The sequence below is a fragment of the Pipistrellus kuhlii genome, unplaced genomic scaffold, assembly GCF_014108245.1.
Source record: "Pipistrellus kuhlii isolate mPipKuh1 unplaced genomic scaffold, mPipKuh1.p scaffold_m20_p_3, whole genome shotgun sequence".
Classification (NCBI taxonomy): Eukaryota; Metazoa; Chordata; class Mammalia; order Chiroptera; family Vespertilionidae; genus Pipistrellus; species Pipistrellus kuhlii.
Window position 1 is genome coordinate 89,611,349 of NW_023425529.1, and position 60,948 is coordinate 89,672,296.

The following is a 60,948-nucleotide window of genomic DNA, read 5'->3' on the forward strand; positions in this document are numbered from 1 at the left end:
GTGGTGCTGGGTAGAGGGACGGAAGCCACTGGACCTGTCTGAGCCTCTCCTGGGAGTCTCACCTCCAGATAGGGCAAGAGAGGAGAAAGAGCGGGGGGCTGAGAATGAATCCCCTACCTGGAGCACTGGGGTGGCAGCCAGAGGAACAGCAAGATGGCATTATTGCTAGAGCCACAGTGTGTCCTGAATGAATTCTTGCTGAGCTTTGTCTTTTTTTTTTTTTTTTTTTTTCTACTTTCAGAAGCTTTGACATCTGGGATTTTGAGGAACTTGGAGAAGCTGCTCCTCCCAGGGTTAACAGAATGAGATTAGCAAACAAGTTACCCTGCAACCTGCTCTTCAAACGTAACCCGCCACCTCCTCTATGGGCTCCCACACTCCAGGCCACCTCCACCCCACCCTGCTTTCCCAGGGCCCCGCAGTCCTACCCAAGAACCCACTGAGATGATTGGACAAGTGACCTTTTGCCTGCTCACTTGTCTCCCATTCCCTCTGGCACACACCACAGTGAAGGCCCTCTCCCTCTGCCTCCTGGCTGACCCTGGGGGCTTCCCTGTGTGGCCCTGTGTGGCACAGCATGCCCCTTCTCTTGGGACTGTGAGTAACAAATGATCTTTTAAATGGCAGTTGTCTACTGATATGTTGGCCTTACTACATCTCAGATTTTCTATTAATACACTATATTTTCAAACACTTGTCCCCATACCACACTTGTGCCTTTATGGTGCTTGGTGGTGTAGCTGCCCCTTTTTTCCTCAGAGGCAGGGCCATGTGCTCTTCCTCTCACACACATACCCCCTCCCCCTAACCTCCTCTCCCATCTTAGATTCAACTACCTTCTGTTCAGGTAAGTCCAGTGGCTCTATTCCTTGCAGTGTGAACCCCACTGCAGGGATTCCAGACCTGCCCTGCCCCTGCTTCTCCCAGGCTGACCTGCCTCCAGCTTCCCTGATGCTTCCTGATACACAGGGAGGTTCCCTTTGCTTTGGTTCCCTGTTGGGCCTGGGAGGGAAGGCCTGGTGCAACTAAAGGACCTGGAGAGGGGGCTGGGGCTCTGGAAGGGACAAAGAACCATTTCCTGTGTGGAGGCTGGCTCTGGGGCATGAGGCTTGGAAATCAGATGGGAACCTCACAGTTTGGTCTCTAGCTGACTTGATGGTAATAAAAACAATTGGTCTGACTTCCACAGAATCCAATCCATGATGTAAATGTTTAAGTGTTTCAGGCTGCATTCTTTCTAGTCTCCAGAGAGGTTTGTTTCACAAAGCACGAGGGAAAGTTCCCGGGGCTGTCTCTAGTCCAAGACATGCAAATAATTCAGATACTAAAATTCAAGCCCTGAATATACCTTTTAAATGACAAATGAACTATTTGTGTCCAAGTAGACAGCTGGTGTCTCTTTAAATGTTCTTTTCATTCCTCAGGCATATTGTAATCAGCAGATGGCCCTACCTTCCCCCTACCCCGATCCCCCTTTAAACAGACCCTCTAATAGCCAATATCCTGCAGTGACCACAGCCATTAGCAGGATTAGGCCATTGCAGTCCTGTCCAGCGAGCACAGAATGCCCGGGGGATCGCCTCTTTTCCCTTTGGTGGTTGTTTTTATGGATGAACCAGAACCCAGTGGATCAGCTGAGGAATTAAAACAAGGAGGGCAGAGGGTTAGCGACATTCTTTTCAAGGACACCTCCCCAACTGCCTTAGGATTTGAGGCTCCTTTGTTGGAGTGATGGCAGATGTCAGCTTTGGGACTAGAGCTTGGTCTGAAAGTACACAGACAGTATGCAGACCTCTGTCCCACGTCACCATAATCACTAACACTCCATTTCCGAGCACTGCAGCAAGGCTTGTCTGCTCACAGGGCCCTGTTTGTGCCTGAAAAGACAACCAGATCTCAGGAATGCTCTGAAACACTGCCACCCAGTGGCGCCGCAGAGGCACAGCAGTGCATGGCGGCAGAGCCAGAACCCAGTTTTGTCAGCTGAAGGATGGAGGCAGAGGGGAGAGAAAGCCGGCCTGGAACCGGAGGTGAGCTGCAAAAAGTGTGTTTCATGGCACAAAGGCAAGTGGCTAGTTGGAAGCTGGCTACAGAGGACAGGTGACAGAAACACAGAGGAAGGCAGCTGGAATACAAAGAAGAATAAAGGAGGTGATGACGTGGTACAAGTGAGCAGTCTTCTAAGTGGAAGAAATACACTTTCTCTAAGTGAGAGCTGGAGAAAGAAAATGGGAAGATGAGTCAATGGAACTCCTTTTGGAGTTTACCTCAGTTTGGATGACTCAGTCTCTCACATGTTTAGGTTCTTAAGGATCCTCGAGCTCGGCTGAAAAAGGGATGTCATTGGACCTCAGCTTTTTTTTTTTTTTTTTTTTTTTTTACCAGAAGGAGTGAATTAGACCCCTGAATCTCCTTTCCACCCCAACATAGTGTGGCTTTATTATCTGAGACACTGTGGGAACATGTATTGCAGAAACATGGGCAACATAAGCCATGGGAAACTTTTTAAATCATTTGTGTGCCTTTCAAATGCAATCAGGGGGACATAAAAGACGCATCCTTTTCACCTGTTGTTGGGTTAGTTCTGGAACAGGGCTTGAGTGATTCTCAGAAATAACCTACAGTCTCACCGTCCAGCCTCTAGCAGAGGGCCAGCTCCCGGAGATCTGGAACCTTCTGGCTTGGGGGTGGGGGACTGAGAGGGAATCTGCAAGAAGGGAGGCTGTGGTCTGTTCTCTGTTAAAATTAAAGGTAAATCAGAAGCTAATTAATTAATGATTTAATAAGTCGCTCTTTTCAGGAATGTTTTCATTAAACACACACACACACACACACACACACACACACACACCTACCTCTATTAGCAGGCAAGTTATTACAAATAAATCAGATCTGCTGGTTGAAATCTACAAATCAGGTGTGCGGGGAGGGGCACATGTTTCTGGCTCCTCCGATGTTCTGTGACAGATCTGATCTTTCCTCAGTCACAAACATGTCTTGGGAAAAAGCTTATGTAACCGGGACTTTAAGCACTATTCTAATCACTTTCCCAGCCAAGTTCTGAAAGGTGATGGGGTTCAGGGTCTCTCTGAAGCAGCCCAGGTTGTGCTCCCCTGACTTTAGGGAAGGAAGTTCTCTGCTAATCTCAAGGGCTCATGTTGCAAATCTGAGCAGCAGAGATGGGGATTTAAATTCTATCTTCATGGGAATTTGAACTGAAACACTCTGCCCACTGCCACCCTGTAAGCTGGAATCATCAAGCTTGCAACACATACTTCCAGGGGCCCTCACAGTTGCTCAACATAAATCAGCAGATATTTGAAGACGGCTCTCACACGGTTGAGTGGCTGGGCTGTTGGAAGCAGATGAGGGCTTTTTCCCGGAAACATGCTTGCGATTAGCTCCAGAGAAAATAGTGAACTGAGCTCTCCGCCTGCTCTGGAGTTTGCATTAGGTAGAAGTCAACATGTGACTCAATGTAACGAAGTCAACAAGTCTGAGAACTTAGTTTGTATTTCAGCACTTGGTGAATACTTGTGATTTCTCCACCAGGTAAGACTTAATTGGGTCATGTTTTTTTTCAGAGAAATAAAACAGGTGTCTGGCACTCAGACCTTTCCCTGTAAACACAGTTCCGCTTGCTATCTAACAAAGTTTGGCATCACTCTAACTTTGGCTAAGTGAAAAGGTACATGTTTGAAAGGCTGACTTTACCAATGTCACCTGAGGTCAATACATATGCCTGCAGAGGCCAGGAAGGTAGCTAAGTTGGAGGGTCTGAGGCCAACTAGAGTGTGTGGGCCCCATCCAAGGAGACAGCTGACCCTGTGCCATGGATTATTGCCAACTGGGACAGAGCCTGGGGTTGTCACACCAAGTGAGTTTTAAAAGAAGCCAGGAATTATGATGTGTGCCAAATCAAACACATCTACTGGCAGGCCAAAAGCAGTCTCTGTTATGGAATGGGATGGTGGGGCCACCTTTATGTTAGAGTCCTCCAAAGCTATTCCACCTCCACCAGGTTTCTGCGCCATTTTAAGAGAGAGGAGAGAGAGAGAGAGAGAGGGAGAGAGAGAGAGAGAGAGAGAAAGAGAGAGAGAGAGAGAGAGAGAGAGAGAGAGAGAGAGAGCGAGCGCAAAGTTGCATGGACTATTTCAGCAAGAAAATACAAAGTCTACTGGCTCTTCAGATCTAGAAGGGCTTTTAAAATTTTTAATTTAGATCTTTAACGCTGAAACTTAAAACACTCCTTTTTATCCTCCATCAAAATTTTAGTGTAACTGACCATTATACCTGGCATAAGCATAATTCACACAAGAATTTAAACTCATTTGGCATTTAGCAGAAGGAACCCCATCGCATACTCTGGAGCCCCTTTTCCTCAGAGGCAGCTGGAGCTGAAGATGAGGAGGCAGAGGTGGTAGCGCTGGTGGCCTTGGACAGATCCCCAATCGCCCGGAGCCTCTGTGTTCCCCTTTGTGCAGGGGCTTCTCGCCGCCTTACGGGTCCTCCATTAGGACGAATGGGTTCTGCGGGAAGATGTGTATGAAGGTGGGCGTGAATCTGTGCCACATCTGCTCCCTGTGGGATCTGAGGCACAGTTCCTGACTTTTCTAATCTCGACCCTCATCTTGAAGATAGGGATTAGCATAGTGCTGGCTCCGTGGCTTGTGGTGAGAAGTAAATGAAATGCTCTAAGTGAATTGCTCAGCTCAGGTTCCAGATGTGGTGAGTTTGGAAGGCCCTGGTAGTGATAACGGTGGGAGAAGTCTAGGGTGGACTCAGGTTTCTGGGTGACTGGGAAGATAGTGTTTAATCAAGACAGGTAATACTATTGTAGAAAAGAATCGGCTGGGAGACAGGTGATTTGTTTCATTTATGTCATACTGAATCTAAGTCAGAATGTGAGGTAGAAAGGGCCTGTCAGAAGCTGATATGTGGGTTCAGACTCTTGGCCGGAGATAGTCTCGGCTTGGAAGTGGAGTGGCATCTGTTGCCCAGGGAGAACAGAGCTTTGGGGAGAAGGGGCCACAGAGGACTGAGACCCAAACAAGAGGCTCAATGGTTAAGACGGGCCAGGAAAGAAAACTTAGATGGTTCATGTGGGGAAATAGACGGGAGAAGCCACAGAAGGGAGTTTCATGGGAGCCAGTGGAGAAAGGGAGGGTATTATTCCATCTTCAGTCTGATGAGCAGCAAGAACTAACACTAGCAACAACCAAAGGACTTCCTCAAGATGGCGCATCCAGAAAAGTGGTGGGAGGAGCTTGAATAAAGGCATTCCACTGTGGGAAGGAGACATGCATTCTAGGTGCTCCTAGAGCTGAGGAAAAGAACCCTCCACAGATCATGCAGGGGGGCCCTTTGGGCACAGGGAACCAATGGCAGCAGTGGCTGGGGGAGCGCACAGGGCTCAGTGGCCCACACTGCGATGTGCTGGGGCCTCTGCAGGCTGAATCTGGGGCCTGCCTGTGCCTTGGGCCAGCACCCTCCAGGACGGCATCTGTGTGCTCACTGCTGAGCTTTTGGGACCTGTGGTAGGAGGCAAAGGCTCCAGGCTGCCTTGTCCCAGGAAGCTGTGGCCTCTCTCTGTCTCTTTAGTGCTGAGGACACATGCTACAGAGAATGGAGGAGGGGGTGTGGGGGAGCCCCAAGCCCTAGAGGAGAGCATGGGCCTGTGTGGTGCTCCCTGAAGGTGAGGGGGCCAGAGAAGGCCAGAAGGCAGGGGGCTGGGGCTGCTAAGAGACCCTCCCTGACATGTGGATGAAGAATGCAGAGGAATAGAAAACCCAGAAAATGAAGAGAAGGATTTCAGAGGGGAAACATCGCTGCGTTATAGGAGGCAGTCGGTAGATTTTGCTGAAAGGTCAAGGACCACCCCCCCCCCCCCAGACAGTACTGGAGGCGCAGGTGAGCCCCTGACAAGCTGGTGCCAGCACCCAGGTCCTCTCCAGGCTCTGGAGGCCCCGGCTAAGGATGCTTTAAAACCAGCAATGCTCTCCCTTCCTCGTGACTGACTCCCTTTGATCTAGAATCCACAAAGCCTGAGCAACAATACAGAAACAGAGGCTGTGGGAACCTCTGGAGCTGCTGCCTTCGAGTCTGTGCCTCAGTCTCCTTTCTCCCCCATAAAGCTGCTCAGGACCCACATCAGCTCCAAGCTCCAGCGTGGAAAATAGATGTTGTTTTGGCAGAAAACTATGACGTTTAGTATGGAATGTCTGTCACGGAGGCCCATCCGATTAACTTGCTTGTCGAGAAATCTGAAGAAATAGTTGGGAGGCAGTGACTGTGGCTTTTGCTCCGGCCTTTATTTCTCATCTGTTTTCCTGGTTAAGCAAGTCTGCTGTCACCATCCCGGGGACGTAGATCAGATTCTTGTGACCCACACAATAACAGTGGTGCCGGTTCCTTCACATGCCTGCGTCACAGTGAGGAGCTGCTCCGTGTGTGTGGAGAGCGCTGGGGTGATAATGCTCGTGGCTCTGCTGACCTTGACGAGCTTCTCAGGCTCCCGGCAGACTGCCCACAGCAGCCAGGGAGGCCTCCAGCGGAACCGGACTCATCTTTACAAGAAGCCCTGAAGGCCCTGCTGGGGTACAGGAGGAAGGAACACACATCTTCCCCTTGGTTCTCCCTCTCCAGCGGAAAAAGGCAGTACTTTCTGCACATTTTAAACTCTGGGATTCTGGTAACTTCTGTTTTAGAAAAGTGTTGTGGAGGGAAAACCTGGGAAATTCCCATGAGTCTCAGACTTAATGCTTCTATTCAGGCTGAGATAAGGCAGGGCCTGACCCAGAAGTCTCTCTCCCTCCTTAGGTTTTCCACTGTGGCTGGGGGGCTTGGCTGTGCCAGTGAGCGGGGACAGTCCAGCTGGACACATCTGTCCTTGAGAAAGTGATGCTCAGAACAAGCCCCCTGACAAGGAGAGCACAGGGCTTTTTTTTTGGGGGGGGGGTGGCATCAACCACTGGTACCCACTAAGTGGGAGTGCTGACATGGGTACACTTTGTGCAGGGAGCCAGAGGACCCTGCTATGCTGGTGAAGCCTTTGAGAAAGAAGCACCCGGATATGTGGCATTGGCTGTGCCCCTGGGCATCCTGCAAGGCCCCCAGGGCAGGGCAGCCCATGTGCTGTCCCCAGAAGGCACTTTCCCAGCACCACTCATCGCTATGGTGACGTTAGAGGTAAAACTCCAGGCAGAGAGCAGCTCCTTACTCCGAGCTTCTTCCTGTGGCTCTATTTTTATATCCTTGCTAAGGTGGACGTGAAACCCAAGGCCGTTGTGCATGGAGCTTGCCTTCCCAGTTCTGAGCAGGGTTCATTCAGCCAAAGGGCAGCCAGGCATGCATGGGTCAGTTGCCCAGGAGAAAATCTGGCCTACAGCGTCCTCACACCTTTTCAAGCTCCATGTGTCTGAGAACCACCTCCCTAGGAACTCACCACCATCATCACTGTAGCCTTCCCCTCAAGCCCCTGGCAATTTTACACCTATGAAGCTTGTTCAATAGTAGCAGACAAGCCCCATCCAGGCAAAAGCCTTTCCTCACGTTTGCTCTGGGGAGCAAGCACCCCTTAGTCTTGAGGGCCTGGAGGAAGGAGGGTCTTTTCCGCAGCCCCACCAGCTCCCAGCCCTGGGCCTTCGTCCTCAAGGGCATCAGACCAAGTCTTTCAATTGAAAAGGCTTCTGCAGTGAATGTAGCACTGCCTGCACCTTCCGGAGTCTCCATGTGAAGGGGTTGTGGATCCAGGGAAGAAGTCAGCATTCACTCCACTTTCTGACAAGTTCCTCCTTCCTGACTTTTTCCCCCCTTTTTTAATAGAGACTAGTGTTGAGGCTTAGCTTCTTCGGGTTTTTTTTGTTTTGTTTTGTTTTGTTTTTTGTTTTTGTTTTTTAAGCAAATCACAAAATGAGAACTTCCTATGCTCCTTTCCTATTTTTATCACAGAAATATCCTTATAAAAATACACATTCTAGTCCTTACCTGCCTCTGGTGAGACCATAAAAACAAAACAAAACAACTGCATTTTGGGTGTGTTTTGTTTTGTTTTGTTTTGCAGATGCTCAGTGCAAGAGCTGCCCCCTGGTGGTCAGTACACTTCCTGTAGCACCACTCAGCTGAGACCCATCCCGGTAGCCCACCAGCCTTCCAGCAGCCACTCCCTCCCTCAGTAGTCCTACAGGGCCAATCTATAGAGAACGGGCCAGGCACTGATTGACTAGCACCGCTGGCACGATCTTGACAGTGCGAAGGCCTCCTGGATGTTGGCCTCGGGTATTGCAACTGTTTCCCCTCCCTAGATGTTCTGCAAGGAAGAAGCAATATAAAATCAGTGGACAGATAGCTCCCGACAACCATCACGAATGTCAGCAGGGCGGATCCAAACCCCGGGCTGGCAAGGGCATCCCAACACCTTCCTGGAGGGTGGATCACATCCCAGAACCACCCCCTGGAAATCCCACCCATGCACAAATTTGTGCACCAGAACTCTAGTATAATAATGAAACCTAGCAACAGAACAGCAGGTGTCTACTACATAAACCGCCCTGGAAGAGCCTGCCTGTCTTCCCTGAGGCAGGCCTGCAGACAGGTTCCATGTCTAGGCTGAAAGGATGGGTAGAATCACCTTTTCCTCCTCATGCTCTGCTCTGTGGACACTGCACTTTCCTGAAAGGATTTTAGCCCACATACAAACAGGCTGGCTCCTCTGCACAAACTGGTCAACTTGTCTGTGAGTTTCATTGTTTCAAAGTGCTTTGTGTTTGATTTTAAAACTCCCTGACAACTCGGTGTGGTTTAAATTAACTTCTTTGAATTCAGTTGTTTTCAACTCAAAAGCTTTCTTGGATAAAAATTAGCATTATCAGCTTGTGTCAGTGTGTGATTTAAACCTGTGGCTTTTCCTTTGCCATCACTGGCTGCCAAAAGATAGGAAATGCCATTTTATCAAGTCCTGGGTTTTCATTGTATTTTTGTGATAGATACTAGGTGAGATGATTTTGCATAAATTTGGCTCAGACTAACTATGGTGAGGGAAGAAGAAATAACTTTGGCTTTCAAAACTAACTATGGTTGCATTCAGACACCTCTGTTCAAGACTGCATCTTTTTTTTTTTTTTTTTTTACCATGTTCAGCTAGCACTGTTATATAGGCTTTTGAAAACATGAGTTCTTGCTCCAGTCAGGTGGCTCAATTGGTCAGAGTGTCATCCCATACACCCAAAAGGTTGCAGGTTCTATTCCAAGTCAGGGCACACACCTAGGTTGGAGGTTAGGTCCCCAGTATGAGAGACAACCGATCTCTCTCTCTCTCTCTCTCTCTCTCTCTCTCTCTCTCTCTCTCAAATAAATGAACCTATCCTTGGGTGAGGATTAAAAAAAATCTATACCAATAAAAGCCTAGGTGGCCCTTGTGCCCTTGCACGATGCCCTTACATCATTACAAGATGGCCACCTCCACGTCCTCACAAATGGCAGCAGGGGAGGGCAGCTGGTGGTGATCGGGCCTGCAGGGGAGAGCAGTTGAGGGCAATCAGGCTGGCAGGGGAGGGCAGTTAGGGGGCAATCAGGCTGGCAGGCAGGTGAGTGGTTAGGAGCTAGCAATCCTGGATTGTGGGAGGGGTGCCCGACTGCCAGTATAGGCCCAACTGCCAGTTTAAGATATCCCCCGAGGGGTCCCAGATTGGAGAGGGTGCAGGCTAGGCTGAGGGACACCCTCCCCCCGTGCATGAATTTCGTGCATCAGGCCTCTAGTAAATAAATAAATACATAAATACACACATAAATAAATAAATAATCAAAACACTACTTCTTCAGTATCTAAGTGTCAGGTTCTACCTGTTGGCTTTGTCAATCTGCCAGATACAGGGTAGTCATATAATTTATTGTTTGTGTGAGGACCCTCTTGAGAGTAGAAGAGCATGTTAACTGGATGGGATGCCACACAAGTGGGTGTAAAACAGGACATTCTGGCAGACAGAATAGAACTTCTCTGCACCGTGGGCCATCACCGAGTTCTTTTGAAGGCCCCATGTGTGCTGGGAATGTTGCTAAATTTTACTTGCTGATTGCTCTAATAAATTTAAGTGTATTTTCTCCCTGGAATAATACACTAGTTCCTCCCTGGTCCATTAGATTTCAGTAACTCACCATTTCAGGACCCTAGGACCCTTCCACCACAAAGTTCTTTTTCTGCTTACAATGTCCCTATTCATTCCCCCATTGCCATCCATAGAGATCCTAATGATTGTTCAACACCTAACTCAATTGTGTCTCTTCTGCAAAGAAGAAGCAGGTCAGAAAGTTCTTGTCATGTAAGCTCCTACAGGGCTGTATTTGTGTCCTATTCAACAACAACCTGAGAATGTATGGCCCCTCTTTTATTAGAAGCACTGGTGAGAAGAGCATCTTTCCCCTCTCTGAGCACTGGGAAGGATGGCTAACACTAACAGCTGGAAGAGTGGTCAGGCTCAGACAACATGACTGTGACCACTAGCAACAGAAGTAGTATAAAATTAAGGCCATTAAGATCCAGACTGAATCCACACATGAAACCTTTATTTTTCACCAAGGAAAGCACATGACCTCCTGGAGACTTTGCCAGGAGAGAAGAGGTGAGAGCACACATGGTCCTTCCAGATGGGAACTCAGAGCCACGGGTTTGTTTGCACATAGTCATTGCATCCTGTGATCCTAGAGTGATTCACTCTGACTCTGTAGGCCTGGAGAACCAGGGGTCACACACAGTACAGGATCACAGTTCTGGGGGAAGAAGTTTGCTCACTTCCAAGTGTACCTGCACCTAATATGTTCATCTTCTTCCAGGAATCCCCAAGGAAGGGAATTCCACCAGCTTTTCTTGCCATCCATTATGTTTATCCCCATTTATGCCATTCTTTCTTCATCACGGCTCATGGAGAGCTAAAGTGGTCTGCATTCTCCTTCAGCAAGCTCTCTCAGAAAACCCAAATGGCACAGTTGTCCTCAGTTAATTTTCACTTTGATCTTAACCTCACTTGGACTCTGGATATTAAAATTGAAATAATGCTTTGTAACTTTTAACCAGAGTACTGCTACTTCCCCACCCTCTCCCCTGTGGTTTGATGAACCACAGTCTTGTTCTGCAACATCCTTTTTCTGGACTTCTCTTTCCCAGCAGGGAGATGACTAATGCTAAAAGCCATGTATGACACCAAGGTTTACCAGGCACACCAAGTGCTCATTTGAGATGTACTTTCAAATAGTAATATCTGTGCTTGGAACCCACAGTTAAATTTAGTTAAATAAAAAAGTCCCAACTTTGCCCCACCCCTCTTCAGTGCTGTTCCTTTACCTCCCTGAGAATGCAGTGAGGAAGGGTTCAGACGTGAGCATGATGATGCTTCTCAGAGGCACCAGGCAGTGTCACCAAGTGTGGCGACTGGAGGACCTTCTGAGGACAGCATACTATGGAGTAAGCTCTCAATGCACTCCTCATTGACAGAGGCTGTCACCACTTTTGCTCTGGAGAAAGTGAATTTCAATGACAGCCTAGGGAGGGCTGCAGTGGGGGTGGGGATGTCATAAGGAGAACTTTCTTTGTTCTCCAGATATTTCAAAGTAGGCTTTACTCTGTGCTGCTTTTCCACCCTGACGTCTGGGTGGCAGCTCAGGCTTTGAGGTTGTCACTACTCCCTGGTTGTGGCTTGGAGGAAGCCAAGGAACTCAAGGGTTGGTTTCACTTGTGTGGAAACAGTGTTCACAGCTTCCAAACACTGTCACAGCTAAGCCCAGTCACTATCCTGACCTGCAAAGAGGAAGAAACTTGGTCAGAACACATTAAAGACTGAAGGGGGCCAGAGAAATGGAGAGGTGCAGAGAGAGAGGGGCTGGGTGTTTGCACAAATTCAGGGTGGTGTGAGACACTGTGGGGTGGGCTGGACACAGACAGGGAGGACACTTCCATACAGTGTGCTGTGGGCTATGTCCAGAGTACTCCTAGGGTTTGGGGAACAGGAGTAAAATAGTAGAGTTATTTTGAAATTCCTTTTTTTGGCAGGACTGTTTGTCGAGCTAATCCAGGCAGGTCCAGGCTCTATAAAAGCCACACATTTGAGTGGGTGACAGGCCACTCATCTCCACAGGACAGCCTGGGAAGGGTTTCCACATGGGCACTGAAGGACAAGGGCCCTGCAAGAAAGGTCAAAGGTTAAGGGCCGTTGGGATTTGGGTTTATGGAACAGGCAAGCGTGGAAATGGAAGTGGTGGGGGTAGGAGTGATGTTAGTTTATGTGTAAATGTGTTTGCTATTAACTTCATGTTCTTCTGCCGGGGAAGCAGGAGTCCTGGGCCTGACTGCTGTATCCTTGGGTTGCTCTGTTATTGGCACTGGAAAGAAGAGAATGCTAAGGTTTAATGTCCTTTTTATGGCCAATTTTGCTTGCTTCAACTTTCCTCTTAGAAAAGATACTGATTCATGACTGAATGATCTCTACCCAGAGAGAAAAACCATCTTCCTCAGAGGGTCTGGGTTGGTTTCTCTTTAAAGCAATACGTGGCTTCCAAAAGCCCTTCATAAGATGGCTGAGAAAAATCAGAGCAAAAACATTAATGTTTTTCTCTCTGTCTCTTTCTTGCCACAGATGAGTTTGAAATTCTTGCTTTGAGCCATATGGTGTGGATATTCCAGAAGGAAGTTACTAGTATACCGTGCTCTGTTTCTACTCAACTGCTTTTCACTTTGTCAAGTGGACCCTTGAAGCAACCTTCTTACCTCAGATTCTGACAGGAATAATTGTTTAATTGCCTCTAGGTCTATACAAGATTAAAAAACAGGCCTCAAATTTGTATAATTCTCTTAACCAAACAATAGTGAAACCACCCAGGGCAGGTTTCAAAGAAAGGAAAGAATTTATTAAATACGTTAAACATTTTTTAAAAGTCCTTTGTGCTGTAGTATTTTGTTAAATTGGATAATGCATATGAAGCACTGTGTAAATCATGTAATAATAAAGTAAGATTTTATAACAATTACTGATTCGATTTTCTATGTAAAAAGCGGAAGCTCAGAGAAGGGGGAGCTGCAGCTCCAAAGCACAGCAGTTAAGCTGACACAGGTGGCCTGTCTGCTTACTCTGCCACTCTCTGCTCTGTACCAGGCACCGCCCTACGGAGCACAAAGACCACCTTGGACCCAGCAGCTTCTGAGCGGGGTGGTCTGATATGGGCCCCAGGTGTGTTTCCTAATCTGAGCTCCTAGGCACTGGCCTTGCTGTCTCCCCTTACAGGCTCAGGCGGAGATTTGCCTTTTTCCTGATTTAGCTGCTGCCAATCACTCTTCAACAGAGCCCTTGCCTTCAAGCTGGGATAGAGGAGTTGCTACATTGCCTAAATTTTTAAAAATATAGGTTTCTTTTTCTTTTTTTCTAATCCTTACCAGAGGATATTTTTTTTATTGATTGTGTGTGTGTGTGTGTGTGTGTGTGTGTGTGAGAGAGAGAGAGAGAGAGAGAGAGAGAGAGAGAGAGAGAGAGAGGGAAACATGGATGTGAGAAACATCAACTGATCTTTCCAGTAACCTACAATCTATATGCCTGACTGGGAATCGAACCCACACCTTTTTGGTGTACTGGATGTTGCTCCAAACAACTGAGCCACCCAGGCAGTGCTGCTTTTTCTTTAAAAAAATAAAACAACAAAAACTGTCTCTGAAATAAGGTTTCCAACCCATTTCTATATTTTTAAAAAGCTATTAGCAAATCCTCATTTAGGTAGGATGTTGTCTTCAGCTTCATATGTGAAGGAGATGGATTAGGGCATTTCTGAGTGGGGCTGAAGCACCCACCATTCTCCCACCCTGTACCAAGATGGAGCTTACCATGGGAGGAAGCAAGCTACAGGGCCAACAAATCAACACCAGGAACCTTGGGAAGGTATTACTGGACAGGGACTGGGCCTAGTGCAGTTCTGCTTCAAACGAGCCACTAAGTAGCATGTGGGCTCTTGACTTTGTGCAGGAAAGATTTCATAACATGAGCCCAGGTGATTTTGAGAGTATGTTTATTATAGTTGTGGACAGTGATAGGAAGAGAAGGGCTTAGGATAGGAGAAGCAACAGAAGAGAGCCTAGATGAGGCTGCTGTTAGCTCACTGGAAAGTCAGAGAAAAAGGGAGCTTTAAGAAACAGGATCAAAGGGTAAACTTAACACAAGCTGCTGCTGACCACTGCTTCCCTGGTTATGAGCCTCATGGGGTCTCTTAGAATTTAGGAGAGAGCAGAGATACAAGGTGTGAGTGTGTTCTAGTAAGAGTGCATTATGAGTAGAGTATGTTTGTTAAAGCTGGGAACAGTGAAACAAGCAAGGGCTTAAGGTAGAAGAAGCAACAGGAGAAAGCCTAAGCTGGGCTGCTTTGGCTCACTGGGAAGTCAGAGAAAAAGGGGGCCTTGGAGACAGTGTCAGAGGGTTAACCCGGGATGAGCTGCCACTGCCTGCTGCTCCGCTGGTTGTAACTTGCAAGTTGCAAGTCTTATGGGAACCTTTAAAGTTTAGGAGAAAGAGATATGAGATCCTATTTCTTGAGGCTTTTATTTTTGGGGGGAGGATCCAAGGGGAAGTCTTGGGGAGGGTCTTAGCAGAATATTCATTAGCTTTCCAGGTGTGTCCTTCAATATGTTGATTCATCAAAATGTGCACATAGGGGAGTTAGGGTTATTATCTGGTTAGTTTTATTTTATTTTATTTATTTATTTATTTATTTATATTTTATTGATCTTTTTACAGAGAGGAAGGAAGAGAGATAGAGAGTTAGAAATGTCAATGAGAGAGAAACATCGACCAGCTGCCTCTTGCACACCCCCTACTAGGGATGTGCCCACAACCAACGTACATGCTCTTGACCTGAATCAAACCTGGGACCTTTCAGTCCACAGACTGACGCTCTATCGCTGAGCCAAACCGGTTTCGGCATGGTTAGTTTTATTTTTTAAAAGAATATCATTTAGGAGGGACTAGGACCTGAGGCCAGTCCTCCCCCATGACAGTATAAATATGTAAACTATTTTTTCTTAAGTATTCTTGGTTAGGGAAGACACAATCTTGTGGTTAATTTGAAGGCTGTAAATTGCTCAAATTATTTGGCCTTGTTTAATTATTTTGTCTCAGATTCCCTTATTCCATTTGTCAAGGAATTTCCCCTGCTTCTTACTATCCTTCCACAGGGGCAGTACAGGGGAACCTGAGAGAAGGAGCTGGATGTTTTGAAGAGAGGGTTTCATGGGCATCAAAGGACAGCATCAGAGTGAAAAGGCACCCCAAGAAGTGAGATTGCAAATCACACATCTGATAAGGGTCTATTATCCAGTTTACATAAAGAATTGTTATAATTAGAAAACAATTAAAAAACAAACAACCCAGTAAAAATTGGGCAAAGAACTTGAATAGATACTTCTTCAGAGAAAATATACAAATGTCCAACTTGTACAGGAAAAGGTGCTCAACATCACTAGTCATTAGTGAAATGCAAATAAAAACTACTATGAAATGCTACTTTACACTCATTTAGGTGGCTGTTGTAAGAAAAACAGAAATCTCTCAACAATTGAGAGAATAGCAAGTGTTGGTGAGAATGTGGAGACACTGGTACCTTTATTCCCTGCTGGTGGGAATATAAAATGGTGCAGCCACTATGGAAAGCAGTATGGCAGTTTCTCAAAAAATTAAACAGAATTACCACAAGATCCAGCAACTGGACTTCTGGGTGTATACACAAAATAATTAAAAGCAAGGATTCAAATAAATGTAGAGGTGGGCAAAAGAAGGTTTAAAACAGTTGTTCATATGAAAATATTACATAACAGTATAAAAAATATAGTAATCTTTATATCCATACTAATAAAAGGGTAATATGCAAATTGGTCAGACTTCCTCACAGTAACAATTGAACAGTAGGCTGTGTGTAGCAACCAGGCCAGCAGAGGAGCATTTGGAGGTGACCAGGCTGGCAGGGGAGGCAGTAATGGGTGACCAGTCCAGTGAGAGGGGGGATGTTAAGGGTGACCAGGCTAGCAGGGTAGAGCAGTTAAGGGTAACTAGGCTAGCAGGGGGTCAGTTAGGGGTGATCATGCAGGCAGGCAGGTGAGCAGTTAGGAACCAGTAGTCCTGGATTGTGAGAGGAATGTCTGATTGCCGGTTCTAAACTTGTAGTTGGACATCCCCCAAGGAGTCCTGGATTGGAGAGGGTGCAGGCTGGGCTGAGGGCCTCCCATGCATGAATTTTGTGCACTGAGCCTCTAGTCTACACTAATAAAAGGAAATATGCAAATTGACCATACATCTGCAACACCACTAGCCAATCAGGAGTGGGTATGCAAATTAATCCAACTAAGATGGATGGTTAATTTGCATATGTAGATGTGGAGTGGCCAGGCAGGGCAAGATGCCCACTATGAGGGGCAGGGTGGTGGTGGAGGGAGCTACAGGAGTGGCACTCTGGCAGGGAGAGAAGACTTGTAGGCTTCCAGGCTTCCGGGAGCGCGGATTTGCATGCTCCTGGGTGGCACAGAAGTGAGGACTTACAGGCTGGGAGCGAAGCCAGGGGAAGGAAGGCCTATTCTTGCACAAATCTTCATATATATATGAAGAGCAAGGTCTGTAACATCCAAAATGACTGAAGGCTCAACTGAATGCCAGGTGGGGGGTGGGTGGGGTGGGGTGAGACAGGTGTGGCAAGATCGTTAGCCTCCAGCCTGGGTGACCCGCTGCTTTGGTGGTTGACTCCAGCCAGACCTGAGCCCTTCCCTCTGTGGACCAGAGGCCCTTTTCCTAATACCATGTTTCCAGGATCTCTGAGACCCATTTGTAGAAGTCATGATACACTGCGTGTGGTCATCCTCCCCTGGGGACTCCCAGGGCTGACAGCAAGGGTGGGCTTCTGTGGGGTCCCCTCTGTTATGTGATCCAGGGTTGCTATATCCTAATGTTGACTCTGGCAGGACTTGAGTCAGTTCTCCATGTATCTGAGGTCTCACTCCCTATACCAAAGTCCCTGAGTCTCTGAGATCTGGATGCAGAATTTTCCTGTTGTCATCCTGCCCTGGGAACTCCCAGGGCTTACACTGGGGGAGGATCTTGGTGGGGTCCCCTCTGTTGTGGTGTTCAGAGTCCTTTCAGTATTTCCTCAGGGTCCTAACCTTGACTCTGGCAGGACTTGGGCCGGCCTCTGTGTATCTGAGGTCTCACTCTCTATACAAAAGCCACCAAGTCTCTGAGACCCAGACGTAGAAATCACCCATTGTCATCATCCCGCCTTGGGTGGGATGATTCTGTTCTAGGGCCCAGGGTCCCTCCCTCCTGCCTCATGTTTTTCACCTTTATTTCTGGCTGGTCCTGGGATCCTCACTCTGTTGACCCAAGATGAACTTCCAGATCAAGGCCTCACTGCCCTGAGTCCACTGCAGGAAATCAGTGTACATCACATCCAGTACCGAGTGCAGCAATTCCAAAGCCTGGTAGCAGGGACTGAGGTGGATTCCATAGGGTCTTTTAGTCCTACCTCTGATCCATACTTTGATAGAGTCTGGGCCTCCTGTCCTCCATGAACCTGAGTTTGCAATCCTCAGACCAAAGGTCTGACTACCGAAGTTCCCTGAAGTGTGTGTGTGTGTGGGGGGGGGGGGTGCGGCGCGGTGTGGGGGGGGGGGGGGGGGGGGGAGGGGAAGGGGCTGCAGGATGGTGCAGTTTTCAACATACAAACAGGAAGCCTAACTTCGGGAATTTAAATTTTTGGCTCATTCACCTTATACTGTTAAACCCCAAATCTAGATACTATACCTACTATGATCACCTTTAAGATTTTAAACAAAGCTAAGATAACCAGTTGAGCAACTCTATTCATTAAAGATAGCCTAAAGGCAGTGATTTCAATCTTGAAAACAGAAAGCTTAGGAGAGCCACATGGAGAGTGGAAAAAAGGGGGTGAGATGGAAAATTTCTCTGGTAGTAGCTAAGAAGTAAATGATTTTCAAGGTGCATAAGAGCAACCTGTAGTGGGGAAGCAGGATGATTCACATCTCCACAGAGACAGTCAGATTACCTTGAAAAGATTTTAGGTAAATCTTATGAAACTAGCTAATGGTGAAGGAGGAGAAAGAACAATGAACCACTGAAATGGGTGGCCTAGGGAAACGTTTGGATGAACATCGTCTCCCTACCACGTGACCTATCAGAACTGAACATGGGGTCAGTAACTTTGAGAAGTGCTAAAGAAATGCGCCCTTTCTCTTACCAAAGCATTTTGGCCTCCTCACCCTTCTCCATGGTGTCAGGATGGTGCTTTATGATTTCTAAATTTCTCTCCCAGAGCTACCTTTAGCTGGAGGAGAGGCTTCCTGATTAATTAAAGCCTAGGGGGTGTGGCCCCTCATTGTCCTAGAGAAAAGCATATATTCAAGAGGCCTAGGGTAGGGCCCTGGGAAATTTTGATATGGTGAAGATAACAATGAAACCACAAACTCCTAGCACAGTTATGTAACAACCAACCCCATTCACTAAAAGAAGGTAAAAGGGAAGGAGCCCTGTTAAGTCCAGGATAAAAGGACCACACCTAAACTTCTCCTCCTCTTCTTTAGCGGCATATCCCCAAGTCTCCCTGGTCTTGCCTGGCAGATTTCATCCTCAACTCATATTTTTTCTCATGAAGACTTTATTCCCTTTCATCCCAGCCATTTCCCCACAAACCAATGTCCTGTACTCACTCTGTTGTCCTTCCAGGTACTAAAGACATCCATGGGGGTGAAAAGATGTCCTTAAGGGAGGTGAGGAAAAGGAGCCTTTCCAAAAATTCCTACCCCTTTAAGAAAACGTATGAAAGTTATAAAGCCAACAAGATGTGGCCATTATCACAGGCCAAATGAGGAACTGAATAAAAATGATCCAGAAAAAGACCAAGACAATGTAGAAAAATTCACCACCTTAAGCAATAACTTGGGAAGCCAGTAACTTCAGGGCAAGGCTAAAGACCTCAGAACTATCTTTGAAGTCTCTGAAGTCAGGCTCCCAAGAAATGCTGACAGTGTGGAAGCCAAATTTTACACCTACAGGACACACCAATAGTGATGATTAAAATAAAATTTATAAGTGGTTCACTTCCAGTGTAAGCATAATTTGCAGACAATTTTTATTAAATTTATTGGGATAGCATCTATACTAATAAAAGAGTAATATGTTAATTAGACCAGGAGACCTTCTGGAGACCTTCCAGATGTCCTTCCGGACAAAGCCATGGTGGTGGGGCCATGGCAGAGATGGTTAGGGGTGATCAGGCTGGCAGGCAGAGTGGTTAGGGATGATCAAGCAGGCAGGCAAGTGGTTAGGAGCCAGGGTCCTGGATTGTGAGAAGAATGTCTGACTATGGGATAGGGCCTAAACTAGCAGTCAGACATCCCTCAAGGGGTCCTAAATTGTAGAGAGTGCAGGCTAAGCTGAGGAACACCCCCCACCATGCATGAATTTTGTGCACTGGGCCTCTAGTTAATAAATAATAATACAAGAATGAACTCTGTGTTTTGTGTACTTAGAACTGTAAACCCATTTTTGTCCACCCCTATATTTGCATACCAATGTTATTCACAACAGACAAAAAGTAGAAACCACCCAAATCTCCATTGATGAATGAATAAACAAAATGTAATGCACACAAACAATGGAATACTATTCAGCCTTAAAAAGGAAGAAAATCTGACACATCCTACAACATGGATGAGCCTTAAAAACATATGCTAAGTGAAATAAGCCAGATGCAAAATGTCAAATAATATATGATTCTACTTTTATAGCATATCTAGAGTGGTGGAATTTATAGAGACAGAAAGTAGAATGGTGGTTTCCAGGGGTTAAGGTGGAAGGAGGAATGGGGAGTTAGTGTTTATGGAGACAGAGTTTCAGTCTGAGAAGATAGAAAATTTCCAGGCATGGATGGTGGTGATTGTTGCACATCACTGAGAATGTTCTTAATGCCACTGAACTGTACACGTTAAAATGGTTAAGATAGTAATTTTTTAAATGTGTATTTTACCACGATGAACAAAATTCAAATATTTTAAATGGATAAAATGGAAAGTTTGTTATATATATTTTACTGCAATGTAAGAAAAGCTAAAGGGCGAGAGAGAACTTCAAAGGAAACAGAGTATTGGGAGGAGAGAGGAAGGCAATAGCTGCTCTTCAGAATACAAGCCCCTTGGAGATGAAGCCCCTCCCTCCCCTTTGCAGTGAGAAGGCCCCCTCAGCTCCGCTCTCCACTGGTGCTTAGGCTGGGAAGGATGAAGGAGGAGGTGGCTGGTTCTTTCTCCATGATCATCTAGCTTAAGTTATCTCTCCTGTCCCATTGCCAATGGCAGCAGACAGGACAGCTGGTGCCCACTGCGGCTAGTCAGGATGACTCCCCTGATTCACTTTGCCCTTCAGAGGGGAAGTAAAAACACATCCTTTGGCTACCATCTTGAAAAATTAAGTCTTCAAATGAAATCTTGTTCAGAAGTTTGAGATGTAAAATAAAGTGAAGCACGTTGGTTGAAGCAGGAGTGTAGACACCTTAGATCTACTTTACTTCTGTCTCACAGGCTTGGCAGGAGGCTGCAGGGATCACCCTAGGCTCTGCGGAGCAGAGTGTGAAAACCACTGACCAGCGTTTGGATCCTGACTTGGTGGCAGGAGCACAGTGGCCTTGATAGTTGGCACCGTAACCCCAATGGCCTGTTCTCTCCAACAGTGACAGGCTGTTTTAGTTCCATTTCAAAACTCGGGTCCTTTTTTGGACCTTCCATGAAATCCTATTTTTTGTCCTGAGAGACAGCATCTCAGCCCATTTGCAGAGAATTGACATGTTCCAAGCTCAATAAATTATTATGCCATTGCTGGCTCTGTTCATTAAGCTCCACTACTTTCTTAGTTTCTCAAATATTTCAAATATGCAGTGAATATAGTGGCTTAAGTTCCCACCTGTGGATGGTGTTCTTTATAATTCCTTTGGGGACATCTCCTGGCCATGGATATACCTCAGAGGCATGAGGCAGACAAGGTGAGGAAGCCCATGCAATGGGGGATGGTTGAGAACAGGATTATTACAAACTTCTATGTGCTGTTCTGTGTAAGGTTTACTTTAGGGCCTTTGAGACACCTTCAGTGAATAGTTTTTTCTTTCCAAACTTTTAAGGTTTGGACTCTTTTCCTTTGGTGTCTCCCTCTATTAGGCTGGCTGAGTGGGTGGCCCACCTTTCTCCAGATAAATTATTCAGAGGAAAAGGGCATTTTAGTTCTTTAACGAAATGAGAAACCATCATACCTGATTTTAGTGGGATTTTTTTTTTAAATCCTTGAAAATATCTATCACCACATAGGCAGACCCTTATTTTTTTTCTAATAATTTTATAAATGTCAAAATTCAGTTAAACTATATGCCCATTATTTAGAGTAACATAATGGATTATTTTAATGATTTTGTTAATTATCTTACTCTTCAGAACCCTGTTTATATATCTATAACCTTTATCAATATCATAGAATGTCTGTTGCTGTCTCTAATTTTTCCAAAAATTGAGATTTCTTTAGAAGTTCATCTGGGATCATAAAATGGATTTCAAGCAGTGTTATTGGTTGGCTCTTGCTTCAGATTCAGCTAATCAGGAGACAGTGTTATGCCCAGATTTCGTGATTCCCCAAAGACCACCAGGGAGCTGAGTCTGATGCAATAGCAGAAAGCCTGTATTCCATACTAGCATGGGCTCTGTCCCACTTACACCAACAACAGCGTGGCGGAAGAGAGCGAACTTCAACAGATCAAGGGGTTTTATAGAAGTGGTGATGTCACTGCGTTGGCTGACCCCTGATTGGTTGGCTTGGGTTTAGTTACAAAATGGAGGATAGCTCCGCCCTGCCACACAGTACAAAATGGAGTCAGGAGTTAGCCCCGCCCTGCCCTGCCCTCTCATTCCCCACTTGTCTTATGTGTATGAGTCAAATAATTGACTCAGCCCACTTCCTTTAAGGGCATTTGCTGTTCTGTTATCTAGCCTTACTTAGCCCTGGACTTTCTCACTGGCTAGTGAAAATGTTCTTGACAACATGAGTAAGAATCAGCATAAACAACAAATACAGTTACCAAGACCCTTAGCACCACAGTCCCCATCAGTACTGTCCTCACTGAAGTCCAGTTCCCCTCCTGCAGGCATCAAGTCTCCTCCTGGCCTGCATGGAGCCCAGGCTGGGGATCTCACAGGTGAGGCTGCTAGTTGCCAGGATCCAGGCCATGCAGGAGCTGGGAGTCATATAGTCAGGTCTGGATGCCATCTACTTCAACAGCCATGGGCCTGCTCAGGATAACAGTGTAGTGTCCCTTTGTGTCCTTGGGCAGTGAATTTCTTTACCCACACTGAGTTCCTGGGCTACAGGGTCTGTGGTGGGCACTGGCAGTGCATCTGGAACAAGTAAACTGCAGAGCCTGTAAGGATTTGAGCAAGGGAATGGTTATGAATTCCAGTTTTCAGCTTCTCCCTGACCCTGGGAAGGATGAGTCCTTCTCATGCCTGTCCTAAGGCTTGAGGTATAATTTGAGATACCTTGGCTACAAAGGCTGGGCTGTTATCTGATTCTATGACTACTGGCAGGCGGAATCTAGGTATAATCTCCTGGAGTAATTTCTTGACTACTGTAGAGGCAGTTTCTGTCCTAGTGGGGTATACTTTAACCTAATCTGAAGTGTCTACAAAAATCTAGCATGTATTTGTAACTTAATGCTGGTGGCTTAATCTCTGTGAAATCCATCCACCAATGCTCTCTTAGGGAATTTCCTTGGGGCCCAAATTTCCAGGGGGCCCCACTTATGTGGCTTAACATTTACCTGTGCACAGATAGTACTTCTAGCAACTAGGCTTTTAATTACATTATCTAAGCTTGATATTATCTGCCTAACAGAAGTTCAGAAGTCTTGGTGACACCTAAGTGGGTAACTTGGTGTCAATGGGCAACTTACGTCCAACCTAGAGCCTCTGGGACCAACAGTCTGTCATCTGGAGGGCCCAATAGTCTGTCATCCGGTCCTTTGATGGCTTGCTTCTGTTCAGCCAATTCCTTCCGGCTGCGATCAGTAACCCTCTTTCCCCATGGATGGCACAGTGTCCCCATCAAAGGGCCTGGATTAAAGCCAAAAGTTCAGGAACTGTGCCCAAATGGTGTGGTCCAGGGTGACTACTGCTGCCTCTAATGGCAGCACTGCATCACCTCCATGCAGCCACGAATGGGCTCCCCTGGACCATCATCCAGAAGCAGGCCAGCAGGGCTGACGGCCAATGGAGCTCCTGGCCCAAAGTCTGCTTATCTGCCTCCTTCACCAGCAGTGCTGTGGTGGCCACTTCCTGGAGGCATGCTGGCCACCCTGCTGCCACAGGGTTCAGTCTCGTAGGCAACAGGTCTCTTCCAAGGACCTAGAGTCTGAGTGAAAATCCCTTTGGCAATGCCCCTTACCTCACTCACGTAGAGCTGAAAGGGCTTTGCGATATCTGGCAAGGCTAGGGCAGGTGCTGAGACGAGAGCCTTCTTTCCAGTTCAGCACCTGCATTCCCCCAGTACGTGTTCCTTCTGAGGTCCACAGTCCTTCTTTGATGTCTAAGGAAAACAGGCAGTTTGTCTGGTGGCTCCCTGGACTGATGTATGGGTCCCATCGGTTCTGTCAAGACTGAATAGGCTGCCTCAGTGTCCACCAGAAAACTAACAGGTTTGCCTCTCACTTGTAAGGTTACCCTAAGGCAGGTGTCAGCAACCTATGGCTCCAGAGCCGCATGCGGCTCTTTTGAAGCTTTGCTGTGGCTCCGACAGCAGAGTCGACACTAGCAGAGTGATAGCAGGGGCGGGTGGGGAGCTGTATCACTTCCCTCCGCCGCCTCTGGCGCTCCCGGCGCTCTGGGTAGAATGCTGCTGTCATTTCATTGCATCCTGCACCAAGAGGCATTGTGTGCTCAAACATTTCCCCCGGAATGCACAAAAGTGATGGATGTGGTCACTCAGATTGTTAATAAGATAATGGCAAAGGGTTTAAACCACTGCCAGTTCCATTTGCTATTGGATGAGGTGGAAAGCATATATTCTGACTTCCTGCTCCACAACAAGGTCTGGTGGCTATCCAGAGCGAGGTGCTAAAATGCTTTGTCTCATGTTTGAAAGAAGTAAAAACGTTCCTGGCCAGCAAAGAGCTCACCTTTGAGTGGCTGGAAAAATTACATTTTATGGTAGACATGACAGCACAGCTAAACACACTAAATACAACCCTTCAGGGGAAAGGAGGCACAGCCCTGCACATGCTGGAGGAGGTTTTGGCATTTGAGCGCAAGTTGACAGTGTTTGTCAAAGATTTACAGAGAGGTACACTGTCTCACTTTCCCTCTTTGAGAGAGTTCAGACAAAGTCATGATATGATAAATTTGGAATGTTTGAAGTCTGCAATCACCACAATGCAAAGTTCGTTTGGGAAACGATTCTGTAAGTTCAGAGAGGAAAAAACCACATTATCCTTCCCTGTCACTCCCCTGGTGATCGATCCATCTCTATTGAATATGACTGCATTTGCAGGTATAAGTCAACCTGATCTTGAGATGGAACTGGCCGATATAGCCGACAAAGATATATGGGTGTCCAAGTTCAAATGCTTGGCCGCTACTCTTGAGGATGTTGCCCGTCAGAAGGCCATTCTGGCTCAGAATCATAAATGGAGTGATACTGAAAACCTTCCCAAACAGGACAAACTTGTATTCAAAACATGGAATGCCATCCCCAACACTTATATAAACATGAAAAAGTATGCATTTGGAGTCCTGTAGATCTTCTGCTCCACATATGTATGTGAGCAGGTCTTCTTCAACATGAACTATATTGAAAACAAACATCGATCACGCCTCACAGATGACAACTTGCAAGCCTGTGTGAAAATGAAGGTAATGTCTTATAGCCCTGATGTGCTGACACTGTGCACTGAGGTTCAGGAGCAAAAATCCCATTAACCAGGTAAATTAAATATTTTAATTAGCTATTAATTTGCAAAAATATATTTTACATTGTTAAGTGAAAAAGTCCTTTTTTTTCCTTCAGATTGACAGCTAACTGCACGATCCGGTATATAGTATTAAGGTAAGAAACAATATATGCAGTGTTATATTTGTTATAAATGTTGCAATGGTTTTGCAGCTCCCAGGTTTTTCCTTCAGAAACGGGTCCAAGAGGTTCTTTATGTCTTAAAGGTTGCAGACCCCTGCCCTAGGGGCTTACTGGAAAGGAGTCCTGGTCCTGTCAGTCCTCTTCCTCTTGCTTCTCTAGTTAACCTGCTAGGACATTTCCTCTTTCTGTGTCCCAGCTTCCTACAATACAATAGGTATACTAATTCCTTCCTATTAGTTGCTGGCATTTTCTCTCCTTCTCTGTTCTCCTTTCTTATCACATGTACAATGTTTACAAAAACCTTTATAGCTGGAACTGGTTTGGCTCAATGGATAGAGTGTCGGCTTGGGGACTGAAGGGTCCCGGGTTCGATTCCGGTCAAGGGCATGTACCTTGGTTGCGGGCATATCCCCAGTGGGGAGTGTGCAAGAGGCAGCTGATCGATGACTCTCTCTCATCGATGTTTCTAACTCTCTATCTCTCTCCCTTCCTCTCTGTATAAAATCAATAAAATATATTTAAAAAAAACCAAAAACCTTTATAATTTCAAATTAACTTTCAAACCTTCTTTCTATATCCTTCAAAAATACATAACCATGCCTCAAATCTTATAGAAAAGGCAAAGGGAAGAGGGAGCAGGTCCAGTACCTTGTTCCCAGGTCTCCAGCAGCTTGAAATTTAAAATGCTACATTTTCCCTACAGATACGGATCTCAGATTCTGATAAGCCTGAAAAGGGGGAATGGGGGAATTTCTAACTGCGCTTCTAAGTCCCCTAACAGAACATGGTGAAAAGTGTCCAAACAGTCGCCGGTGGGTTCTTGGGTTTCATTGGGGAGCAGGGAGTCACAAGGGAATTTCTTTCCTTGTCCCTACTCAAAACAACCCCTGGAGGGGATGGACACCAGGTGGGCAGAGGCAGGGAGCATGGAGCAGGTCCCAGATGGCGAAGGAGGTGCTCCCACCGAGGCGTTTTCATCTGGCAGTCCACTCTGTTCCCACTGGGAAAGGCGCTTGCCTCCTGCTAGTAGGGGAACTGATGACCCCTACACTGTAACCAGACTCCCTGAATTTTCTGAAAAGCCCCTCTGCTTGAGAGTGTTTCCATTGATATTACTGATTTTAAAACTATAACTTTAAGAGTTCACACACACACACACACACACACGGACTATGTGGCCCTCAAAATATTTTTTTTATTTTTTTTATTTTAATATTTTCCTATTTTCCTATCTTCTAAAGATTTTACAATGTACTGTAATCATTAATCACATTTAGGCCAATTGAGACAAATAGTAAACTTTAGAATTTGGTCCCTGCTTTTAACCTTTTGGACCATAATTGTTACAACTTCATATCTTCAAATTGACAAACATATTTTGTTGTTCGGCGGGCCGACTCCCCTCTGATGGAGAGCAAGCACCCCTGGGAAAAAGGAATCCCAGTGGCCACTTGGGGCGGTTTGCTATGTGTCAGAGCACTCAGCCTTAAACAAATTAAAGGTTTCTTTCTTTCCTTTTTTTAAATCAGACCAAACAAGTAATATATCTTGAATTCTTAATTATTTAAGAGAAAATACATTTTATTTTCTCAAAAAACAAGTTGCTATACTCTAGGCATTTAGTTACCACAATTATATAACTTCTCCCAATTCAATCCGAATTCCAAAACCTTCAGAGCTCGCAAGTCAAACACCCAGCAGCTCCCCATTAATTCAAGAACAAATTTCAAAATCCAACAATTAACTTTAAACCTTGTTTTTTTCTGCCTGGGAAAACTAAGAAGCACACTTGTTCACAGTAAACTTGTACTTGGGCTAGCAAAAGGTGTAGCCATTCAAATGCAAATGAACACATTCTTTAAAGATAGCTGCTGGCTCGAATTGGATTATCTGTTCGGGGGGGGGGGGGGTGGGGGGAAGGGCGTGTCCACCCTTTCCTCCATTAAAAATAAGGTGTAGCTTTAAAACCTCTTCATGGCAAGAGTCCTTAAACTTTCAGAACTTTAAATTTTTTAAGTAGCAAATCAAATACTTAGCATTCCCCAAATCAATAATACTTTTACATTTTTAAAGCAATTTTCTAGACTTCATGCAAGGCATACTTATATCAACACTTCAATAAACCTGTTATCTACTTCCTGCTGGTTACTTGCCTCAGGGCGGGAATTTCAAAAGCTGCTTAAAATGCCTTGGGAAACTACCTTACATTTATCTCTCAGTTCATCTCCACCATCCTTAAAGCTAAAACACAGTTTAGCATTTTATTCTGTACACAGAAAAGAGTTAAGCCCTCTCTAAAACCATGTGCACTTGTTTTTTAAACTGGCTGTTCTGCCTTACATGAGTACAGAAATTCCTGATGCCTACAAGATGGCAAGTATGAGGCCTCTTCTCCCCTCTCCCATCTCCTGCCTGCTCTGGAGGGAAAGAGTCAGCAAATTTACAAACAAGAGCAAACTGAAATCCTTACTTATACAAACATTCAGACTGGGAACACAGAAACAGAGGGACCCTAAGAACAGTTTTCCAACTCTGAGGAAGCAAAACCAAAACAAGTCTGCCATCGGCCATTCCGGACCTTTACAACACAGAAAATCACAACCAACAAGAAGGCTCCCAACATCAACATTTCAACTTAAAACCAGACCTGGAAGAAGATTCCACGTCTCTCCTGCCTGTAAAGCAGACATCAGCCTCACGCCGATCAGCGGAAGCGACCACCTCATCCTAGGAGAGGTATCCACGTCTCTCCTGCCTGTGAGGAACCCTATAGGAAAGGATTCCACATCTCTCCTGCCTGTGAGGGGCCCTCCTGGGAGGTTGGAACATCTTCCGAATCCTCCAGCCCGTGATTTTTCAGCAGTGTGTCTTCCTAGACCTCTTCGGGCACTACCAACACGAGGGGATTCCACATCCCTCCAGAGCGCTCACACAAGGACACAGACACACACACACCTACCACAGCCAGTCAGGCTCTCTGGATAGGGTCCCTCAGGGTATTGGGGAATCTGGATGAGCCCCCAAATGTTATGCCCAGATTTCATGATTCCCAAAGACCACCAGGGAGCCAAGTCTGATGCAATAGCAGAAAGCCTGTATTCCATGCTAGCATGGGCTCTGTCCCACTTACACCAATAGCAGCATGGCAGAAGAGAGCAAGCTTCAACAGATCCAGGGGTTTTATAGGGGTGGTGATGTCACTGCTTTGGCTGACCCTGATTGGTTAGGTGATGGCTAGGGTCCAGTTACAAAATGGAGGATAGCTCCACCCTATCCCACAGTACAAAATGGAGTCAGGAGTTAGCCCCGCCCCACCCTGCCTTCTCAACAGTTTGTTGGTTTCATATTCATCATCCATTACCCTTCATCCTCATCCTCTATGCAACAGCCAACCACTTTCTGCTAGGGGTTTAAGGTTCCAGGGAGGCTGATTTCACTCCTGTATTCACTTGGCAAGTGATCTAGGCTAAGCCTATCTGTGCTTTTTATTCCTCTAGACACAGACATTGGTTGTAGAGTGGGTATGTGATGCAAGGAGGCCCAATCAGAATGAATCTTCAGATTTTCCTTGGAAAGGTTGGGCAGGGATGCTGCCTCTTCTCTTCTGGACTATAATGAGGAAATAGCTGCTGGAAGCCAGCAGGAACCTTAAGGGGAGTAAGCTTTAGAATGTGACATTGAAGAGGGCAAAGTGAAGAGCTAGAAAGAATTGGATTCTTGGTGACATTATTGAGCTACTGAATCAAGCTTTGCCTAAAGTGAGCATTACTGCTAGCACTGTTGGGTACTTGACCTAACAAAATCCCTAATGGTTTAAGCCATTTTTAGTAAAGCTCTCTGTTATTTGTATTCTAACTGATAGAGCTTATTGATGATACATTAGTATACAACTTAATAGTTTACAAATCACAGTATCCAGCTTCATTTTTACAATAGGGATATTCAGAAATATATTTCAACAACATAAATGGATCTTGAGAATATTATGCTAAACAAAACAAGTCAGACAGAAAAAGTTAAAAGCCTATGTTTTCACTCAGATGCAGGATATAAAACTGAAAGCAACAAAAGAAGAAGAAAAAGAACTCTCATAGACACAAGCAGCAGAATGATAGCTACCAGAGGAAGGCAGAGGGGTGTGTTTTCCTTTCCCAGAGCTATTCCTTGGTGAATAGCCCAAAATATTACTCTGCCCTTGGCTAGACAGAGATCCTTGTATGGAGACCAATGAGATTGACTGGGAACCTGGAGATTAATCAGTTCTTTTGTGTGTGGAAAATATCAGTTTGGTTCCCAGAATAGTGGGGTGGATGCCACCCCCCGCCCCCCCGCCCCCAACTCCCTCTTAATCTAGTCACTGAGGCCTCTTTGAGCCTGGCCTCCATTTTTGTTTCCTCTGCAAAGATAAAAATGCAAGGTGTGCCTTGTAAGGCACCTGAGGGTGAGGCAGGCTGAATTACCTAGGGCAGGTTCTTTTTTTTTCTTTTTTCTTTTTTTTTTTCTTTTCCTGCCCTCTGGCTGTTGGGGTGGCTAGCTCCTCTCAGGAAAAGTGGCCATTTTCGATTTGGGGGCCTATGACCAAATGTTTTTGCTATTGTTCCACCAAGTCTCTGCAATGCTTCCCACCCCAGCCTCTCCACAGGTACCTCGAGCCCAAGTCTCCCTCCTTGCACCAAAGCCTCAGGTGAGTAGTTGCACATGGAAACTCCTGGGCTCTAGATTTATAAAAGAAAAAACAAACAAACAAAACAAACAAACAAACAAACAAACAAAAGCAAAAATAAAACAAAAAAAATCAAATCTGTGGCTTTCTCTCCAACCAGCTCCAGTCCATGAGCTTCAGACTCCATTGCAGCCAGTATCACTGCTGCCTTCCATGCTGGATGCTATGGGGCTGCAGGTCTTGGCTCTGGTGCTCGGGGTGGTGAAGTCCAGCTTGGGTTCCAGGCCTCTCATCTGAGGGAACCCACCCTCCTGCAGTCAGGAGTCTCCTCCTCTTTCAAATTGCTGGCCTGCCACGCCCAGGACTGGGTATGCTCCTCTCAAGACCTCACCCTTCGTACATGTCTCCAGGTGTTTTCTGCCCTTCCTTGATATAAGTCTCCTCCTCAGCCGGACCTCAGTTGATAATTCCAGGTGAATGTTCTCCAGTTTAATTGTATTTCCAGTCTAACCCTGTGACGAGGTACATGACAGGTCTGGCTTATTGGGCCTCCATTTTCCGCTCCCTCTCTATACTCTTATCTATTTCCACTCTTGCAGTTCAAGGCAATGTATGTCAAATAATAGCTGAACAGCCCTGGCTAGTATGGCTCAGTTGGTCGAGGGTTGTCCCATGCACCAAAAAGTTTCCAGTTCAATTCCCGGTCAGGACGCATACCCAGGTTGTGACTTCAATTTCTGGTCAGGGTTCATATAGGAGCCAAGTGATAGATATTTCTCTCTCGGTAAGTTGTGTTTTAATTATTCATTCCTTTTTCAACAGATATTTACCAAATGCCTACTCTGTATCAGACATGAGACTAAGCGTTTAAATTAAATGATGTTGGTATCAGCATTTCTAGTGGGGGGGAAAAGAAAAAAATTGGTATTTTTATTATTTTTGCACTCTTTTTAAAAAATATATTTTTATTAATTTCAGAAAGGAAGGGAGTGGAAGAGAGAGAGAGATACATCAATGATGAGAGAGAATCATTGATCAGCTGCCTCCTGCACACCTCCCAATGGGCATGAGCCCTGACTGGGAATGGAACCAAGGCCCCCTGGTTCATAGGTCCATGCTAAACCACTGAGCCACACCAGCTGGGCTTTGCATTCTTTTAAAAATTTCAACCTGAAACTATGGCTTTTGTATGCACCAGCTCTCCAGTTCCATCCATGCTGTTGCAAATGGTAAGGATTACTTCTTTTTTATAGCAACATAGTATTCCATTGTGTAGATGTACCACAGTTTTCTAATGCACTCATCTACTGATGAACACTTAGGCTGTTTCCAAATCTTAGCTATGTTAACCTCCTTTCTACTATATGTGTCCATGATTTCCACCTCATATGCCTTGAGAATGCCTTGAGAATGGACACTTCTTGGGAAGAAAGACATGTAAGTGGTTGTATGTTGTAAGTGCTTGATGCAGTCTGAATACCTCACAAATACTGAATTACAGTCTTTTCTTTTCTTTTTTTAAAAAATATATATTTTATTGATTTTTTAGAGAGAGGAAGGGAGAGGGATAGAGAGTTAGAAACATCGATGAGAGAGAAACATCCTGCACACCCGCCACCAGGAATGTGCCTGTAACCACACTATGTGCCCTTGACCGGAATTGAACCTGGGACCTTTCAGTCTGCAGGCCAACGCTTTATCCACTGAGCCAAACCAGTTTCGGCGAATTACAGTCTTTTTAATATCTAAGTATCTTTTGGACGTATGTTAGGATGTACACTCATTGAAATCTCTGGAGAACCAACAATATATTTTAGTATATATTATAGTAGATCAAAAATCCATATTTAACAGGAGAAGGATTATATAAATTTGAGACTGAGATTTTAGAATGGCAAGAAAGCAGAAGGAAGATCACTCTGTGGGATAAGGCACTGACTGCAATGTCAGGGAAACAGCCTGGAATATAATTCCCCTGGAGGTGAGATGGACCACTGAAAGAAGACACAACTAACACATTTAACTCCTTATCCTATCTTATAAGAGAGTAGTATGCAGATTAACCATCGCTCTGTCACAAAGATGGTAGTGCCCATATCCACAAGATGGCTGCACTCCGTTCTCTAAGCCCTGCTGGAGTCCCCCAGTGGGAGGGTGGCTGCTGAGAGTGGGCAGCATGAGTGGCCAAGCAGAATGCTTGCCTTTTTGCCGTGGCATAGTATTCCATGTGGATAGGTTAGGGTTAGGGTTAGGATTAGGATTGGGATTAGGGCTAGGGTTAGGGTTGGACAGTATGTAAAGTAAATTCTGAAATATTCTAAAGATATAAAGGTGTTGACTTAATTAAACCATAACTTTATCCCAAACAATGTCAAATGCCTCCCTATACCTTATGTTCACCATAAGCTTCCTGAAGTTTACAATAATTCTCAGTAGCACTTTTCTTCAAAACAAATGGCCAAAAACATAAGCAAAAATTTTAACCCTTTTGGTAACAAAAATAAATAAAGATTAAAACAATAAAACTTACCTGGTGGGAAAAAAATGGAATAAAATAAATATGTTCAAGATTGGCAAGGATTTACAGGAATAAGCACTTTTATGCTTTGTTGTCTGGAATTTAAATTAGTACAACTTTTAGGAGAGCAATTTGGCATTATCCTTATAAAAAAGAGCCTTATATCTGTTTCAGTTTCTAGGTATGAATTCTAAGCAAATAATTGGACAAGTTACCAGAGATACAAGTACATAAACATAAATGGCAGTATTTTTTCAATAATAGTGAAAAATGAAGAACAACTTAAAATACTGACAATATGGTATCATATAAATGCTAATTTACACATTAAAAGAAAGGCTACCAAATACCATGAACAGTTTGATGTAATTTTATTTAAGAAAATGCATATGTATTAAGTAGTGTACACACACAAAACAGTGCCAGTCACTGTTCTGGTGCTTTACATACAATTCATTTAATCCTCACTACAGCCCTGTGAAGTGGGTATTATAAAAAGCAAACAAACCTCTATTTCACAAATGAGAAAACTGAAGCAGAAAAGTGAAGTCCCACAGCTGGTAATGGCACAGCCAGGATTCAAATCCAGGTCCTGTGGCTCTAGTCTTCACTCCTAACTGGCCACTCTGGGTGAAAACATGATTTCCAAGTTCACTTTATACTAAGAGAGAAAGGCAAACAATGACCAGCCTTCAGTGTTCAGCCTATTAACTCTAGTTAATAATTTAAAAATCCAATCAGCCCTGGACGGGTGCCTCAGTTGTTTGGAGCATCATCTCATATACCAAATGGTTGCAGGTTCAATTCCGGGCACATAATTAGGTTGTGGGTTTGATCCCTTGTCAGGATGCCTACAAGGAGGCAACTGATGGATGTTTCTCTCTGACATGGATGTTACTCTGTCTCTCTCTCAAATCAATCTATAATAATAAAAGGGTGATATGCTAATTAGACCAGATGTCTTCCAGACGTCATTCTGGACATCCTTCCTGACAAAGCCAGGGCTGGAGGAAAACCAGACCTGGTCCTGTGTACCTGCAGGCCGCCTGGAGGAGGAAAGCCCAAGTCCCAGGTGCAGGAGGGAAGCCAGTGCCAGCAGCCAGGGGAAGGAAGGCCTACTCCTGCACAAATTTTTGTGCACTGGGTCTCTAGTCTTATATAATAATAGCCTGATATGCTAAGTGTCTGTTTGTTCAACTGTTCGTTCAACCAGTCACTATGACATGCACTGACCACCAGGGGGCAGACGCTCTGACCAGTAGCTTAGTTTGCTGCTGGGGTCTGGCCATTTGGGACTGAGCAAGATGGGCAGACACACCCTGGAGCCCTCTTGAAGTCCCTCCCCACCCCCTACCATGCACTGATGGGGTCCCTTGGTCTGGCCTGCTCCCTCTAACAATCTAGGACTCCTTGGGGATGTCAGAGAGCTGGTTTTGGCCTGATCCTTGAAGGCCAGGCCGAGGGACCCCACTGGGGCACTAATCCATGCATCAAGCCTCTAGTAAAATATAAAAATAAAAAAATAATGTATTTTGTTGTTTTTGCACTGAATACATATCACCCAGTAGTAAAAAATTGCAAGTTTTTCAAATTTTCTGAGCTTTCACAAATGGTGAGGAAATATTAATTTCCCCCTAGTTCCACTGCTTTGGTAATTTATAGGCTAAAATAAAATTTAAAAACCAGCTCGGCTTCCCAAACCCCGCCTCTGCTAAGCCCTTGACTATAATGCCTCATACTGACACAAAATGTGTTTTTCTTTTAAAAATTTTCCTTATTTCTGAACATTCTGTGCCTATCTCTCTCTCTCTCTTTCTCTTTATTTTTTTCTTTTAAAAGAATGACTGGGCTGGGCCCAACATTCCTAAGACCTGATGTTGGACCAGGGTCCTGCCTCTTCCCAGCGCTGTCAGCCCCTGTTGCCAAGAGCCATCTTTTTTCTGCTCTGTGTTTTCTCACAATCCCAGAGGATGTTGGTGAGAGGAAAATTCTCATTTTTCTCATGACTCAAATCATTTTGGCTCTTGAGATTGTTACAAATACCAAGGTGCTTAGTGATAAATAGTACAGTGTTTCCTGATATTATATTTTTTTAAAGAGAAAACTTTTTCTAAATCTGCATCAGCTTTTTCTTCTCAGAGGTAGCCTGGGTAGCTTCTTCAGCAACAGTAGTGATGCTGAGGGTGCTGATGGCTGAGGCAGTTTTCTGGGGTTGGTTCCATGCAAAGGACCTTGCAATTATATTTTATTGACTATTCCTAACAAGAATGGGAGCAGCCCATTGTGGATCAGGGTCTTGTGTATGGTCAGGGCTCAGAAGAGGGAGAACCAGGATCTTAACCCTAGTCTGTCTGTTTCAAAGTCTGTGCCTGACCACTCTGGTCAGGGTCTAAAGCCAGAAGTTCCTATTGGCTATATGGAGACTGAGGGTCCAGTTCTCCCTCCCTCACCCACACTAGAAAGCACCAGGGCTCAGGAATCAGCCAATGTTTGTGGAATGAATAAATGACTGGGAGAAGGGAATGCACAAACCGAGTTACCACCAACTTTCCAAAGAGTATGAAAATGGCCCTTAAGTTAATTTACTCTTCATTTGAGAAAGGGACTTTGGGGACTGAGGATGTGGGTTTTGGGGGTGGCCTTTATTCTCTTGTAGTTTGAAGTCTCTTCAATGGCGCCCTTGAGGGATTAAGGAATTGTGTTGCCTAGAGAAGAGGGAATGACATAGGAGATCAACAACTGACTCTACTAGATCCCAGTCTGGACATGGGAGCAGGAACTGGCAAATTTTCTCTGTACAGGGCCAGACAATAAATATTTTAGGCTTAGGGCTCAACAGTTTCTGTTGCAACTCCTCACCTTGCTGACATACACATATGTCAACAAATTAGTGTGGTTGTTTTTCAATATATTTTATTTACAAACACTGAATTTTGAATTTCACACAATTTATACATATTTAATCCTCACCCAATAATATGTTATTGATTTTGGAGAGAAGAGAAGGAGAGAGAGAGAGAAAGAGAGAGAGAGAGAGAGAGAGAGAGAGAGAGAGAGAGAGAGAGAGAGAGGGAGAGAGAAGGAGAGAGAAACAGCAATGTGAAAGACAAACATCAATTGGTTGCCTCCCAATGCCCCTGACTGGGCTTCAAACTTACAACATTTTGGTACACAGGCTGACACTTCAACCAACTGAGGCACCAGTCCAGAGTCATATAATTTTTACATGTTCTAAAATACTGGAGGCCTGGTGCATGGCCCCTTGGCCTGGTCTGTGCTCTTTCACAATCCTGGATCTCTTGGGGGATGTTAGACTGCAGTTTTGGCCGGGTCCCCACAGGCCAGGCCAAGGGACCCCACCAGTGCACAAATCCGTGCACCAGGCCTTTAGTATGTACATAAGATCTTTGGTTAATCTCTTCCCACACTCCCTCCTTCCCTATGATATTCATCAGTGTGTTCCATGTTTCCATGCCAGATGCATTGAGCATCTGCCCCCTGGTGGTCAGTGTGCATCATGTCTACTGGTTGAGCAGTCTAATAGTTGAACAGTTGCTTAGGCTTTTATATATATAGATTACTTTTCTTTTTATTTTCCCAACTGTTTAAAATATTCTTTTTTAAAAAATATATATTTTATTGATTTTTTACAGAGAAGAGGAGAGAGGGATAGAGAGCTAGAAAGGTCGATGAGAGAATCATCTATCAGCTGCCCCCCACACACCCCCTACTGGGGACGTGCCCACAACCAATGTACATGCCCTTGACCGGAATCGAACCTGGGACCCTTCAGTCCGCAGACTGACGCTCTACCACTGAGCCAAACCGGTTTCGGCTGTTTAAAATATCCTTAATCAGGTACATAAATGGGCAGTATATTGGACTTGGCCTGTGGGCTATAATTTGCTGACCCTTCTGTGGAGTCCAGGCCAATGGGAGGGGTGGACCTTTCCATCCAAGGTCAGTTTAGCTGCTGAAAATTAAAATGACAAGTGCTATTTCATTGTAGCATCTGTGTAACTTTGGGTAAGTTACTGGAGCTCTGTGTGCCTCTATTTCTCCTTCCATAGCATGGGAATATGAGTCATCCCCAGTTTGGAAGATAAAGTGACATGATCTATTGAAAACAGAACGGTGTCTGGCACAGAGAAGTCCTCACTAAATATCAGCCATTATCACTATGGTTACTGCTGTGGCTGATGCTATACCAGGAGGATGTGAAATCCCAATTCTGGTTGGCACTTTTGTTTCTTCCAGGGGCAGCAGTGACTTTAGAGGGTGTTATGGGGTTTGCTGGGCCCATCTGTTGGCTCCACAATCTCTTAATTTAGAGTATTAAGTGTTTAGAGGTGGAGGGGTTCTAAGAAGCCTTCAGTACAACCTGGGGTACAAGGTAGAAACCTTATTTGCAGCTACCATTATACCAACCCCATTATAAGTTCTAGTAAGGTCATTTGTTGCCTTCTGTACCTAACCAGCACTTCTGTTCTTGGCTTCAAGACCCTCCATCCTGGCTACACTCTTGCCTCTCTCCTTCCTTCTCTCTGTTTTCCTCCATCTCTTCCTTCAACACTTGCAGTTGGCTTGATTTGAGGACTTCAGCATCCTTGTGCCCCAAGCACCTAGCCATGCAAGCACCCAGTCAGCGTTTGTAGAATTGAGTTGCAACTCTGTGCCCACACTTGGTTCTCATCAACAGACTCACTTCTCTCCCACCGTTTGTGCTTTCTCTAGACTCTGTCAATTAGCCAGATGCTCCTGGCTGCTGCAAGCCCTAACCCAATTCCCGTTGGTGCCCACAGCCCTCCTTGCTCCACCAGCAATCAAAGAGAATAACCAAAATGTTGAAGAACAGAAGAGGATTGGCCAGGGTGTACTTCTATGTGAATTCTGTCCCAAAAGTGAGTGTTTGTTTGCTTGGGCAGACAGGAAGCAGTGAACTCAGAGAATAACACAGCCAGAACCCAGTGAGTTAAGCACACAGGGAAGAGAGTCAAGTTTTCCATTCTAGTTCAGCCATGACTACAGTTGTCCGGAATCAGTGCAATTTGAGCTTATTGTATGGGAGAGTCTCTTCAAGGAGCTGGGTTTTATTTTGCCGTATGTTCTTAGCTTTCACAGGACTTCAAAGAAATGAGTGCAGAAAAAATGATCTTCAGTACGTTCAGTATGTTTTTATTCACTTACTTAACACTCAATAGTACACATTATGTAAGGTACCATTCTAAAAATGTCTTATATAACCATGACTGAGGCTACCTTTCATTCATTTATTCATGCCCTCAATAAAAATAAATTGGGTACCGTCAGTGAAACCACATTGTGCTAGGAGTAAAACAACATAAGATACAGGTTTTAAATTTCTCTCATGGATTTAGTGGGAGAGACAAACACATAAATCAATAACAACAACTATAATGAGGGCATACACAGCAGATGCCATTTATCACTCAATCCCGAGGAGGTGATGTTTAACTTTCATTTTCAAAAATTCACATGTTTGTATGCTTAAAGTTGTCCCAGAGGCTCCTTACATTATCTTCATATTTTTGGATACTTTTTTCTTTTTGGTTTTCTGGTTGGGTGTTTTTTGTTTCCTCGTATTTCAGATCTTTGGTTTGATTCTTGGGGTACAGTTGAATTTCTGTAAATTCTTTATTTCAGACAGTGTATTCTTAATTTCTGACTGGTCCTTTTCCTTTTTTTTTTTTTTTTTTTTTTTTTTTTTTTATCTCATTAAGGTCCTTGAAGGTGTCATCAAGTTTCTCAGCAGTTTTTAGAAGATTCTTGAGTAACCTTATAAATGTGGTCCTGAACTCCATGTCATCCCATAGTTTGCTTTCCTCCATTCCCCCCTTTTGCTACATGCCTCTGAGTCTCCGCATTTTGGTTGCTTCCCTGTGTTGATGGATCGGCTTTGTGTGGTAGGTGACCCACAGGGGCCAGTAGCTCAGCCTCCCCAATCACCTGAGATGGACAGTCCTGGTACACCCCTTTGTGGGCTGAGTGCAAAGTCTTAGTGTAGGTAAGCCTTGATTGTTGTTGGTACTCTGAGAGGAATTGTCCTCCAGGCCAATTGGCTGTGGAGACCTGCTGTGTTTACAATGGAAGAACTGCTGTGCTGGAGACACGCTTATGTGCAGGCCTTGTTTCAGTGTGGCTTTGGTGCTCACTGAGTCTGCCTCTTGAATGTGTCAGTTATGGATGTGAAGAGTTGAAATCTGTGTCTTATACTGACCACTAGGTACACTGGGCTTCTGGATCTCCACTGGGGTGCAGGTCAGCTACTGTATGAGGTCACCCTGCAGGAGCTACAGTAAGAACTACAGTCCTCTCCACCCTGCTTGGGATTTGTAGATTATGGAGCTGTCTGAACTGGTTTGCCAGTTAGTAGCTATAGTGAAGGCCATTCATATGTAAAAGCCACTGCTTGGAGCTTGGGTGTGTTTGTATCAATAGATTGTTCAGGGTGGAGTCTCAGGGCGTCACTAGGCTAGGGCATGGCAAATAGCAATAACTTGCAGTGAGCAGTCCAGCACCTCCGAGGGCATCCCCATGTGTCGCGCCCCAGTGCAGCAAACAATTATTCCTCCGTGCAGCTCTGCAAGCCAGCCACCCTCACTTTCCGACCTGATGGCAGACAGTCCAGCTTCTCCCCATAGGAGTTTGGATCTCGGGTATCTCCCCTTTGGGTTGAAGAAAGCAACACCCACCACCAATCGGGAACCTCCGCCAGCCTGTATCGCGTGCCCCTGTACCTCAGTTTTTCAGCTTTTGTGCACTGAATGCTCCCCTCTCTTTCTCTCTGGTTACAGAACTTCCACTCAGCCAGCCCTCCTGTGGCTCTGGATGATAGATGTTTTGTCTTTTAGTTGTAGTTTTGAAATTGTCCACGGCTGCAGTTTAGATGTGTTTACCTACACTGCCATCTTGGGTTCTGGTTGTAAAGTCTTGAAGAGTGAATGGTAGCAGGGGAGAATCTAGATAATTCTTTCAGGGAGTTTGGCTATCCAGAGAAGAATGAGATGGGAAAGTGTAAAAAAGAGAAGTGGGATGTAAAAATGTTTTAAATATATATATTTTTTTTGTTTAAGAGGAAGAACCCTATAGCTATTTGTACAATGAGGAAATCTAAGAATGAGAAAGTTGTTTTTCAGTCTGTTGTGGGTTTGATTCATTTTAATCAGCATCTCCGAGTCTGTGGACCTTCAAAGCTGAGCCTGTAGCTAGTGATGTGAAAGAAGTACAATCACCTCAGAGGGGGCACCTGGGGATGGCAAGGATATCACTATGTCTTCTTTAACTGCAAACATAGCCAAAGACTCGCTGATGAGTGAGTGCTCTGTGATAAATGGTTCCTAAGTCTGAATGGTAACACTATAGCTAAACTGCTAGTAAATAGCGATGAGGTACATATCCATAAAACCAGAAGTTTAAAACTATGAGAATTCACTGCTGATGACAAGACTGCTACAATTCTTTTGAAAGACAATGGTACACATTTTAAGAACCTCACACATTGTCATATCACTTGTCTTAATGATGTGACATCTGAGAGTTTGGATGCAGAAATGAAAGTGTGAAGATATTTACTGCAGCATTTTGTTTATAAAATAGAAAATCAATCAAATAAATGTCTAGTACACCCACATGTAAATAAATGTCTAGTATACCCACTTGATTGATAGAAGATAATATGGTAGCTTAAAATACGACAACTTTTGAAACATGGTATTCATACAGTGTTAAGTGAGAAAAGCAGGATAAAAATTCTACAATATCATCACAACAATGTAACCATATAAAAAAGACTAAAATATGTTCACTAGCAGTGATTTTGTTTACCTAGCTCTTACTTTGATAATAAAAATATAGTAAATAGAAAAAGATTGCTATGGTTCTCAACTGATTAGCAACCAACAAATATAGCCAATACTATTTTTTTTCCTATTCATTTTTCATATCATTCTCTGGCATTTTGGTAGAGCATAAGTTATCTATAAAGAAATGCAGGGGTTTTCCTGAAAATGCATCAAGTGAAACCTCTGCATCACACATTAGGAAAGCATTTTTTCAAAATGTTTTTATTCTGCTCTACATCATTCTACTGTAAAACACACACACACACACACACACACACACACACACACACACACCCCACTCTTTTGGAAAATTCAGAAAATTGTAAAATCAGAGAACTATAGAGAAGCAAAGAAAAATCTCACTTAATTCTATATTCAGATAATTAATGTTGTATTTTACAAGAACAGAAACAGATTTTGATGGGACTGCTATGATTGTGTTAAACTAATATAACTAACTCTGACATAAAACTGATGTTACATTTCATCCCTCAACAAAGCCAAATCATCCATTGGCAGTGCAAGTTTGAAGGCAATCAATTAACAGTATTGAGCTTGGTCTGTGTGGGGCTGGGTTGGGCTCCACAGTAGATCTGCCCTCAGTGACCTTATTAAGAAGGCAACTTTGTACCATTGTTGAGAGTGTGTTCCATCAGTGGATCAGACTTGCTGTATAAAAAATATGACTAGGCTTCAGCAATAAGTCTGGACATGGTGCCAGAAGATGAGCTGTGCTGATCCCTTCATTCTTCTTCATTGCAGAAGCACAAGGCCATCTTGTAAACCACTGGCTCTGGGACATAGCAGGTGCTCAATAAACATTTATGCAAGTAAACTAGAGGCTGGGGTTCAAATTCCTACCCTATCACTTCTCTGGGTTCACCCTCATAGAAGCTAATGACTTTCAAATCTCAATCATTGAACCTGTCTTTCCTCCAACACTGCAGACCCAGTTAACTAGCTGCCTCCATGGACTTTTCTACTTGGATGCTCCATTGCCATCTGTCTAGGTGGCCAAGAGAAAGACCAAATACTCTTTCCACTCCTTTCTTTCACTCTTTTCTCCGTGTTTCCCCAAAAATAAGACCCTCCCAAAATAAGACCTAGCTCATAGAAAGATAAGACATCCCCTGAAAATAAGACCTAGTGCAACTTTGGGAGAAAAAATTAATATAAGACACTGTCTTATTTTCAGGAAAACAGGGTATGTATTTGCTTGGCAAATCCTGCTGACTCTAGTTAAAACATATCCCAAATTCATCCTGTCATTTCCATCCCCACAGGTGCTGTGTGAACCAGTTCAGACCCTCATTTTATCTTACCTGAACCATGTCTCCAGCCTTCCTGCTTCAAAACATCATCTATGTGGTCATAACCAAAGGTACTTAATCTAAACTCAGGTATAAATATTCAAAACATTAAAAAACTCCCCACTTCCTTCCTTCAAAACATTCAAAACCTTCCCATTGCTTTAGAATCCAAATTCTTAGAAAGCTCAAAAGGCCTCTCATAGTCTGGCTCCAACTTACCTTTCTGGTCTCATGTCATCTCTCACCCCAAATAGGTCTGGTATGCTTTAGCCATATAAAATTCCCCACTCTTCCTCAAATATATCATACCTCCTCTCTTTACTTAGACTGGTCTAGAATCTTCTCTCCCAGTTTCTTGTTGATGTTGCTCCTTTCCCTAGGAGCTCCTTCCCTGTTCAGAGTCCAGCCCATTTGTCACATCCTCTGAGACGCCTTTCTGGGGTCTTCCAGATAGTAGGCACCACTGCCTTGACCTTACTTTCAAAGAACTTAGTTTGTACATCTCTTATATCACTCATCTTGACCAGGTTCTTTGTTTTGTTGTTGGTGGTAATACTTTCAGAGTTTAAGATGGTGCTGATGCGTAGCAGTGAACTTGTCAGTGTTTAGGCAAACAACAACCTCCTGTGTAAGGTGTGTTGGGTCTAAGGCATGGCACCACATCTCTCCCTGTGAAAGCAGCCTCAGCCTAAGAGTCCTGCCTCTGGCCTCAGCCCTCCTCATGCCCATCCTCTGTGCAGTGGTCAGGCTTCACTTCACCAAGGAATCCACTTGGATGCTGTTTTCACAGGCAGATACCCCCTTCTTCTCTGTAAAAGACTGATCGATTGTGATAAACGTATGCTGGGTGATTTAAATTTGTCAGAGAAGCCCAACCTTGGGGATGTAGCCTGAGGCTGAGGGACTCAGGTTGGAAGGACTGGTGAGTGGAGCTCATTGATATTCTGGGATTTAAGTGAGATATGTTGGACTCTTCATTGGACTTGACTAAGTCTCTAAATGGGTCCATGACGGGCATACACAAAGACTAATGAAAGCTAGTCTGTAAGTTGAACTCAACTTTTAGGATCTAGCTTAGAGTTCTAAATTATAGGACTTGGGGAATCTGCTGCTCAGCTCCTCCGAACTGGGTGGGATTCTCCTCCCATAAATCCAGGGACCTTCCCAGCAATGCTTCTCATTCAGTGCATGGTGGTGGCTGGACTGCTTGTCTCCGCGCCCCCCCCCCCCCCCATTAGATTGTAAGTTGGACAAGGTTTGTGTTTATTTTCCAGTCTTCTCAGAATTTAGTTGGTTATCTGGCTCCTAGTAGATGTTTCAAAAATACTAGTAGTTGTAATGAAACTAGTCCTTTCCTACCCCAGGAGATCAAGCCATTCGGTGTGTCTGCAGAATGAGAGCTCAACTTTCTATAGACTGTCTGAAAAAAAGTGAACTTGTTGGGGGCTTGCGGAGGCTGTCAGGAGGGAGCCCTGGTGTTCCCCTCCATCCCCTCTCCTGGGCCGGCAGCCTTAGGCCCGTGGTCCCGCGCAGAGAAGCCATGGGGCAAAACGCACAGGGGGTTCACAGAGGCTTCTTGAAAAAGTGACGTGACCATCTGTGGACTCTGTACCAGGAGGGAAATGCAGGGTAACGATCGGTGTGAAGAAACGGGAACGGAGAGCAGGCGGAGGGTGCGCCTCCTCCACTGGCACGCTCGGGTGCGGTGTCTCGGGCCGGTGGGTGCTGGCCCTTCCCGCCCACCAGCGGGGACCGGCCCCAGGGCCCTGTCCCCACCCGGCCGCCGGGTCCTCCCAGCCCCGTGAGGAGTGCGGGCAGGGCCGGCGCCCGGGAGGCGGGTGAGTAAGCCTTGGCCGCGGCGGCCGGCGGGGCGGGAGCGCGGAGCTGGGGGAGCGCCCTGGGGCTGGGGCGGCGCCGGGCGATATAAGGGCCAAGGGCGCCCGCGCCGCCTTCTCCGCGCCCCGGGCTGCAGCGCTCCCTCCTCACCGGCGGCGGGCGGCACCGGAGCGGGCGGACCCGGACCTCAGGCGGCGGGATGGCGGCGGCGTGCGCACCCCCGGCCAGGCCCAGCCTCACGTCCATCTCGTCGGGGGAGCTGCGCAGCCTGTGGACGTGCGACTGCGAGCTGGCGCTGCTGCCCGTGGCCCAGCTGCTGCGCCTGCTGCCCGGCGCCCTCCCGCTGCGCGGGGACCAGCCCGCAGCACCCGGGGCCGGGGAGGCGGCCGCCGCCAGCGGGGGCTTCAACGTCTTCGCCGACGGCCTGGTGCGCGTGGACGGGCAGCTCTGCCGCCTCGGCCGCTACATCAAGAGGTGCGTGCGCCTCCCCCACCCCGCCCGCCTCGGGGTCCCCGGGAGTCCCTCTGTCCTTCGCTTCTGGGTGCCGTCCCCAAGGCCGCCAGCTCTCCCGCCCGCTCTCCCGCCCGGCTCCCAGACATTCACAGCTGCGCTCGAAGCCGCAGGGGAGCACCCCGCTGGCCAGTGATTTTCCCTTTCTGGCTCCTTCACCGGGTCAGATGAGCTCAAACAGGGCACACCCTTCGGGGATGTTTCAGAGAAGAGACTCACATCCTGACTTCAGCTTGGTGGGAGCGGGGAGAGAACGCTCACTTTTGTGCACTATGAGCTTTACCCAGTGAGGAGACCCAGTGGAGAGTCCTATAAAAGTTCAAAGTGTCCCATCTTTTAATGCTTCAAGTAAATAAATAAATAAATGGATAAATAAATAAATAAATAAATATTTAAATAAATAAATAGCTGAGAAGAGAACAAAGTCCCATAAAGTCTAACCCAGGACCCTCTGTGGGCAAACGTAAGTGCTGTGTGCAAGTGTGCATGTGTCATAGTTTTCTGAAAATTGACTGCCTGTAATCATGTAAGAGCAGTCTAGAGCTTGGTTCATAGCCGAGTAAACCCACCAGCTATTACAAAGCCTTTGCTGCTGAGAAAGACAGCAGCTCTGTGCCACCCGTGGATGAGATGCAGCCAAGAAGAGGCAAGCAAGAGAAGGCATTTAAAATGCCTTCTTCCAGCCGCTGGGAAAACCTTGTTTTTCCGCAGAGAGGAGGGCTTTGAATGCCTGGAAAACCATTCCGCAGCAAGAATTTCTCCCTTTCTTAGTGAATAGAAAATTCTGACCCATAAGCAGGGGCCTGGGAGAAACTGAATTAGAAATCAGATTTGCAGAGATTTAAAAAGAAGTTAAGCATTGCATTTGAGAACGATATGAAAAGTAAAAATGCTAAGAATTAGTTGAAGATACAAGTTAGGCTTTTGACAGAGGCAGTTCTCCCAGTCTTAGCAAACAGTGCTGCAAATTTTTAAATGATTTTGTAGTATGGTTATTAAACTCTTTCTTCAAACATCTCCTACATAAAAGAATATAAGACAGCAGTAACACCCTGGCAGTTTAGAGTCCAGAATAAATAATGACCAGGCAACAGACCAGGGTGCAAACAGTCAGAAAAACAAGATTTTTGTCATCTAAGCAATTGTGTGAGGTTTTGGGATGGTAGGAAAGAGCCAGGAAGAACTGAAAATAATTGAGGTACTGGAAGGAACCATCTGCTTTCCTCTCAGGAACATCCTATGGCAGGGAAAGTAGGCTTTTGTAACTGGGTGTATAGTCCTGTGAAGGAAACTAGTGTGAATGGAGAGAGCCTTCCAGAAAGAGAGGGAAGACTGAGTTGTAGGCCGCAGTGAGAGGTTTGCCCTCATGGATCACAAGGTGGATGCATAGTCAGAATTCAGATTTCCAAAGTTGCTGTTCCTCAGCTTGGCCAAATTTACCCTGGGGCTAGCATACAGCTTCCTCTCTCAAAATATTGCTCCAAAGCAGTGATTTATTCCCTCCCTTCCTCCTTCCGCCTTTTCTTCCTTTCCTTCCTTTCTTCCTCACTTCTTGCTTCAGTAAGTTTTGGCCAGTTTTACTGAAGTCACATTGCACGACTTGCTTTTAACCAGTCTGCCTTGGCAGACTGCTAAAGGTCACACATCACCTGGCTACCAGCCAGTGTGTGTACGTCAGTGTGTCTAGCGGCTGTGCCCAGGTCACTGTTAGTTCCAGGGGAGTGGTGAACATCAGTTTTGGCTAACAAGGAGTAGCACTCTATTTGGGACTTCGCCAAGGCTGGGCAGTTAGAGAGGATGACAGTTTCTTTGCCTTGTCTGTCATCTTCAGAGGTGGCTGTACCCCCACACATACTTTCCACTTTTCATGAGTTGTTGATGGTGCTCTTTCACCAGTGACTTTTTCATCTTTGCAGTCACCATATTCCTGCCATAGAGCAGCCGAGAAGGTGTGTGTTGGGGGCAGGGGGAGAAAGCAAAGCAATCATTCTTAATCACTTTGGACTGTAGACTTTGGGGAATCAATCACATGTAGATCTTCCCCCCAGAAACACAGAGACACACCCAATGTTGCTGACCATTTGGGTAGCTTATGAGATAGTTGAGTTCAGGTTAGGAATTCTTGCTCTACTAATTACTTTTTCCATTGCACAAATATTTTTGGTTTGGGATAAGCCCACAGTGTAAGCAGGATTTTTTTCCGGGGCCGCAGAAGTGTGTACTGTGGCTTTACTAGGTCCTTTCCCGAGAAAACCAAAAGGTTCGGAGCTCCTGACCCTGACATTCCTGTGGTTCACTGGCTCAATTTACTGTGGTTTGTTTTCTGACACTTTAACACTTTTCTACATAAATAAGCCCAAGGCAATGTAGGGTGAGGGGAAGGTTTTTTGATGGCCCTCAGGCTTTAAAGCTTCTGAGGACCTGCTTTAAAAATCTTTGTCCTACTTTGTGGGATTTATAGCAAAATCTTTACTATTATTTTTTCCATCAAGCTCTGGATTTCTGTTGGTACTACAAACAAAACCTGCTCAAGATACAAGGTATAAATTATCATTAACTATCATACACACACCTTTTTTCCTGTGAGTGAAGTATAATGGCAAACACTGGGCAAAGAGGAGCTATAATCCCTGCTTTTCAGAGTTTCCCTAGCATGAGAGAGGCTGCATGGGTAATAAAAATAAGCCTGACAATAATAACAGGGGTCACTAATGTTTGCTTGAGTACCAGGAATGGAGCACAATGTTTCACAGCTGTTACTTCACAAAAGTGTATGGAGCTCCCCTTTGTGCAGGTGAGAAATTAGGATTGGGAGGGTCAAGTTCTGCACCTAAATGGGATCCTGGGAAGCATGGAGGCAAGGCTCCTATGCAGCCTTGCCTAACTACGCACCCATGTGTTGGGCACACCGCCCTGACCTGAAAGCTTCCTGCATTACTGTAGACAGCAGCTTTCTCGTGAAATCTACAAAAAAAAAATAACTGAAATTACATCAGCCAGTACTCATCATGTATAATCAACCTAAAAGCAAAAGTAAGTCTAGTGGTTGTAAAGAAGCCAGTTAAAGCAGAGAGGCGACTGCTCCTGCCTGTGTTCTACCAGCTGTTAGATGGTGACAGGCACACTCACCTGGAGGGCAGCCACAGAGGTAGAGAGTGAGGGGCTGGAAGAGGAGACTCACGGAGTTAAAGTGAGGACCCCAAGGCAGAACTGGAACATAGTCAGGTTTGTACTGGGGAAGCCTCGCCCCCACTCCACAGTGGAAGTGCTTGGGCTCCCTCTGCCTGCCCAGGCCCACCTCTCAGAAGTGACCTTGGCCCTGACAGGTTTGGCTCAGTGGATAGAGTGTCAGTCTGTGGACTCAAGGGTCCCAGATTCGATTCCAGTCAAGGGCATGTGCCTTGGTTGCAGGCACATCCCCAGTAGGGGGTGTGCAAGAGGCAGCTGATCAATGTTTCTCTCTCATCGATGTTTCTAACTCACTATCCCTCTCCCTTCCTCTCTGTAAAAAAATCAATAATATATATATAAAAGAAGTAATCTTGACTGAGGCCAGGAGGTTGGAAACTGACAGCTCCATGTACAAAGGGCAGCATGGTTACTCTTGTGGCTGAACTCAGCGGTGCCCATCCTGCCCTCTTGGCTGGTCTTCAGCTTTGGTTCCCATGTCTGAGTCTTGGCTTTGGTGTTTTCCCAGTTCAGCAGGGCACCGAGTGATACTGATGAAGTAATTTTCATGGTGGGCTGAGCTGTGATTTTTATGAGTACAGTCTCAAGTACATGTGGATGGGTGGGAGAGCCAGCACCAGATGGCCTTGGTTGGAATCCAGGTTCTGTACTTACTGACTCAGTGGCTTGGGAAAGCTACTTCATCTCCATGACTCAGTTTCCTCAGCTGTAAAATAGGAATGATAATTCCTCACTCTTTCAGGGTTGCTGTTCAGAGTGAAAATTCATAAAGTACTTAATATAACTATTAGCACATATTGATTACTTGACAATCAATAGCTTTTATATTATTATTAAGCAGCCCCCAAGGCCAAGTGCTTCACACACATTATTTAACCTTTTAGCCACTTTAAGGACTTCCTTTTTAAAAAAAAAAATTTTTTTTATTGATTTTAGAGAGGAAGGGAGAGGGATAGAGAGATAGAAACATCAATGATGAGAGAGAATCATTGATCAGCTGCCTCCTGCACACCCCCTACTGGGGATCGAGCCTGCAACCCAGGCATGTGCCCTTGGCCAAAATCGAACCTGGGACCCATCAGTCCTCAGGCCTGTGCTCTATCCACTGAGCCAAACAAGCTAAGGCACAAATTTTCTTTTGTCAGCTAGATTTGACAGGTGAGGATATGGATCTTGTCAAAGTTAAAAGTCACAGAGACAGAAATCAATTCCAAATCAGATTATTGAAAAGCATCAAGCCTTTGCTGCCTTCTCTCCTGCCTTCCTTCCTCAGGATACTTACTCTTCCTCAGGAGCTTTGTTCTGGGCTTCCAGACACACCCTGGTCTACTTCTTGCTTTCAGCTCACCTGATGCTTGCCATATGCCTACCTACAGGCAGGGAGGAAGCCACCCCATTGTTCCCAAGGCCTGGCTAAGCCATGACTCCTTCTGGGTTCTCCATCTTTCTCCTGCTTTGCTCACCATCCACAGAATGCTGGGCCCAACAGAAAGATCACTTTTCTAGTGAGTGTCTCAGCTCAACAAATGGTTCTGACCCCAGGACTCTCCCACTTTTCTCTTATTTAAGTAACTGAGACATAACCCTGTGGAAAGAGCAGACACTGAATGTAGAGATATGAGCATTCCTCCAGTATTTGTGTTTTTGAATGATTAACTAGTTTGTAAACCTCTGAGTGGGAGGGACCATGTCTTATACCGGTGTTTCCCAGACTTTAAGTAAGCATGCTGGTCTCCTGGAGACTGTGTGGACATACATTCTGATTGAATAAACCTGGAGAGGGGCCTGGGAATCTGCAGTTCCACAAGCTCCCACATGATGCCAGTGCTGCTAGTTCAAGGGCCACACTTTAAGCAACAAAGTCATAGAAAGTTATTGTTTCATATTGAAATGGTGCATCTTCTTATCTGTCTCCTCAGTGGACTATATGATCCTTGAAAGCAAGACCATTTCTCATGTGTCCCCAATGCCCAGCATATCATTGGTGCAAATGTTTATTGCATATATGAATGGATGAATGAATGAATCATTCTGCAGAGAGAGAGAGGGAGAGGGAGAGGGAGAGGGAGAGGGAGAGGGAGAGGGAGAGAGAGAGAGAGAGAGAGAGAGAGAGAGAGAGAGAGAGAATATGAATTCATGCACTGGGCCTCTAGTATACACCAGAGACCTGATGAATGAAATTTGTGCATGGCGGGGTGGGCGGGGGAGGGCTGTCCCTGCACCCTCTCCAATCTGGGACATCCCTCCCACAATCCAGGACTGCTGTCTCCCAACTGCTCACCTGCCTGCCTTCCTGATTGCCCCTAACTGCTTCTGCCTGCCAGCCTGATCACCCCCTAACCCACATGTGTCAAACACAAGGCCCGTGGGCCAAATCCGTCCCGCCAGGCCTTGCAATGTGGCCCGCACCGCGCTGTCATCACTGCACTCTGCTGCGTTTCCATCACAATGACAGTTTATAACTGTTCAGTAAACCATTCGGCCCGCGATTTAGGCTGGATTTTAGATTTTGGCCCCTTCTCTGATTGAGTTTGACACCCCTACCCTAACCACTCCCCTGCTCACCTGATTGATGCTTCACTGCTCCCCTGCCAGCCTGTTTGCCCCTAACTGCCCTCCCTTGCAGGCCTGGTCCCCCCTAACTGCTCTCTCCTGCAGGCCTGGGTCCTTCCCAACTACCCTTCCCTGCAGGCCTGGTTTCCCCCAACTTCTCTCCTCTGCCAGTCTTCTCTCCTTAACTGCCCTCCCCTGCTGGCTATTTTGTGGTGGCCATCTTGTGTCCACATGGGAGCAGGATCTTTGACCACATGGGGGCAGCCATCTTGTGTGTTGGAGCGATGGTCAATCTGCATATTAGATAGGATAGAGGCCTACTGCATGGATGGGGGCTGACTGGCTTGCCCTGAAGGATGTCCCGGATCAGGATCAGGGTGGGGGCTCCCTTGGGGTGTAGGGTGGCCTGGGCAAGGGGCCTGTGGTGGTTTGCAGGCCGGCCACAACCCCTGGTGACCCAAGCGGAGGCCCTGGTATCTGGGGTTTATTTATCTTCTATAATTGAAACTTTGTAGCTGGAGAGGAGCCACGCCTTCTGTTTGCTCCATGGTCGCAGCCATTTCTGTTGTGATTTATGTATCTTCTATAATTGAATCTTTGTAGTCTTAAGCTGAGGCCTGGGACAACCAGGGTGTGCGGAAAGTTTGGCTACCTCCATTGCCAGGGGCAACCCTCATCTCCTGCTCTTTCCAGCTCCATGGCTGCTGCCATTTCTGTTAGATTTATGTATCTTCTATCATTGAAACTTTGTAGCCTTGAGTGGAGGCATAGGCCAGCAAGGGCAGGTGGAAAGCTTGGCTTCCTCCATTGCCAGGGAAACCCAAGCCTCCCTCCTGCTTTCTGAGGCCGTAGCCATTTGCATATTAGCTTCTGATTGGCTGATGGGCTGGCTTGTGGTATAGCAGAGTGATGGTTAATTTGCATCTTACTCTCTTTTTAGATAGAATATATATATCTTACCTAATAATAGACAAACATTCAAATTGAGTGTACCTCCACTATGCCCACAACCAATCAGGAGTGGGTATGCAAATTAACCCAACAAAGATAGCATATGCAGGTGAGAGCAGCTGGGAGCGGCGGGACATCTGCTATGAGGGGAAGGGGGGTGGTGGAGGAAACTACAGAAGCAGTGTTCCAGCTGTGAGTGAGGACTTGCAGGCTCCCGTGTGGCTGGGAGCAAAGCCAGGGAAGGAAGGCCTATTCTTGCACAAATATTGTGCAATGGGCCTCTAAAATATATACATATATATATATCTCAGAGAGTTAGGGAGAGAGATAGAAATATCAATGATGAGAAAGAATCATTGATAGCTACTTGGTATCATTGCCCCCTACTTGGTATCAAGCCCACAACCCAGGCATGTGCCCTTGACCAGAATCAACCCTGGGACTCTTTAGTCTGCGGGCCAGTGCTCTATCCACTGAGCCAAACCAGCTAGGGCTCCATATTTTTTTAATGAACACACACACACTCAAATGGAAGCTATAGGTTTGAATTTTCATTCCTCTTTGATCAGTAAATCTTCAGAGCCAATGGAACTTTAGAGAAGCTTTTCAGATCATGCTACAGATGATGTGAAACCTGAAGGGACTTAAGAAAAAGGGAGGTATCTTAGAAGGTAGGCAATCTTTCTGTCAGTCCTGACTCACTAGAAGCAAAATAGTGTTCTTTTCTCATCCTAACTTTCAAATATTGCCTTCATTAAGCTGTTCTCTTTAGCTTTCCAAACAGAAAAGCTGAGGACAGAAATTGGAGCAATGAAGGATAAACTCTTGCTCATTTTCCTCCCAGATGCTCAGATTGTCCTCCTTTTTTTTTTTTTTTTTTTTTTTTTTTTTTTTTTTTTGTAACTCAAAGGAACCTAGCCCTAGTTGGGTGTCAGAAGCTTACAGAACTTCATTCACCCTGTGGCCAGCAGAATTGGCCAGGATTATAGATACTAATCATTTTGTTGAGCATCTACTATGGACCCAAGTATAGTACATATGTCAACACTACTTGCACTGCATTGAATTGACAGACAGAAGGTAATGCTGTTGTATCCCTTACAGATGAAAGCACAGAGTCAGGCCAGTTAAGTAACTCACTTAAGGTCACAATGGGTTGTGGCTGTGGGACTGAGTTCATACAGTCAGTCAGTTAGGGCATGAATTGGATCTTTTCATTTCGAATCATATTGTTCTGCCTTTCAATCTTTGGATTGGAGGCAGGTGTAAAAAATTTCAGCCTAGAAAAAAGCATTTTGGGGCCAGAGTAAAGGCAACAATGAAATGAGAGTTTAAAGGAACCATCTTCAGCTGTTTGCTTTTCCTCCTTAATGATAACATCAGCAAATATAGTAAGTACCCAGTTCACAAAAACAGTGTTTGCATTAGTAATTCAGAAATGTGCACGATTAAAGATGAAACAACTAATCCCTAAAACAGTCTAGTATGGCTCCTCCAAAATAAAACAAGTGATTGGATGCCAGATTCTTAAATATCCGTGAGATTAACAACTTGATTCTCAATCTTTTTTTGCATTTTGGTGACTTACATATCCAAATTTTATAACAGCAAGTTCAAAGGAATGCTCATATTTCTTTATTTCATTGGAGCTTAGAGGTGTTTAACAATTGGACCATAACGGGGAGGTTGGGAATAGATGACTTGAGAAAGTATTTCTCGTGACCTGAATCGGTAAGTAGGGATCTTGCCTCCATCTCTTTGTCTGAGTTCTGTTACCAGCTCTCATATAAGCAGTGTCTCCACACCTCTGAGGTACAGGGATAACTGCCATGCTCTGCCATAATGTTAACAGGCCCCTTAAGATCCTAAAAGTGCTTCTAAATCATCAAAGGAAGAATACATTATGTTGAGCATAGCTTTATTATTCAGGGGATCTTATCAATTCAGATTCTAAAAGAAAAGAATGACTCATGTGTAGGTGACCCATTAAAGCAAGCATGTGGCTATCCAGAACCCCCTTCCCCCCACCTCAGCCCCCTTCTCTGAACACGCCAAATCCATAGTGTTCCAAAAGCCATCCATAGAATTCTGGAGCAAACTGGTTATTTTCACACCTAGTGGTCATTTCCCAATTGAAATTTTTATCTTTTCCCTACCAATGACACATTGGGTCAGATGATGGATTGTATATAGGCAGAGGCAGGTGTTATCATGTGCATCATCAGAATAGTAATAAAAACTACAGTTTTTCTTGTTGTGCCAGAGAGTGACAATCTGACCATGGATGCTGAGAGAGCAGAGGAGTCGCTTTGAGGAAATGTGACTATTAATTGACACTGTGATGAAAAGGTGGGAGACTGTGAAAACCCACCTTGGATGGATCACAGGTGGTACCTGACTCCTGCACTGACATCGTTTATCTCTTTTTTATGTTTAATCCATTCAGTCTTGCCCTTTTCTTCTCTTGCTATGAGAGTTTTCCCCCTCTTCTTCTCTCCCCTACCCATCTGCACCCACAGGCCTCACTGGCCCCTCCTCTTCTCAGCTCTCTCTTGTCTGCTGGACCAAGTCCTTAGCAGCTGAATACACGGAAGGCAGAGGGGACAGGAGAGCCCTGGGGAACCCCTGAACTGCTACCCTCTTTCCCAGCCTCACTTCTCCTCTGCAATGACACATTTTAGAGGACCTACCTCTCTCAAAGGGACTAGGAATGTGGTGGGCACCTGTCCAGACATCCCTTTCCCAACTTAGATGGGCAGGTATATTACATTTGCAGTTATCTCTGCTTTTTCCATAGGTATGTGGAACTGACCAACTACTGCGATTATAAGGACTACAGGGAGACTATACTGAGCAAACCAATGCTGTTCTTTATCAATGTACAGACCAGAAAAGACACCTCCAAAGGTTGGTATCTAACTTTGGTTGGGTTCTGCCTTGGGCTGTGGACTGTGGCATACTGATGTCAGAAATTGGGTAGGGAGAAAGCAGGGTGTTGTCCGCTTGTGACAAGGTTGGAGCCAGAAGCCTGGTGTGTCAGGCCATCTGAAGCACAGCACTAGCCTGCAGATCAAACCTCTGCATAAGCCTGGGGCAGTAGCCCTGTGTCTGAGTTTTATTTTATACTTTCTGTCAAGGCAGGAAGTGTTTTTACATTTTGAGCCTGCAGGGGTTGCAAAAATGACTGAAATGATGAAGATGAAGGTATGTAATACTCTCTACCACGTATGAGACACTTAGGTGTTCTAGGCCTGCTCTAGCGTCAGCTGGCACAACAGCCCCACTGGGCTTTTCATTCAAACGGGAACATTTTTGGACATGAAAGGAAGTACTGTGAATAATTCTGCTGGGACTAACTCAGGCAAATTAGGATGCATGGTCATCCAACTTGAGGTATTTGTGCTACCCCCATTTTATAGATGACAAAACTAAGATAAAGAAAATAAATACCTGTAGATGCTTTTATGTCTCATTCTATGATATTTAAATTTCAGTTTTAGAAATGTCTCTTTATGGATTCTTCCAAGAAATCATACTGGCTGTTAACAGCCATATTAACACAAATCCAACATGAAGAATATCTCAATTTCCCTTTCTTCCTCCTGCCAGAGATGGGAAATCATGGGGGAAATAATGGACATAATGATAGAAATAGAATTTTTGAAATTTATTGCAAAACAACATTCTTATTGTCATTCCAAGGTAACAAGAAAGAATCTACAAGGTCCAAATAAACTTCCTTAAACATTCAGTCTCATCCAGATTCCTGGAGCTATTCTCTGCTTATTTCAATCCAGAGTCATTCAGATTTTCTGCTCACTTTTTTAAAAAAATATATTTTATTGATTTTGTACAGAGAGGAAGGGAGAGAGATAGAGAGTTAGAAACATCGATGAGAGAGAGTCATCGATCAGCTGTCTCTTGCAGACCCCCTACTGGGGATATGCCCACAACCAAGGTACATACCCTTGTCAGGAATCAAACCCGGGACCCTTCAGTCCCCAAGCCGACTCTCTATCCATTGACCCAAACCGGTTTCGGCTCTGCTCACTTTTTAACTCAAAGTCAGGATGTTCTGGACACTTGTAGAGCATCTGAGCCCCTGATGTTATTTGGCTTGATGATGGCCATTAATCCCTAAATTTCTCTAGAGATATAAATCACAGATGCATTAAGTACACCTCCTGATCTATCTCTCAGAAGGAATCGTAAGAATAAGAGATCTATCTATTTTAACATTTTAATGTAAGTGCAGGGTGCCCTTACAGGGAGGTACTTGTAGGTGGCCTACAAAAGGTACATGGTTGTATAACTATTGTGGGAGGAGGTATAGAAACCCAGGGCTGATTCATTGTAAGGAAAGCCATGATACAAAGAGAGAGTTAATGCTACAAAAGCTTAAGTAAGATGGTGAAGTTTAAATTGTGAAAATTGTGATTAAGATAACATGATGTCCAGCCCAGCTGCTATATCTTAAACTGTACTTTTGCTCAAATTAGAAAAAGCCACCATTAGCTCAAGACAATTTACTAATTCTTCTTATAATTTTTCATAATAAACACACAAATAAGTTTGTGACTGTGAATAGTCTTCTTCAGGTTGTGCTGTGTACAACCTGGGCAATCAATATAGGGGTGAGCGGAAGCAGCGAAGTATGCCTGCCCCGAGAACACACAAAGGCCCTGGTTTGCTTTGTGTGAAAGTAAATTTAAGGTATAAAATAGCTTGCTTGTTTTACTTGTTTTGTTATGTCTGACTCAAAGAGTATATATCTAAAATGCCCAAAAATAATTTAGGAGAAAGACAGGGGTAGAAAAATTAAGATGAATAAGGTCAGTGCAAAGCTTAGTTTAAAATGTGTTCCTCAAGGATGTAACATGTACTATTGGTGGACCACAGTTTTCATGCTGAAAGCCAAGGAAAAATGTTGAGTTCTCAAAATCACCTAATGGCTGGCCCATGTGTTTAAACAGAGGCCAGCAGTCTATGTTATGTGTCTCCTTAGAAAAAGCACTTCAGTAATTCTGGAGGCTGAAAAGTTAAGGGGCTGTTGGTTAATAGTATTTCAAATTTCTTAATGAGTAGACAATCTTCATTTTGCTTAGATTATATAGAATTGGATAGAATTGGATTTAAGAGATTACAAGAACAAAAAATAACAACAAAAACATAACAAAACCTCAACCGATGGTTTTTTTTCTCCAGCATCTGGAAGGGTTCAGGAATCTGGAGAAGGCACTGCATGTAAATTAATAAAGAGACTAGAAATATAATATAAATTTGCAATCCATGGGGGAGCCAAAGGAAGCTTAGCTATAGTAGGTAAATTCTCTCTATCTCTGGATCTAGGGCTCTTTTTATTCCCACCTTTTGCCCTATAGCAAGTTAGATATACATATCAAAGGTAAGGTTTAGTATGTATTAGGTATTGTCAGTTTTGGGGGAACTGCCAATATTTGGCCAGCAGGAGGTAATAGCATGTAGATTGAAATGCCCTCAGCTGTCTGGTAACAGGCAATATATGCAGATCTTCAGGCTTGGGGAAATTCTTTCGGCTATTCCAGTAGGCAATAATATGTATTCATTCCTTGTTGAAGGCTCAAGGTCTACCAACCTTTTGATGAACTTCTTGAATTTATGACCTGTTAGAATTAGCCTCCAGCTCTCAACTGTACCAGGACACAGACATGGTGCAATTTAAGCAATGGGGGGGGGGGGGGGGGGGGACGGACTTCTTTCCCACTGGGGATTGTTAGGGCATAGAAGAGAGTCCATCTCAAATTGCCTCGATTCATAACACCCTAGACCACATGTGTCAAACACAAGGCCCGCGGGCCAAATCCGTCTTGCCAGGCCTTGCAATGTGGCCCGCACCGTGCTGTCATCAGTGCACTCCACTGCGTTTCCATCACAATGACAGTTTATGACTGTTCAGTCAACCATTCGGCCCGCGATTTAGGCTGGATTTTAGATTTTGGTCCCTTCTCTGATTGAGTTCGACACCCCTACCCTAGACCATCCCTTTGGCAGAATCAAAGTCCCTGGGAAGAAGGGTTTAGTGGGAGGGGGAGATATGGGGCAGCCTTCTTCCCTGGACTTGGCTGATGTTTTGTTTTGCAAATAACAACGTGTGAGTGACAGTCAGGTCATTGTTCAAATATCCAGGAACACTAGCCATCCCATGTTTCTTTCTCACTTCAGCTCCCTGTGCTGCATGCTTCCATGGAGGCTCAGTTCTCATTTCTGATAACGATGATTTCCCAGACAGAAGTGACAAAGTGCAGCCCAGGGGGTCCTGGTTCCTTCTCATCTGCAAAATTCTCTGAATGTTTCTAGAAATTTGGTGAGGTTTTGCAGTGAGGGGGACTAAAAATGAATAAAATCTGCAAATAAGTTGGGAATCACTGCTTTGTCCAACACTAAGAAGTATGTTATGTCACCCATGAACACTTCTTTTTTTGAATTCTGCTTCCAAATTTCTAGAAAGAACATATGCCTTCCTTGTTAACACAAGGCACCCTAAGATAAGAAGGCAGATAGAGCAAGGGATGGACATGGTCATTTCCTCAGTGATTGGAGAAAGCTACCGGCTCCAGGTAAGTGTTAGCCTGTCTGAATCCATGACTGCTGCCACAGAGAGGGGTTCCAGCACTTCGTATAGAGCTGAGTCCCTAGAGCTCAGCTATAACTTAGCTGAGTCCAGATATAGATGTTTTCTATTGCTTCATAATCATTACCAATAAAATAAGCAGAGTTTATAGCAACTTATCAGAAATGGGATAATAATTAATGCCAGTTTGACCAAGCACTTCAAGGTCTGTAGATGTAATATGATTCAAATACATATGTTTTTGTTAAGGCAATGGTTGAGCGTTAACTCATGAACCAGAAGGTAATGTTTGATTCCCAGTCAGGGCACATGCCAAGGTTGTGGGCTTAATCCCCAGAAGGGGGCATGCAGGAGGCAACCAATCAATGGTTCTCTCTATCAGTGATGTTTCTATCTCCCTCTCCCTTCCTCTCTGAAATGATTTTTTAAAAGTTAAGGCTACTGTTTAAAAGAATCTGCCAGAATGAAAGAAAAATAAGAGGTGTGACATTTTGGACATTTGGGCAGTTGTTAGTAACATAGAATTCTAGGATATAAAATTATCATTATATGCATTAAATTCATCAAATGTTTCTCTCTCTTTCAGTTTGATTTTCAAGAAGCAGTAAAGAATTATTTTCCTCCAGGAAATGAGGTTCTTAATGGAGAAAATTTGAGCTTTGCCTATGAGTTCAAAGCTGATGCATTATTTGATTTCTTCTATTGGTTTGGGCTCAGCAATTCCACTGTAAAGGTGAATGGAAAAGTTCTGAATTTGTCAAGTACAAGACCAGAAAAGAAGGAGACAATTAAATTATTTCTGGAAAAAATGAGTGAACCATTAATTCGAAGGAGCAGTTTCTCTGACCGAAAATTCAGTGTAACTTCTAGAGGTATGTTTAAAATCCTCATAGTTAAATAAAAAGGTAGTATAGTATAATGGGAGTGGAGAGTTAATACCTGGAAAAGATAAGGCCTTTAGATAAAGGGAAATATATCACATTATTCAGAAAGTAAGAAGTGAGACATGTTTACTACCAAAAAGAAATATGGTATTAGCTCCTTAAAGTTTTCTGACATAGTAGTTATATTATGCAGCACACCCAGAAAAATAATCTTAAAATATATTATTAATTTAAATACATATTAATGCTCATTGAATATTGTTAACATTTATTTAAATATTATGAAAGAATGATGCTTTTTTGGTGTGCATATTCTGGCAACAGATATGAACAAAGGTGTCAGCTGGAGGAGGAGTCTACATGGTCAGTAGCTATCAATTTTACTTCAATTAAAATAGTTGGCCCTGGCTAATGTGGCTCAGTTGACTGGAGCAATGTCCATCAATATAAGGAAAGGTTTCAGGTTCAATTCCAGTCAAAGCACATACCCAGGTTATAGGTTCCACATACATGAGGCAACTGGTTGATGTTTCTCTTTCATATAGATTTTTCTCTCTCTTCTCCTCCTCCTCTAAAATCAATAAACGTATCCTTGGGTGAGGATTAAAAAAATTGGAAGGGTTCTCCAGAGTTTGTGAGATCACAGTGAACAAATGACATATTATACGTGGTACATTCTGGATTTTGATATCCAGTGCCTCTTTCCTAGGAGTTGAGGAGACTTGTCAGGCTGCTGTGGCTGAGCAATGATACCAGTCACACCGCTGAGTCTGTTGTCTTTGTCCCATGATAGTTGGGCTGTAAAAAGTCCTTGAATCAGGATTTTTGCTGCTAATTCCAACAAACAACCAAAACAAATTAAAAAAAAACTCCACCAGTCTCTATGAACCTATAGCTTTCAAAAAGTTTGAATGTGAAATACAGGTCTTTATTAATTGTATTTAATACAGTTGCTTTCTCCCGATGTTTTAGCAAAATGCTTATTCTGGCTATTTCTTATCTTGGAAGTAGCCCATCTGTCTCTGTTTCTCTGTCTCTCCTGATTCCTCCTCCCCTCATTCCCTCTCTTCCCTCCCTCCCCCATCCATCTCTCTCCTTCCCTACCCCTCTCCCTCTCTCTTCTCCTTCTGCCCATCTCTCTCCCACTCCCCTTCTCCCCCTTCCTCTCCTTTTTTCTCCCTCCTTCCACATTGCTTTAGCTTTCTCTGTCTCAGTGTTCCTTGCAAAGATGCCTCTGTACTCTGCTCCTTTGCAGTAGTGTGTGTGTGTGTGTGTGTGTGTGTGTGTGTGTGTGTTGGGGAGTGTTACCCTGATCTTTTTTGGGGCAAGATGAGCTTGCCTGGTTGTGGCAGTCCCAGATGCCTAGTTCTTCTTGTGACACCCCTCCAGCCTTACCCACTACCATAGCAGCCTGGGTAGAGTTTTACTGTTTCACTGTTGCTCACCCTCTGTCATGTAGGTTGTGCAGGGTGCCCACTGCCATCCTGGGGACAACAGGGGTTTGTGAACTTGGGTGGTGCTTCCTTAAAATTTACTCTGAGCCGGCCCTTGAGCCACTTCCACCCCAGAGCCATGGGGAAGGGTTCTTCAGGACTGACCAGAAAGGTCATGTCATGGCAGAAGGCAGAGCTAAGATGCACCAGTGGTCCAATCTTTGTCCTAAGCTGAACCAACTTTGGGCCTGTTGGCATCAAGTGAGAAAAGGCTCATGCAACTCACTGCAAAGCTACTCTGGCCAAGGTAAAGCAAAGGACAACGCAGGTCCTACTGGTAAACAAAATGTAACCCATTTCTATTGTGCTTTTGGGATTTCTGAGGAAGCCAGGATCCTCTCTTCGGTGTTGAAATGGTTCCTTGTGTATTGTATGAGTCCTGAAGGCACTATGTGTTTGCTTCTGTTTTCCAGTGTTGGCAATAATGTCTGCTTTACTTCTTTCAGGTTCAATAGATGACGTTTTTAACTGCAGTTTGTCACCCAGATCATCTTTGACGGAGCCTCTTTTGGCAGAATTACCATTTCCAAGTGTTCTGGAATCTGAAGAGACACCTAACCAATTTATCTGATTGGACTGAACATGGTCTAGTTCCTTCTACACTCCAGACCAACTGGAGGTTGAGGGGAGGAGGGAAGATGTGGGAGGCAGGCCTTCTACCCTCTGGTCCACCCTCTGCTCCTCCAAGCAAGTGCTCCTCTCACATTTCCCTGGGTGCTGCCTTGCCCTGGCAGGCTCCATGTAGCTGACTTCAGGATGGGAGGGCACTGCCCTCATGGCTGGGTATCCCCTCCTGAACACTTGTCCCAAGAGGCAGAGGGACCAGCGGGGTCCTACCACCCTGAGTGCTTTGTGTAGGACCTTGACACCCAGAGGGTTTCTTTGGCAGTCTCTGTAGGACCAGTCTGACTTGGGCATTGACTACGATGCTTCATAAATCACGGCTTGGCCCTCTGCTTGGAACACCCTCGTGAACCCAAACTTAGCCAGCACAGCATTGGTTGTTCTGTTCTTTTGCAAACATGGCTGGGCACCTTTCACTGGAAGGCAAGTCTGTTTCTCATCCTGCCTTTAAAAGAACCATTCTAGGTAAAACTTGCTGGCGATTAGCTAGGTTGGCAGGATGGCAGCCCTGCCACCTGCTGCCTAAAATTTGAACTCCCTTGACCTCCCTTTTTTTGTTTTTTTTGAAATATATTTTATTGATTTTTTACAGAGAGGAAGAGAGAGGGATAGAGAGTTAGAAACATCGATGAGAGAGAATGATAGATCAGTTGCCTCTTGCACACCCCCTATTGGGGATGTGCCCGCAACCAAGGTACATGCCCTTGACCAGAATCGAACCTGGGACCTTTCAGTCCACAGGCTGATGCTCTATCCACTGAGCC

General features: G+C 45.0%; 1 protein-coding gene across 1 annotated transcript; it reads left to right on the top strand.

The window, feature by feature from the left end:
• Positions 1-43,469: 43,469 nt before the first annotated feature.
• MEDAG (mesenteric estrogen dependent adipogenesis) lies at positions 43,470-60,367 on the top strand. Its single transcript, XM_036456511.2, has 5 exons — positions 43,470-43,844; positions 53,371-53,480; positions 57,057-57,169; positions 57,770-58,055; positions 60,007-60,367. Exons 1-5 carry the CDS (start codon positions 43,570-43,572, stop codon positions 60,129-60,131), a joined length of 909 nt encoding a protein of 302 aa, XP_036312404.1. The 5' UTR covers positions 43,470-43,569; the 3' UTR covers positions 60,132-60,367.
• Positions 60,368-60,948: the final 581 nt, after the last annotated feature.

Bases quoted from the DNA above. Each gene is read 5' to 3' on its own strand.
- MEDAG (XM_036456511.2), top strand. From the start codon at position 43,570: ATGGCGGCGGCGTGCGCACCCCCGGCCAGGCCCAGCCTCACGTCCATC. The intron at 43,845-53,370 runs GTGCGTGCGCCT...CTTTTTCCATAG, and splicing joins CTCGGCCGCTACATCAAGAG to GTATGTGGAACTGACCAACT. The intron at 57,170-57,769 runs GTAAGTGTTAGC...TCTCTCTTTCAG, and splicing joins GAGAAAGCTACCGGCTCCAG to TTTGATTTTCAAGAAGCAGT.